Below are 72,089 nucleotides of genomic sequence, written 5' to 3'. Positions count from 1 at the left end.
ACAGTAAGCATTATTAAGTTATAAATATTTTAATTTTTAATAGAGTTAAATTCGTCCGACACTTTTTCAGATACTATATTTTTGTATATATGTTGTATATATATGTTTGTATATATATAATTAAATCAATTATATTTTTGTGTTTTCTTATGAGTAATTAAGTCTTATTTGATCATTATTTCGAAAATTATATTTTATAAATTTAATAAAAAGCTCATATTTTGAAAATTTGTTTAAATACTTTTTGTTGTTTATAATTTTCTTCGTTTATACTTACACATTATTTAAAAATTTTCATAATTGTCAAACAAAGTCAGAGGGAAGGCAATAAATTTATTACGTATCAACAGATACAATACGCAGATTGTTTCCTTATTTATGTCGGCAGATTTTCGCCCAAGTACGAAAATTCGACAGAAAGTACATTGACTTCACCTATTTTATTTATCCATTGTCCATTTGTCAAGTTAAGACCCACAAATGAATGAATCAAGTAAATGCGTGAATTTGACTGCTATTGCGTTATTAACATTTTAATTAATTAAAAAATATTTTAATAAATTCCTCGACACAAATCCCATTGAATAAAAGAATTTTTAGAGTCTAAGGCATTGGTGTGGTGATTGTTATGTGATGGGCACATCTGCTCTACAATAAGCATACAGGAGCACAATACGTAATACGTAATACGTATATCATTCGTCATGCAGAGGGCAATAACAGCAAAGCAACTACTTGGTATTGTGAACTTTCGAGACATCAAGAACCATGGACACGTGAACAATGGAAATATTTTAAATATTGAGTATTTGTTCATTAATTCTTCTTCAGAAAAACGTACAACACTGTTTTTTATGACAACTTTAAGAATATTTTCAATATTAAATTTAAATTAGAGTATTAATGTAATAATTTTAATGACAGCGGCAGTTTGGTCCATGGAGTGAAATGTCGAGATTCGACATAAAACTTTTGACAGAATTACAACATAATAACCAATGAAATTGAAAATATTAATTTGGAGGATATATATTGCAATAACCCGGTGCCAAGATATATCCTATACATTAGCCTCCTGTATCTTTAGATTCATTGACATTAAACAAATTTTTGGTGAGACTAATCAATGTTTAAACAATATATTAAAATAAAAATCTGTTCAAAATTTTAGTGTGTTCACATCTATTTTAGAACTAAAATTTATAACTCTGCCTTTCTGTAGAAATGATTTTCAAAAAGAGATTATAAAAAAAATATTCAAGTATTCATATGCAAGGACTTAAAATTACTATATCTCGGGATCGATATCGGTTTGACAGTTGAGAATACCAAACTGTGTTCACAATTCAGTTCAGTAAGGTTTGACAATTCATGATGAATCGTTTAACGCTAGAACAACGCTTTTAAATTTTGAAAATTTACTTTGAAAAAAACAAAAAAAAAATAATAAATCTGTTCGCGAAGCCTATAACGAAGTATTGTGTTTAGTGATAAAATTTATTTCTGATTATATGACTACGTCAATAAGTAAAATTACCGTATATGGAGCGAAGATAATCCTCAAGCCATTAACGAATCACGATCTATTGAAAATGACTGTTTGATGCGGTTTACACGTTGACGTCATCATCGGTCCTTATTTCTTTCGAAAATAGGAAAGAGCTGCTGTAACGTTGAATGACGAGCGCTATAGAGCGATATGAACTGAATTTTTGTTTTCTAAAACTAGTCACTTAAACATCGGCATCAAACGCCATTTGGTTTCAACAAGACATAAGATGGCGCAAATTGCCATACAACGCACTTAACAATCGAATTATTTCAAAGAGCGTCCAGAACGTCTTAACAAGTCCTGTTAACTGGGCTGTTAACCCTCGTGCGGGCCATTTAATACCTTTCGATTACTTTTTATGTTAAGTGAATATGTTGTCATTGGTTTATGCCGACAACCGACAAACCAACAATTCTTGAACCTCTTGAAGCAGACTTCTAATATTCATGCTAATATTGACGTCATATGGCTGATAAGGGATAACTCCAAAGCAAAGTAAATAATAAAAGCACTACCTACAGCGGTGTTACCCAAACGTTGGTATAAATTAAGTAACTTATAACGTGATCTCAAAAAATATTATTTTATAATTTTATTATATTATAAGATAATAAGATCCGGCAATTACCAGTATGAAGAAGAACACAATAAAATAATATAATCTGATATTATTATTAGAGAGTTAATCTATGTATACAGTAATAGCTAATAACTTTAATAAAGACTTCAACTTTTCAAAAATAAGGAACTTACGTAGTTGAATGTTTTTTTGTAATCCATTAAATTGCTGTACATTAGTGATAAAGACAAAGAAATGCTGAATGACGCGATTTCCTAAATATGTCAAAGAAAATAAAAATAGAAACACTGTATTGATGTAATATGAGCGCATATATGGGCTTAGAAGGGCATATAATCGCTTATAAAGGCACATAATGATTCACAAAGACATATTTCTCACAACTTTATGAGAAATAACTATTTATAAAAATCTGAATGGTTTTCCAACTGAGATGAATCTTCAGAATGTGTCAGTATCTGAGATGGATCCTCAGATTTCTATTAAATTATTTCACGTATCTTAATGATATTTAAATTACGAATTTTGTAGTCTTGTTTCGATATTTCAAGTATTTTAAGTATAAGGAAATTTCTTCCTTTAAATGTTTCACTAAATATTAGTGTAAATAATGCTTTCAAATACATTTATAATTCCTGAAAATTGTAGAATGGTCATTAAATTAATGTATAAAATCACGCGGATTAATAATGTAATTATGATATTTATAATCAATCATTGATAGCTTTATAATAAACAAAGTTCATTTATGGTCCCCCATAAAAATCTTACAAATTTATCTCTTCCATAAAATAATTACATTCACTTAATGTCTTTAATAGGAATATGATCGATTATGAGCTCATATTATTAGGGCTTTAAAAAATTCGTAACGATATTGGTTTCATAATTAATTTGGTTCCATAAATGTTAAGGTCAATTAAATCCAACAATTTCAAGTTGAATAATAATTGATAATCTATTTTCTGAAATCAGTCACATTAATTATTTTTAGCATATTTTTTTTTTTTTACTGGGGAATCATAAAAATATATTGATTTTTAGAAATTTTTGATATCAGCCGCTAGCTCGTGTTTCAATGTATTTATTGCACACGCTGGTACCCTATAGTCCGATAGAGTTTAATGTTGATACAGTCACTTGCTTATTACTCTTATATGTACGAGTATTGGGATAACTCAAAATAAGTATATACTTAGATCACTTCAGAGGGTTCGCGAAATAACTTCTGTGATGATGGAGTGAATGAATGAAGAATAATTGTCAAATTTATCTTAAAATTAATTCGTTATTTTGGTATTACAAAAATAAAGTTTTGAAATCAGTAAAGTAATAAGTTAAATTTGATTTTTGTAGTTAAAATTATATAAAGTGAATATATTTATTTAAAAAATCATTAGTATATAAAAAAATAATTACAGTTGTTTAAAATGGTTATTTTTTCGAGATCGCATCAATATGAAACTACGTTTCTGTAGTACTTATTCCTGATTTATATATGGTAAATTGGAATTATGTAATTCCTGGTCTTAAACCAAAAGTGATACTATCAGTGTATGGCCAAAACAAGAGCTGGTACAGAATTCTTTAACCCTGCATCCGACAGTTTTAGTATGCCAGTCTCTGGTATTCGGCTATATTCTAAATAAATCCTATTTAGATATGCGCTCAAGTTAATTTTATTAAAATATCAAAAGACTCCCATATACATATCCATACACATAGTCAAGCAGCAAACAAAAGAATGTCTTCTTGACAATTCTCTACTCTTATGACCTACTGCTACGACCTATTGTCACAAATAATAAGCACAAACAGGGTATTTTTCTATTGGATTTCTGATCATTTATATGAAATGAATTAGTGGACAATCTCGCAATGACCGAATGAACCATTTAATTTTGTGCTTTATTTTGAAACAAATTCATCTATAAAAAAAACTGTGATGGAAGAGTAGATTTTACTTCCATCTTATATAAGAAAATTCTTAACAGGTTATATTCTGACCCTTATTCGAAGGGTTGATTGTCTTTTCCTCAGAAACGCCCGGTTTCGAGCACAAACCAATTGCTATGATCACAACGAGCAGGGGTAAATAAATAAATTTGTTATATTCCCGATTCTCATAGATGTGTGTGTCCTAATCTGATACTATAAGATTATTATAAATCCTATGTTATCATTATATATTATGTTAAATTAAGTGAGATGTTTGTAACGTAGTGAATGTGATATCGGAACCCTTTCAAAACACATATATTTTTCATCAACTCAACAAGACTTATCCATTCAACGATACCCATTTATATCTATATATCCCCTATGTTTCAACGCAAGATAAGTTCAATTCAGTTTTTAATAAAAATTTAACATACATTTTCGGATCAGTTAACAAACAATATTACAGACATTTGCACCATGTTGAAATATGGGTTTTTTTATATAAAGCCTTAATATTTATTGTATAATTTTTGCTAGTGTTGCTTATAGTATACCTTCTGATCAAAAAAGAACGAGAGGCCTATTTTTGAATTCCCGCGCTTATCCAATCGGTAAATTAAAATTAAAGTTCTTTTTTGATCACAAGGTATATTGTTAGTAAAAATGGACTCAATAGATATAGGTGCTACACAGGATAAAGATTCATTTAAACAGCATAATGAAATTAAAAGATTTAAAATATTTTGACTATGATTTCTAAAGGAAAAATAATTTTATAATTTCGATATTTAATGCTAAATATTTTGTTGGCACTTAGGTTTTTCAATGTCAGAAGCAAACATGATTTGAATAACTAATAATGTAACCTCAGCATAAATTATGAATGCATTAGTAATTATGTCAGATATTGATTATGGCTTCAAGTTCTAATAATATAAATCAAATGTATCAAAAATTGAATTTAAATATAAATAATTAATTTCAAATTTTGAATCAAACTTACACTATGAAGTGTGCTACTCTGCTCATATTTTTTTTAATTCTTAATAGATAAAATAAAATAATAAATAATTAATATACTTGACAGAGAATTTGATATTTACTTACATTCATAATCTCGCATAGATCGCATAATCTCATACCTTGATTACTGGGATGGGGTTGCATCCGATAAACTCGGCTGCAATCTTCCACAATCATTCCTAAGAGGTGGTTTTGGCATGTTTTAGTCTCATACGGTGGTTTCCGATGGCTTTCACCTATTGCAAAAAACAAAAGCAAATGCAGTATGTGTTATATATCTAAATCGAATTCAAAAAAGTTTCAATTCTTGAAAAATATTATTGATAAATGGGTTAGTAATGGTGAGGATTTATTAAAAATTTAAGTTTAAAGGAAGTTGTTAAATTCAAATTGACCGAGTATAAAGTTTAATTAAAGCACATAATAAAAACAATATATAGCAATTTATTTACTTAGTTTAAAAAATATTTTACATAATTTTGTCGGCAAATTTTTCTAAAAGTTAAGATAACTAAAAATTAAATTTTTTCTTTCTAGCCAAAATATTTAATCAGTAAAATTTGTTAGGTGCGCTCTGAAGGAAAAACAGTCATACAATTTTATTAATTTTTATGAACGTTTAAGCAGCAAACGTGATATTAAATTATTGTTGTAAATTATTTTAAGAAATTAACAAATTTTTGCAATTTTAAGTATCTCACCGACTTTATGATTATGGTTTTTCGATAGAACTTTAATTATTGCGTAACTCTTATAACCATTAATGGCATTTCTTCTGAGGGAATTTCCAATTCTTAGAACTTTAGAACTTTTTGTTTAAAAAAAATGTATGTAAAAATGAATGAAATTCCTTAATTTTATCAATTTTAAATAATATCTTTACTGTATATCAAAATAATGAGTCATTGTTTATATTTATTTTATTTGAATTTATATTACGATAAATAATTGGAATATGTTTTCATTGAAATAAATTTTTAAGAATTTTCAACTAATTTTTCATTTGATTACTTCCCATACAGTCTAGTATAATGTATGGTATATAGTAAATGTATATTTATAAAAAAACTTACTATTTACTATTATTATTATTATTAAAGACCAGGAAGTATGGTGACTTGAATAGATTAATGGTTCACTATCTTGATCCTTAATCCTGCATATTTAGGGTTTTAACACAGTTCGGGGCTTATGGTCATATAATTCTTATAAAGACATAACTATTACATCCAAGAGGTGAATTCTTTCCTGCCAGGAATTGGGAGCTTGTGACTTTCCACATCACAAAAATGACGGACTTCAGCGTCGCAAAATACCAAGTTATTAAAGTTATAGCACAGGGTTCAGTAACATGTAAAGTAACTAGAAAGAGCTCTCAGGTGTACCCAGCTTAGTGAATATATTTTACTTAATATTTGCTTCGCTGGCATAAGAAATTGTTTTGCTTGACGTTGGCCTACACGATTAAACCAATGATTTACAAATATTTTTTCTCTCCTATATCCTGTTAATCCTACTTAAATAGATTTTTGTGAGTGCACAGAAACGCCGAGTACCAATTATGGGCGTATTTGTCCCTCTCTTGGCTAGATGATAAGCGATTTTATTGCCTTTGTACCTTTGTCACACATTTCATATAACAAACAGCTAATAATTTATTAAGTAATTCAACAAGTGATTTTCAAAAACTTTTTTTATATTATATACTAGAGACTCATAGATGCAGGTTTGTAAAGGTTTATGAAGGTATATTTTGTGATCCTGATTTAGCAGCAATCAAAATTTTAATACTTAACATATCAAATATTCAAGAGTTGTCACTTTGTAATATAGATCGTTGAAATTGTGGACACTAATTACAAAAAAAATGATTATGTACTCGTAATAGATAGATTTTGCATCACAATTACTTCAGTGATGAGTCTCTTTATTTACTTGGTTTATAGGTATGCCAATAAAAAAAATTGTCGAAAGATAATGGTTTAGTGAAAGATAGTAGTTATAAGGTGTCGCTTTTGATGTACACATGTAGTTTGCCGGTACTTTTTCAAAACCACTGAAGACAAGATATAAACGCGGAATTTCAACAAATTCCGTCGATGCTAATTGAATCTATACGTTTTGATATAGTTTCCTTCTTGGCTGAGATCGTGGGCTATCTATTTACCAGGCTGATAAATCCAACTCCACATCAAATGAAAGTAAATAAATACAGTCAAATTACACTCGTAAATTTAGGTTTTTTAACGTTCACTACAATACTCCCACGAAAAGGAGGATAGCCGAAGCTGTGGGCTTTGATGCTCGTGGTATCAGATTTACACCCCCGATTGGGTGCCGCAAGTGAAACTCACTACCATTTGTACACCAAATAGTGTTAGTTGATGCTTTTCAGATTTTAGTCGATCCTTAAGATTTTTACATCTTTTCCCAAGGAGGTTGTGGTTGCTACAGTCAGGTGATTACAAAACTTGTTTTGCTTTAAATTGAAGTTATGGGAGATATATGTTCTCAATAAGATGGTGTCAGAAGCCACCAGACACACAATACTTGTTATTTTGGCTCTGTTGTATAAAAACATGTAACATGGACTTGTAATTTCATGTTTTGGTAATGTGAAGGGGCTAGCAAATCGTTATCACTGAATTCTCTTGCAGGATTATGCAAAGTTGACGTTTTGAAAATAAATAAAAAAAATATCTTGAAGATCAATTTTTAAGAATGTTGTTTTTTTACATATAACGGCAAGATTTCAACAATAACCGCAATTTTTTCTTTCAGAGTTGTAAAAAAACAATATTAAATCTGGTTGAAACAAATTGGCATCACTTTTGAAATATGTTAAATGCTTTTTTTGACATATGTATGTTTTTTATTTTGTTGTGTACAATATAAAATATTAAAAATGTAAAAAGAAAAATAAATTATTTTAAATAAAAGAAAACGAAACGAATATTAGAAGGGCAATGGTAAGCATTTTTATCTTATACCTATATCTTATATATATGTATTTACCTATATCTTATATATGAGTAAATGAAATGCTCATATGATTTTAACGGTTGCCTGGAATTTTGCAACATTTTTCCAGTGAACATTCACAAAAGACTGATCTTTCAATTTGGCCGCATTGAAACTTAAGACTTTAATTTTTTGCGAGTAAAGCCTAACTCTGAAGATTTTAAGGGCATTGTTGTTGCTTCATTCGTTTTCTTTCGTTACGAGTATTTTTATGCTGCTCTGGAAGAAAAAATGAGGGATAATATATGAAAATAAAAATCTGATCGACGTTTTAATCATATCTGCTGTATCATCCACTAATTGCATTAAGGTATTTACTATTAGTAGTTGTATTATATGGAATGATTTTTGTTAAACCAAATTAAACAATAAAATACTACAACACAGTGTAATATTTACACAATATTTACACAATTTTTACTTAGTGTATATATTGAGTTATTTATTGTCAAATCACACACAACATTACTCTTTTCGTAGCTTGACAAAATTTGATTTGTTGCCGGAAGGTGTCATTTATAAATTGAGTGGTTGTCATATCACTATTATAAGCAGTACATAAGTATATATGGCCTAAATGTATATACATAATACAATATTTCTGATTACGTATTTATTGATTTGAGCCAGACGTTAATGACTTCGGTTAAAACAAACACGCGCCAAATGCCAATAAAATTCATTCAAAAATGCTGAACTCCAAATTTTGTGCTCAGGCAGGCAAAGCTCTTTTATGATCGGCAGCGGTACTTCAAAATCGATTAAAACTTAATAATATCTGAATAAAAATAACAGCAAAAAACATGTTAGAACAAAATTGAATATATTGAAATTATCTAAAGTCAATAGTAATGAAGCGATAAAATTGCAATAAAATTCTGTTTGTATTTATAGAATTTCCCGCCAAACCAAAAAGTACGCTCGCACGTCTCCATGTGTTATCATTTTGACTATAAACGCATTAAGATAATAACAAAAACAAAAACAAAATATTACTAACAAATTTTTATAATAACATTAACATAAAATAAAATTTTAAATAAAAGAAAGAACTTAATCAAATTAATAAAAATGAGGAGAAAAAACATTCAAATGGCATATAACAAGTTCCCAGTGTTCACTCGGTGAAGGCGTGAACAAGTCAAAGTTTTCTAGAAATACAAAGAACGGACTCAATAAAAAAAAAATAATCAAATTTGCAACTCATACCGGCGCAAGATTGATGAGAGTTGGTGGCAGAACTTTGTACGCGTTAACACATGCCGCGGTTACCGCAGTTACCGCAGTCGTTGCAAAAAATTTATTGGTCAAAATTTTGTTAATAGGCCAATAAAATTTAGAACGATCTATTAAAGTGTGAACCGCTACTGACTGTTTGAAATCAAAATAAGTATGGTGGTGCATAATCCACTGTGTCTATCTATGGATTTTCATATAATGGATTTTGGTTTGTACTGTAGTGTTATGTACATTTCTTCCTACCATACATGAAAGATGTTCATAAATTAGCCTATAGCCTATTTTAAGAGAAACGGGATTCATTTAGGATTTAAGTGGTATATTAAGAGGTATGATACAATAATTTTGGAGCAAACTATTTGTTTTAAGAAAATTTAAAGAGAGTTACATTTATGAGTCATGAAACCGCATTGTATATTTAATATTCTTGATATCTATTCATGTTAACATAAACTATAATCAGGATAGTCGACAATCAGGATAGCTTATAATCAGCATAGCCTATAATCAGGATATCCTTGTCTTCTAACAAGTCTTTGAAAGTGGTTCAGTAAACGAGTGATATTGAGTAGACATTGCTATGACAGTAGACTATAGAAGGTTTTTCCACTAGGCATGCCTGGCTATTATCTCTCTGTTTAGTTGTCCTACATACGGTAATTATAATTAATAGTTATTGAGTGGTTGCGTGGACATATCCTACTTGTTGTTTTGTATGTTGGGTATTCTTAATATATAGCCAGTTTAACAGAATTTAAAGGTATAGCCAAATCTTTTGAATTAAATGGTTCTATAGCCTGGTTTTTAGTAGATCGCCATAGAGAGTAAAACAATTTTAAAACTATTTGTAATTTGAATTTCCTTTAACTGTAATGATTTTAATGCGAGTGTATTAGAAGTAAGTAGATTGAATAAGAGTAGATGAAAATGGAGTACTGGCGGATCATTAAAACCATGGCACACTACAAACCGGCATTAACTGAATTTAAGACACCCAGAGATTGCAATGAATAATCTAATGTCATCGGTTGAGGATTTTTCAATGCTGAACGGGGATTGTAGTATCCGATCTCTTTTATTTTAGCAGAGACTTAGTTGTAGATTTGATTTGTTTTTTTATATTAAAGATCGATTATTTGAATTAACAGCAACATTTTAGTAAACTGAAATTATAACAAGCACAGATAGTCCATTATGACTTATTGCTTGTTGTATAACATATTTAATTAGTTTCGTGGCAGAAAACGAACTGTTAAAATGGGTTGTGTGAACTGATAGAGTATCTGCTAAAAAGTTTCATCATAGAACTCTATAAATTTTAAATTATAGTCTAAGCATCAATTGTTTATTTGAGACCACTATAATAGTTAATATATTATAATCAAAAAATTTTAAAATATTTATATGATTTTTTTTTGCAATGATATAAAAAAAGCAGATAGTTTTAGGAATGATTTTTTATTGTCATTATCCAGTTTCTTTCATAGTTTAAATCACAAATAAAAAAAAATGATGCAATCAATTAGAAAATAATATCAATTGATTAAGAAAAATGTTGAGGCCCTATGCACCGCAAGGAGATCAAGAGAAAGAATTAAGAAGAGAAAGAAGAAAAAATATTTATTGGACCTGAATATGTACTCAGCACATAATCCTTCAATTTATTTACATATCATTTAATTTTTGAAAGTGCCTTGCCTATTGGTGGATAATTGGAGAGGAAAATTTTATGGAAAAATTATGTAAAGTTTAATGAAGGGCTCATTTTAAATTTTATATTATAAAGTGTAATATAGTAAAACCCACGGTTCAAGCATTCTTCTATAAACACAAATCTAACGGAAGTCTCCATGTTTTGGTAATAATTAGTAATTAAATTCATATTTTTATCTTAATCTAAAATAACTAAATTTTAGTGGTTTATTAATCTAAATTAACCACCAAGAGGCAATTCATTGTTCCAAAATTTTACGATCAAATTAAATATTTTATTAAAATGTTGAATTATTTGCATTCATGTCACACATGGGATTTAATCACAAATCACGTCACTGCTGTGAATATTGAAGAGGTAAAATATGAATATTTAAAAATAAATTGCTTGAAAAGTTTATAAAATTAGAAAATAAATATTTTCCACTAAAATGATTTTATTTGCATTGATGTTCAGTATATATAAAAGTATCTTAATTGTATAAAAGTGAAACAGACATTAGATCCATTGCAACTCGGCTTCTTTCATGTGGAAGTTTTGTCATTTGTTTGCAAAAATGTTGACTAAATCAAATGAGCTGACAACAATTGTAATATTACTCTATTATATCCATATCATATATTTTATTATATTGCGTTAAATTGTACTATTTTTATATGCATTGTCAAATTTATATACTCATAAAATACACAGCAAATAGAATTGTTTTTTTTTTTGCAGTAGTGGTGATTACGGCAATATTTTTTTCTCGGTTATAGATATAACCTTTTATGAGGATTGTTTACAAAAATTATTCAAAAAATACTTTTCACTAAGTTTTGGTTTATTATCGTAATTGTAAATAATATGCGATGTACCAATAAACTAAAAACTATTAAACATTATCAAAAACAAAAACATTTAGGTGATTTTTCACGCGGTTAGAAAAACATTCGGCACCTTCCAATTAGTAATTTTTTTATTTTTCGAAATAAGACTCGGGATGAAAAAAATAAATGTATTATGTCTACGTATATAATCAATAAAACTCATACACCTAAATGCTAATTCACAATTATATTCTAAAACTGTTTAGTTATCCTAAGAATCTATGACCCACTAAGTTACCGTATAAAAATCGAAGGGCTGATAACCATTTCGAAACTTTAAAAAAGCTGAATATGCTATTTTAGGACAGATTTTGCAGCTGACTAAGATATTCTAAATACTAAGTCACTAGTGTTTTTAGCCAACAGCCAACGTTGCTTTAAATAGTGTCAAAGCAGATGTTCGGCCTCTTCACAGCTACGCCAAAAATCATTGAAGAGTAGATTTAATCTATCGTCATGGTTTCCTAACTTACACTCGACTGTCAGCATGTCCTCTAAGGCTAGACACATTCTCTTTACAGGACATTTAATTTAAATAGATGTTTGTAGATGTTTTTGTTGAATATGTCCGTTTTGTCTTGAATTGCTCAATATAAAAAAAATTCAACAACTGTTTGCATGACACTAGTGGTATGCTTATCTCTTAGATCTAAATCTAGATATCTAGATCGTTCTCAATGAGAGCAACAGCCAGGCGCGTCTAGATCGAATACTAACAAAGAGTTTCTTGTTGAAATTAAGTGTAGGAAAGGTGTAGTTAATGTTTCCGGAAATGAAACTGATAAGATTAACAATGAAACTTTAGCTATAAGTTCTTTTTATGATATTAACCGTTATTAGGTGAAGTATTGCGTTTAATATAGTGATGTTGCGGTCAGGGTACAACTAATACAGAGTTCAGCTTGAAGCTGTACCCTGTTAAGTGCCATATTATTATCTAAATTCAATCGTAAACTGTAAAAGCATTAGTTCTAATCCTGAACCAATAAAATTTTTCTTAACAGGTATTTTCTTTCCCATTAAAACAATACTAAAAATTAATGTTAACACTTAAAAATTTTGCGTTCCAAGTAAATTGTGGCTCATCTTCTTATTATTTCGCACTACAATCCAGTATGAACCTTGGCCTCCCTCACGATCTGCCTCCATCTGTCCTTATCTTCTGCTACTCTCTTCCAGTTCAGAAGTTGTGGCTTATAGCTTCGTTAAATAAGAATGGAAAGATTGACATTCTACGTTTCCCAGTAATAAGTACAAGTTCAGTTTTATTAGGATTTATCTTAATTTCATATTTTGCTATCCACTGGTTTTAGAATGTTTAACCATTTTGTGAAATATCGTTTCAAAATATCCCACAGCAATAGGATATTTTCCGGTAGTCATGGAGACAATATCACTTGTGCTTGCAATAACTATGCAGCTCCCCTTTTCCAGTCTCGTTCACTATTACGTTCTAAAGGAGAGGGAGGAGTAATACACTTTGTTTTTTAGAACTTTTGATTTTTATACATATATTTGAGATGCAGATCATGTTTCAGCAGTATATCTAAGCAATTCGAGGTGTTTGAACTATTGATCTACTATATGTTCTATTTTATTTTAGGTTTCTTTTATATAATAATTTATGATAGCAAATGCTCGATGGTCAAGCATTTTCGGGTAACGCAAGCATACTTGAATATAAGAATGTGTGAACCTTCGAACTAATCGTATAAAATTTAAAGCTGTACTCTTCTTAACACTTAGTTTATATTTAATGTTACTTTTAATATATGTTACAGAATTGTAAAATTTTGACCCTATGAAGTAATAGAATTTTTTTTTATATTTTTTTCAATTATATAAACATGAAAATGTGTTTCATTTAACTTGTAGTTCACATTATTCGTTCTGCTGTTATATAGCATTTCACCAATTATAAAATTATTCAGTCATATATCTAAGGCTGTAAAACGATATTGCTCTTTTGACCCTGTGGAATATAACTGGCACATAATCACATATCAGCCTTCATGAACATCAGAATGCTCTCTTCATGATAAATGATGCGTATGCTTTTTGGCTGTATCATTTCGTCTAAAATTACATTGACTGCATTTATTCATACGGGTATCTTTTTAATGTGAGCTACATTGCCTATTCAACTTACTTAACACATAAGTACAAATGTATCTATTAAACGCATGAAAGCAATCGATATTTCGTTACAGTTTTTTAGTTGTTTTAGTTGTTTCAGGTTATACTTTTTTATAAAAATTGTTTATGTGATATATACCATATATATACGGGCTACTATAAATACTTATAACGTGTGTATGCTGTTTATTAATGCAGAATGCATTCCATGAATAATCTTTGTGTCAATAACCAAAGGTGTTTGTTTATACGTATTTATAATTAGAGATATGAATACTTAAATAGGTAAACACATATGAGGAAAATCGTTTGAAGGTCGTTTCAAGCGAATCGATATGAATATTATAATGCATATGTTACTAATTTTGATCGGATTTCACTCTGTTTGAATAAAAAATATATATTCTTAAGCTCAGATAAACGTCATCACGTTATAGAAAATGTTTGTATACATAAGTAATTTTAAGAAATACTTAATAGGTAAAATAAAATCAAATTAGCTAACATGTATTTATATGTATATAAACCTATAAATTAAAGACTACCTTCTGCTTAAAAAGTACTCGGATTTTGTAAATAAAACACACAAATTTAAATTTTATTCCAAATTTATTTTATCTCCTTCAAAATATGCTCCTTCTGAAGCGATACACATATGCCAACGCTTAACCCAATCTTCCATACACTTTTCGTAGGCCCGTGAAGGTATGGCTTTTAGTTCCTCCGGCGAATTCTCTTTTACTGATACAATCGACTCAAAACGCCTACCACGAAGGGGCAGTTTGAGTTTCAGGAACAGGAAAAAGTCTCACGGATCCAGATCTGGGGAATATGTTGCCTGAGCGATGACAGTGGAATCGCGTACAACAAGAATTTTACATAGCAAAAATCGGTAAATGCACATGAGGTAGTCTCACATTAACAGCTGTTGTAAACAAACTAATTGACAGGTGGTGCTCAAATTTGTACCAAGAAAGAGTATAACAACATAACAAAAAATTTTTGAAAATGGTCTATTACTTAAGGAGGAGTTAAGACACAACAAAATCCGGATACTTTTTGAGCAGAAGGTATAAATTAAAAATAATTTGATCTGATACTTACAAAGCAGCAAGTTTTAAAATAATAAATATAATTATAGTAAAATGGCCTAGTACAGTATACTAGGTCTAGGCCACACATTCCGGGAAGATGTCAGATGAGCATTGAACCCAAATGTGATCTAAGCAGCTTCTGGAATGCATCATCGAGCATGCAGACCATAGAACACATGCCAGAGTAAATTGTAAATCACCCTAATCCGGGATAATACGTGTCCATCGGATAGTTGTTTGCAGTCGGGGTTAACATACTGTCTTCTAGTGTGTGTCTAACTGGTACTTGCCCGCATCATTGAGTAAATATGGGCTTACCGTGTTCGAGAGGGATTATTAATGGATCTTATAAAACACATAAGTAAACAAGCAGGTTTTCAAACTGCAACTCAATTGGTGACTGAGATGGCTTCCTATATCCGAAATATTGAACGGCAATCTTTAACTTCTACACAGAGGACACAAGAATGGAAGAAAGGCAAAGGACCCAAGGAAATGAAATTTGGTTAGAAGGAAAGACATAAAGTTGTGGGCACCTAAGGAAGCCAACGCACAAACTTCGCCCAGTACTGAACGGACATTCAGGACATTCATTCGATGATGCTAGAAAAACAACAGGTCTGAGTGACGTTGGTACCAAATCGTACCTGCATTATCTCAAAGAGAGTTTAACGCCGAAAAAAACAAAAGCGAAGGCCTCAGGTCGACTACGTTGACTAACACAATCTAAATCAGTTATTGTTATCTATAACAATAGGAAATATCAGGATCGATCGAAAGATTTTGTATAATGATTTTTTAAGCATTACTTAATAAAAAAATCGTGCTAGTTGTCAGATTAATTATCAACTAACTATCAACTAATGACATGTTGGAGGAGATTCGGCTTTTTAGTTGATGGAAGCGACCACAGCTATCTAGCAGTCCTGTCAGATAATAGGACACATACCTGTGTCTCCTTATCCTTTATCTTCAAACATTATGGTAATAACTGAAACTTAAAAATTATAGTTTTTCTTACTAGAATAGTATATCTCTATTTAAAAAAAAATTCTTATATTTAAAATTCAACAATTTAAAAGTATCATAGTTGGCCATGACAATATTATTTGTTTATATCATAATAAAACTTTTAAAAATTTATTTTGTACGACAATCATTTCTATTTTTACTGTGCTGTTCAATTTTTGGTACTTATCGATATTTTGGGGAATATTGCTTTTACTAGTCACTTGTGGTCTCGTGCAAAATCTGGAACTTACTAATAATTATTGAGGTAATGTATGTAAATGTGTATTTAATTCACATATAAATAAAAAAATGTTTTCGTACAAATATATATATATAGTGAAGAATAGGAAAAGTTACTTAATTTGGGGTGTGAAATTTTTTTACTCATATCAGTATTAAACTTTTAAAAATACTAATTAAATCTATTTGGGTTAAGACATTTATTTAGTAGAACCAAGAATTAATAAAGTACCATTATGCGTCTATTTTTCAATAGACTATGTAATTTTGCAAATACCAATTATTGCAATAGAAACTTTCCGATCCATATTATATTCAATTTTATTTTTAAAATATAAAAAAAGACTTTTGTTTATATTAGAAAATTTAAAAAGTGATTTGATACTCACATTTTTCTTTTTATTGGAAAAATTTTAAAATAGTTTGATAGGAAAGTTTACAATATAGGTGAAAGATATTATAAAAAGCCACAACATCACCCCACTACTTTTCTATGCTTAACATCTTACCCAACCCAAAAAAATAACTGGTCTATTGTTAAAACAAGTCAATAATTTCCGTATTAAGCTCCTATATTTTAGGTGTTTGTTTACGTACGTACTTTTAGTATGTTATTTTCGGTTTTCTTGGGTTCTAGAGAATGGGTTTTTGTTGTTAAGCGACTTAAATACTACTTTAATATTACATAAATATTACTTTAATAAATATTTAACAATATATAATATGGAACGAATGAAATTATAAAGTTGTATATTGGTGTATATAGGGTCTTGACAAAAAAATGACAAAAATTTGACAGTTTTGAGAAATGACAAAACAAAAACAGTGGAAAATGGGGTTCATTTATAATATTAACCAATATACAGAGTATCAAAAATGTTTAGTAGAAAAGATTTCATCAATTTCTGAATATTTTTTAATTTAATACTTAACCACTCTTTGTACTTACATTTTTTTTGAAATTATTGTAATTTTGGTCAGATTTTCTAAGAATTTACTGCACATCAAAATTTTTTTATTTTTCGGAATTCATTCCAAATTAGGATCCATAAATTCCTTTAATTTTGTATACCAGCCTGTCAGAATAGCAGTCATAGTATTTAGTTTTATTGACTGAGGTTTGTATACCTTTATCGAAAAATATAGAAGCTAATTGGTGCATGATAAATCTCAAAAGTGATTTAATGACTTAAAGGTTATACGAAAATATTATATAAAATCGAAGTTACAACATTTACCAAAAATATTCAAAAGAATGTTATTTTCTGAAGAAATGAAGCAAATTTTCCTTTATTATAAGAACCGATTAAACAAAAATAGTGTTTAAATTATTTACTAATTAAGATACTTAATTAAGATGCTCTATACTCTCTTTCATTTAAGAAATCGGACTTGGAGAAACGCTCGATACCAGCTAAAGGGCACAATAGATCTTTTAGGTCGCTATGCACTATCCCGTATCCAAATAATAATAATAAGATACTTAAAATTTTCTGATATTGTTTAATATATTTTTGTGGACATTCTTTAACACCCTACATATCGGTTAATATTAAAAATGTTTCTCTCATACTCTTTACCCTTTATTATTTTGATATAGGATAGAATAGAATAAAAATAAACAAGGTACCGGCTCTTAACGGAGCGGAGCACTTCGACCATAGTTGATCTTTTGTGCTGTAAATGATATTGTATATTGATATAGGATACTCTGTATACAAACAACAAAAAAAAACTAAAACAAATTTTTAAAATGAAGTTAGCAATGAAAATCAAATTAAAATTTTGAAAATCAAAATCATTTCTTTAGACATTTTTTAGTTTTAAAAAATTAAGCTAAATAAGAATAATAAAAACGATTATTTTATTAGACTTCTTTTCACGTAAATTAACTGAAATAAATTTCACGGTCATAAAATGGGTTTGGATTGCGACCTCTTTCTTAAAACTGTGGATGAACATTTTATATGCTCCATGTGCCTGGACTGTATGGAGGATCCTGTGCGTATCAGTATGTGCGATCACATGTTTTGTTGTTTCTGTATCTGCCAGTGGATGGAGCGGCACAACCAGTGCCCATTGTGTAGAACATATTTCTATTTTCATCACTTGGTGCCATTGTCGAAAGACGAAATTAAAAAATATTCTCGGTTGGTTCTCAAATGCCCATTTTTTAACGATGGATGTAAGCAGGTTGTTGCAATTAAACATTTAAAGAACCATATGTTGCGTTGTGCTTATAATAAACAAGCTCCATCTGCATGTGCTTATTGTGGAAAATTCTTACATAGACGAAGCCATCGTTGTTGGCGACAGACAGTTTCGGAGCTAAGCAATAGTTTTGATGCTACACCTGCAGATCATATTTATGAAATACCTGAAAACCAAGACGTTAGTGTTGAAGCTATGGAGCAAATTGAACACCATTACCGCCTTGAGAATGATTTATCATCCCGTAATCTTTTTCAAAAAATGTTTATATACTCTGCTGCTTTTGCTAAATTTTGCTATAGGAGACTCTTGCAGTATCTTCATTTTTAGAGTCTGGTTACCAAATAAAACAAATCTCCTGCCTATAGATATTAAAGCATACCATACGTACATATATTTATGTATGTCTTTGGGCTTACATTCACTTTATTTATGCAGTACTCCAATAAACTAGAATTTAATAATGTTTATTGTTAAATTTTGACTTGCGAATAAAAATTTTTTTTTCATAAAAAATCATTTGTTTTGTTTCAATCCAATAAGAGTTTAAATATAATAAACATTTACAGGTCTTAAAGGGGTGTTCGAAAAGTAATAGATCAAATGCAGAAAATTTAAATACCATTTAAACACCGAAAACATCTTAAGACCCCCAAATCATGCTTTATCGTAGTGTGCAGTCAATGAATAAACTTTCTACGAATCTATACTTTTTCTGCGGATATTGCAGTGCATACATCTTCTGATCTTCAAACAGTATTCTTTATTCAACGTTTGTCACTCCAGAAAGAATTTGAAGTGCAATATACTAATATAATCGAAAGTAACCGTCAGCATCACCTTAGATTTCGAGCGAATCCTACATGGTTTTTGGGGTTCGTTTTATTTTTAAAGCATTGCGAAGTTTGTTGACTGATTTATATAATCCGATTGGAAACCAATGTCCCATTGTTAGTTATAATGCGTTTTATGAAAATGAGGTTCAAAAAGTTCGGAAAATCATGTTATTGGAAAATTGCTTTTTATGATCCTTTTAAACAAAATTTAGCTTTATCGGCACCAGTTAATCAATGATGAATATGATTAGTCATATTGCTAAAGAACGAACGAAAATGACATGTACACCTTTTCACCCAACATTTTAGACCCCTTGCGATAATTTGCATGGATCACTTTCTGAATTTCGCCAATATTTTAGTCGTGCTTAGCCATTGAAGATTGTCCACAATGAGACAAAGCAACTATAAAATCTCGGCCTTTTTAAAACGATTATTGAGTAACAGATTAGGTTCAAAATTCGTCTGGTACAGTATTAGCGACTAAGAGAGTAAAAATGGAGGCGTACCTTTTTCAAATTCCGAATATAGATTACACAGGCTATAGTCTCCGCCTTTAGCAATTATACTTCAACATATTTAAAGATTATAAATTATGCATTATGTCAAAGTCTTAAATTCGCAATATCTTTTTTTAAAGAATCAAATTTACAATTGAATTTTTTTTGTCTAAATCCTTGGGGTATAAAGAAGGTAATTTACCGTAAAATTTAGTTGAGTTTCTTATTCACTTGCCGTGAATAACAAAACAGAAAATCAAATTTTATAATATTATATTAAATATAGAATAAGCACATATCTCTTTTAAGTGCTAAAGAATCCAATTCAACAGTATGTTTTAGCTATATATGTTATATCTTCTGGCTGATAACGTAAGCAGGCAGCTTAAGAGGGCTTACTTTATACCTTTAATATTTCACAGTCGTAACTTAATTCTCAAGTCATTATTGAGACTTAAGTTAAAACTGGGAATTAGGTGGTGAATTTTATTGACCCATTTAAAAATATTGAGAATGTAGGAAGAGATGTGTTGAAAAAAGATCGATGGAGAGTATCGAGAGATGAAGTGTTGGGTCAATCCCCAAGCAATCATGCTATGCAAGAAAAAAACCCTTTCAATTATAATTTTTTTTAAAAAATTCTCTAAATATTTGAAAACAGAAATCTGCAAATCATGATGAAAACACGATAGTATATACACATGAGGTGTTAGATATTTTTACTTGATTGAAAAGGAAAACACAAACTGCTGTTTCACAGCATCCACCAAAAAACACGTATTAATGAAAAAATTATATTCCAAAGATAATAAACCTCCCACACCTCCGCCAGTTCATTATACAGTTATTTCTAACATTTGTGGAATGTCGTTTATATAGATATATATATATATATACATTATAACAAAAATGAAAACGCTATTTGCAGATAATCAGCACTCAAACATGTAAATAAAATTATTTAAGTAGAAATTTTTAACATATATACTCGTATAGTAAACATCACTGTGGACTTAGAACAGTTTTCTGATTATTTATTTAAAAGTTGTGAGATTTGAAATGCTATGTTTATACTACACTATGTAAGGGCTCGTTTGCATCTGAATTTATTTATATGCAATAGTTAAGCTATTTAAAAAGTGTTTTTTTTGTTGTAAATAATCAATTATATTAATTTTAAATGCATGAACTTTTTTGTTTGTAAAAAATTAATTTTAAATTCAAACGTTGCAATTTGTTTTATTCTACTTTTTATTATAATTCGATTATAAAATCAGTGTTTAAGGTGCGTAAAGGTTACATTGAACGTGTTAAAATTATTCATTTTTCAAGGTTGAAAATTATAAGTTTCAACAAAAACAAAAATATTACACATAGTGTCAATTGAAATTTTATAGAACATCAAGAATGAATATGAAATGCACTACATACGCGTTCTTAAAACCTTTAATATAGACTGCCTGAATGTATTGTCTTATTATTAAAGTTATGAATATGACCTATTCACATTATAAAACTTAATCTAGATCCGGAGATTGAGATTAAATGTTGAGACGATTACCAACTTGAGAATCATATCTAATTTAATAGGAACATACTGGTGTTGAAAATAAAAGCTGTCCAGAAACTTTTAAAGTGCTGTCTAATTGCTGAACAAGAAAAAGGGCTTTATTGTACCTTCTGTGACGAATTCTGAGTGAATAGTTTTCTTTCTGATCATTGTAAATCTGGACTCTGTCATCAATCGGAAACCTTCTACTCTGATTTGTTTATATTTTGTAAGAATTAAAGTGGTAATGTAAGAAAAAGATACAAAAATGCAATGTGTATATCAATGTAGGTATTCTTGATTTCGGGATATGGATTAATACTCTTCTGTTACCTATTACACAGATAATAGTGTGGGAATAGTAGTGAAAAAAGCGGGTAGGGTTACGTTGAACTCCAATAGAGAATACAAGCAACGACAAAAAATTAATACCGATATAAAACTTTTCAAACAACACCTCATATAACTAACTACTAGTTATAAGTATATATCAACTATAACTATTAGTTAATAGACCAAATTTTTCGCGTGTGATGCAATTGCATTGCATTCTCAAGTATTAGTCGTAGAAGGTTTTGTTTAATTAAAAAAAGAGAGAAAAATATATGTTTATATTCCAGTCTAATGCAAATTATCAGTGTTTTATTTACAATTGAAACTTAAATGTAAAACAACAACAACTGAGCAATTTGAAACGAGTGCTGTTATTACTGCGTGGCTGGTAAAATTAATCACTGTTAAGTCTTTATTTCTGAGATAACATTTGCCAAGCACAGATTATACAACTCTAAAGCCGCTGTACCCGCAGACTGCAAGCCTCTATGGGTGCGTATTATTGCTATATAAAATTGTGCCAGAAAACTGCAAAATACTACAGTGCCATTGATAGGCAAAAGTAGTTTAACGAATAAACTTATCTTCGTTTTTTTTTTTTTGTGACATCAAGACATTTTTTAATACTTAAAAGTATTATTTTCTTGGAACTGCATTTAAAGAATTATAGATAACAATAAAACTAAATGATAACATATATTCTGAACATGATTATGAATATGGAATGCACATGTGAAGAAACCTTTTCCTTTCTTTTATTTCTCTTCGGTCTCAGAGTGAATTCTTTTATCGAATTTTTTGGTTTTCTCTGCAATTTCCTTTTTAAATTTGTGGCATTTCCTGGTGTTTTTCCATTAGAAAATAATTTTTTCATAAACATTTTCCTATTAACAATGTTGTGATTGTAATTTTCTCATAATTATTGTTATTTAATTTTTTGTGATTTTTTTATTTTATTTATTTTTGTAACGCCTTGATTTGTTTTGTGTAATTGACATTTGCAGCTGTTATTATGCCGGTTTCAAACTCTCGACAATTGTTAGTCGTTTTCTTCCGGAAAAACAGGTACTCCCAACATAGTGCGACTGCGAGCAATTACCACACCAATGACGGTATGGCAATCACTCCTACACCTGAGCGTTTGCTTTGTAAGGCAAGCCATTTGTGCACGTAGTTCAGCGTAATATATCGGATTGTTTTGTTTGGCATCAGTTTTCCGCAGTTGTTGCTGTTCAGCCTGAAATAGACTGAGCAGGCGCACTTAACCATAACCTTGCAACATTGAAAACGAGATACGACAGGTCGAAAGAGCAGAGTGAAAGTTGACCTTGATGTACTTATATGTACACCTTCGTTATTAATAGTTCCACTGATTTTGTTTATTGCCTGAAAAAAACCGATTGAACTTGAATATAATGGCTCTTAGCATTTAAGCAGTCTCTTGTAATTAACTTTACGGTGGTCGTTAAGTAAGTGATTGTGTTTTTATTGCACCATTCTCATTGTACTAGCAGTTAGACCGTACCTCTTAAAGTAATTCAATTGCACTATGGCATTGTTTTAGAAATTTTTTCCCTTGATATATGTTTTAGCTTGGAAATAGGCCAAATTTATTTATTAGTTAAGATGAATTATTATATGTGTATATATTGGATTATAGATGTATTTTGATGTTCTTTATTACTAATGTAAAAATAAACGATGTAGGCGGAGCAGCATACAATGTGCTTAGTATTGATTATTTCACGAATTTTTGTATCATTATAAAATTATATATTATATCAAGTTAAAATATATTAAAATATACATATACAGTGATAGCTCGATAACAGAAAACTAGTTTGGTTAACGTGAATGCTGGTTTGCGTGAACGCTGGTTTACGCAACAGATGTTGCAGTACTTCTCGAATGCCGGCAAAAGTGCAGGTCATATTGTATTAAATACTATCGATTAACTTCTATGTAATAAGCCAGAGGTTTTACATTTGTATTATAAAGACCTATTCCCTATTTGCCTATCGTAAGAAATGGTCACATATCAACTTTTGTCTGTAACTGACAAGATCAGGAAATCAAACGAGAGGCTCCTTAAAAGAGGCACCAAGTCTTGCTTTTTCATTCAGTAGTAGTGGTGGTTGTGGTAGAGTTTACAAATCTCTCTGTCTGTGAAATAGTTTCCAGCAACTGTGCCTTTATTCACCTTTGAGCAGTCAGTGTATTTTAAGCTGCCTTTAATAATTCGAGGTAGTTTGCTTTTTATACTTTCTGTTCGTGTCTTCTGACATTTTTTTCCTATCTTTTGAAACATTAATTTGATCTTGAAAAAGGATAAATAATGTTATTTATTTAAGAATTCTTCTCTTTTTTTAAATATTTTACCTTAACTTCTGTTACTTTTCAGTGCTGTTGTCGCTATTTATATATATTTGAATATAAATCTGATATTTCAAAAACTTTACCCGAGTTGAGATTTAAGTCTAATGCTTTTTCGGGTAGTTGTGTCTATTGCTTAGCACTTAATCGATTTGGTCAAGATCAATAGCCATCCACTTGTTTGAATTTCGTTTTAAAATTATTTGAGTGAATATTGAATGTTTGCTATTTTTAGCATCAATCACATACTCGTATTTGGTATTACAAGAATTATATATGGTCAGATACTGTCTTCTGTGTTCTAACTTAATACTGCAAAGACGAAATAAATCACTTCGTCTATCTAATAAATAATATAGCAAAATCAGTAATAAGTGAAATTTACATAAAGATGTTATTGTTATTGTAAAGCATGAGTGTATTCAAGTAAATACAGAAGTTAACCCAGAGGTGAATTCAAGATATTTGTTATACGATGAAAAAAGATATTCAATTACCTTTGTTTATTAGGGCGCAAACCAGAAGAAATATATTTTTTCTTGTTTTTTTTTGGGATATAAGATACAAAAAGTATTCTATTATAAAAATATTTTTTTTATTATAAAATTATATTACTAATGAATTTTTTAGTTACGTTGCAGCAATAAAATTGGTAATATTAACCTTTACTACTCTCCACACCTATTTATTATACATACATATAGTACATATATAGTATATTAATCATCATTGATTCGTTACATTTGCAGACTCTATTTGTATTCGTATTCAAATATTAGCACAAATGGTATTGTTGACGATAATTACACTGAACAATACTAATGTATCTAACTGCAATAATCAGTAACGTAAACAATTTGTTTCGGAAGAAGAATTATAAATACAAAACATCTCTATCATTACTAAAAAAACTTAGATATATGGTACATATACTGCGAAGTGAATATTAAAATCCTAAGAAAAAGTTTGTTTATATTTTATTGATAAAAATAAAAACAAATGCGATAAAAATGTAACAGCAGAATTTCTAAAAATACTATACAGTTTTTTCTATAAATTAAAATAAAAATCTTCAAGTGCTGACGTTGTAAATTATTTTTAAATAATATAATACAAATTAAATAAATAAAATAAATACGGAAATGTTAAAGTAAGTAAAATTGTTGAATAATTAGGTATACTATAGATATAGCCATATCCACATATTCATATGCAAGATGCGACGTTATTAAATTACACTTATCAATACACTTTGGAAATGTATAATTTTGACAATATATTATCCTTCTATAATAAATAATAAATCTATCATTTTATTTATTAGTATATATTACATATATTACTATACATAGACATATATGATATATATATACATATATGATATATATACATATATGATATATATATTCATATATGATATATATATACATATATGATATATATGACATATATGTATATAGATATATGTACATACATATGTACATTACCTCAGTATATAAGGTACTTGCAATTCCATACTGATACTATGTAGAATTTTCACATGAAAAATTGTTATATTTGATATTAACTATTATAACTATGTAGATATATAGGTAAGATTGCACTATGCTGCATAAAAATGCCAGCGTAATGGAAAAAATCTATATAATATCTTTAATATACCAACAAGATAATAACTAAATACTACATATATTTACTGTCGCTTGCAAACTTTAAACCAGAAAGAATATAGGTGTACTATATACCATAATTGTAATTACTACTTTACAAAGTAATATAAAAAATAAGTAAGTAAGGGGGTAAGAAAAAAAGTAAAAGGTAAAGCTTTACGGATCAAATATTAGAAGAATATTAGCCTATAATAAAATATCGATTGCTGCAGATCAATAATTGGAAAGGCCCTAGCGAATCAGAGGTAACAAATAAAACTGACTTTGATAATAAGGATGATTATCATTGCTGAATTACTTGTCTTCCATCGAATGAATCCTCGGGAAATCGATTAGCATTTTGTAGGGTATGTGTGGAATAAAACAGTACTAACAAAACATAATAGAGATATGCCTGTTTGGAGGAGCATATCACGACATTATTAGCAAGACAAGATAGGATAGCAGTTGTTTTGTTAAATATAGTAGAAGTCAATAAAAAAGGGTATTATATTCTATTTAGTAGACCCATTCAGCTTTGCAAATATATAAACGATTTAGAACTATTGATTATTACTAATAAATAATGAATATATGTTTTACCAGATCGTCCTAAAACTGTATAAGTGAAAGAAACAATAAGGCTTGGTATAAAAAACTATGAATTAAATATATAATAGTGATTTATATTTATCAATACAAAGTCAAAAGTGTATTAGTGTTTAGATACAACTACAACTAAAATTATTAGGACTACAATTTCGAGAGCTGAACTACGTTTTCAAAATAGTCTTAGTTAGTTAAATAGTCTACTTAGTTCCACTAAACGAATCGACATATTTACGTAAAAATTTATGGAGATAATTATTATGTAAAACTGTGAAAAAACATATGAATATATAATAAATGTACAAAATAAAGGTTTTTATTTATAAGAGCATTAATATAAAAAAATTACAAAACAAGTTTAATTAAAATTTTTTTAAATTAATTTGTTTATGTTACGACAGTTACCAGTAGGGATTGTATTTGTTTTTATTCTTACATTATAATAATAAAAGTAGTTTAAATTATTATAAAAACAAAACAATATAAATCATAAATTATAAAGTAAATAATTATATATCGTTAAATATATAACAATGACATAGTAAAACTCCAACAAAAAAGTATGTACTTTTTAGTTATAGAGTGATTTCAACCTTTTTTAATTTTAATTATCAATTAATTTTCTTGATAAAACGCTACCATCATGAATCAATTATAATATAATGTATTTCATATATATATGTGTTGTTCAGATAACTGAAGAATCATAATTTTAATTCTAACAAGTATGTTTATAAGTACAAGTACATAGAGTACTTCTTTTTTCCATCTTACTACAGATACAAAATAGTTTCTTGGTAAATGAAATTAATTTAAAAGGGAAATCAAAAAACTTGTTCATTGTTTGGATGACGTGTAAAGAATATATTCTTATATTTAATCAAAATTTAATTTAATTAAATTATTTATACTAGTAATAAATTATTATTTCTCTTCTTAGAAGCACTTAAAGTCGGCCCAAGAAAAAAATTATTTGAAATATTTTTAACAGTAAAGTCATCGTAGAGTGCGGCCCAAATCGTAGAGTACCAGAGTACCAAATTGTTTGTGAAAGAAATATTAATATTATACATTATAGTTTTTTTTATAGAAGATGTGAAAGTAGTCATTATAAAAAATTAAAAAATTTAAAATACTTAGAAAAAGTTACGAGAATATAAATAACAATAAATCAGCGTGTAAAGCATCGATTATTCTTCATTTCATCATGATTTTTTTTATTGTCATACAATCGGTGATATTAGAAAAAAAGATGGAAGCAAATTATTAGTTTGCATTACAGTACACGTTCCAATAAACGTGTATGGTGGTTACCGAATACAATATGTTATGTGACTCCTTCAAAAAAAAAACTCAAACGTCAGAGTTCTAATAACGTTTCTTTTATTTTGTTTGCTCTCACAAACATTTAATTCAAAGTGCCAACGCATAATGCCAATAATAGGGTAATGTTCCAGTTCCAGTGCAGTTTCCATTTTGCCCTGAAAATATATCTCCCATGGTGACAACTGTGGATTTGTAAAATGTAAACTTAAGCACTGTAAAGAAATATATATAGTACATTTGTCTGATTTTAATTATACTTAAAGTGTTATAAAAACTGAAGCAAGAAGATATTATAAAAGTTGCATTTATTCTCTCTTAGAATATGACTGGGAGACTTTCTTTATAGACTATATAGCACAAGAAATTGTTTTAAAAGTGCTTTTTGCATTAAATTCATAATTTAAACAGCTGATCAATAATCTGTTGTTTGATTAAGTACTATTCGGTAAATTAAAAATTAATGGAACGTGAGTAACCACTTTTTATTTATGTATATATAAGCATAAGGCAATGGTCCTTACTTTTATTTAAGTTGTTTTGTTTGTCAAAATTAAAATTAAATTTAAAAAAAATTGTTAGAATAAAGAAAACGTTAAAGCAATTCTTCAGCCACCGACGCATCCTCGAAGATATTCCAATGCTGGATACTGTTTATAAACTATATTGGTTACAACTGGTCACTGTATTATGAACTGGTAATAAGATTGAGTCGTACTTGCTCAAAATTAAAAGATATTTATTGTCACTCTCCATGGTACTTGGAACAGAGCCTAAAACAAAGATATATTTTACCATCTCAGGTTACCACGCTTTAAGCCGTTTGCAATTTTTGGTTTTAATGATAATTTGCTACAATTTAACTAGTTGTTTAAGCAACTTGTTTCTAAACAATCCCCCGCCCTTTCACACTTCATTTACCCAACAATATCCTAACTCAAGTATTTGTATATGTAATTCCTATCATGTTATTTGCCATATAGAGCTACATGGACTATGAGTGTTACAACTACAGTTGTTGAAGTAAGTGTTCGGTAGCTATATTGACTATATTGTCGCTATACGAAAACTGTAGTGTGACATCTTAAATCATGTTGATTACCGTGTTTTGTTAAAATGGTTTAAGGAATTGATCTATGTAAAGAAGACAACTGCAATTCCAACATTAAGAGTTAATACAAATACTGAGAATATTACTAATGAGATAAGTAAATTGTATGCAGTTTTTGAGATATTTATGTAAAACCCAATATTAAGATTTTTATATTGAATAAAAATATAATTAACATATTTGCTGAAATAGTGTTCATTTTCTTTCAATCCTATACTTTTTAAATAGGATACACTTTAACCAATATCCTATAGATCTTATTAAGTGTATTATAATAATACAGTTAAGCTATCTATTATTTTTATTAGAGAATATAACTTTTTCTGAAATAAAAACTTTCAAATATAAAATGAGTTTTATCTAATTAATATCAATTATGAAATGCATTGAGTCGTAGTGGCAATCAATTTTGGAAATCTTAATTGTTTTCTTATAGGTGAGTATATTCTAGTTAAGAGATTTGATTTTTTTATTTTTGTCTTGCGTCACTGTACTTCGGACGATGACAATGACATTGAAATATTACTACTATAAACGTGCGACGATATTTTGTTTAAAATCAAAATCTGTGGGTGTGAATATTTTCCACATCATTTTAAACTAATTTTATTATTAAAAGTTTTTTTAAAAGTCCTTGACATTGTCAATATGAGTATAAACCTCATCAAAAAACACAACGTGTGGCATTGAACCGACTATACAATAGGCAAACACACGGAATAACTAATTTTACTGAGCTTTCACTGTACTCACTTAAGCGTCATTAGTATGCAATGTCATACAAAATATATTACAAATCCTTTTCAAAAGAATAAAAAGAAAACCTCGAGTGAATCGTAGAGAATAAGAATTTTCTTTTAAATTTACTTAAGCAAAAAACCGGAAAAAAAAATAATAATAATAAAAATATATGAAATAATAAGGCCGATTATTATATATTTAAATTTCTTTATATTTGTATTTTATTATTTATTATTTTTTATTACTTTTTGATGTTTCAATTTTTAGTTTTAACTTTTAATTTCATATTATATAATAATTTTGACTTAAATTTAATAATATTTTTGAATGACACAAACTTAACTATATAATTTTTTTTAATGTTTTTATTACTTATTATAAAAAATCTTGAATATAATTTGTTAAATAAATGTTTTCTGAATTAACTTGAATTCATCTCATTTTTGAATGTAATAACATATAAATTCCTTTATTATTATATTTTATTTATTTATATTTTCATATATTAATTGATATTTTTCAACATTTTGTAAAATATTTCTAAAATTTTTTGTATTTTGTTTTTTTTTTCTTTCAATTTTAATATAAATATTAATAATTTTTGCATAAAAATAATGCAAAATACTGTCAAAATATAAAGGAATACACTGTGAAAAGTGTATGGTTTTGTATTTTTGTCTCTTTTTAAAATTTTTGTAGTTTTTAAGTTTTAGTTTCAGTTTTTGTATATAAAAAGTGTGCTGATTTGTTACAATTACCAAAAATATATAAAAAAAACGTTTTTATATGTAAAAGAAATGATATATATATATTCATTTGATATTTAATTGTATACATGTTTGACTTTTATTTTTTGTATATGTCTATGCTTATATATTTTGCTATAAGATATTAATTATAATGATTATAAAATAAATTTTTAACAAAGTCTTTTGTTTTCATTAAAAAGAATTTAATTGTACATAATATAAAATTAATTGAATGAACAAAAAAAAAAAATATATATATATAAAAAATAATAATAACAATAATAAAATTATAATATTTTAAATTAAAATTTTTGTTATTAAAATAAAAAATTGTGCTTTACATTTCTTTTTTCTTTACTTTTAAACAAATAATTATATATAATATAATAAATTTTTTTATGGCAGATTTTTTAACTTAAATGCTATATAACAGTTAATAATATTTTTATTTAATTTTATTTAAATTAATTTTTTTATTAACAAAATTTTTTCGTTATTTGTAATTTGTATGTCTTCCCTCACTTAAGAATATATGTAAATTTGTCGTACGATTTTTGCTTCTTCATACTCTACTAATAACAATTTTTACCAATTTTCGATATTATTTACAATTTTTGTTAATTATAATATATATATATATATATATATATATATAAACATGTTATATATTGAATTTGTTCTTTTTCTTTGTTTGCTTATTAATTAATATTTTACTTGATTTAAAATAATATTTTTTTTTAAATTTTTTCATTAGTTTTGCACGTATTCTCTTAACACTTTCTCAAAATAAATTTTCAAATCGGTCAAATTCACCAAAAAATACTTTTCATGCAACATTCTTACACAATCGTCACAATCGCAACGGGAACGCTTACGCGCTTAGCAAAATTTAAGTAAGAATCTATTCATTTAGTAAGCAGGTTCTGATAAGTGCATCACACACTGCATATGGATCGCAGTTCGAACTTGGACGACGATCCTCAAAGTAACCTTTGCCAGCATCGGCAACACCACGTGGTATACGCACACTGACACCGCGATTAGCAACGCCCCAAGAAAATTTATCAATACTTGAGGTCTCTAAAGCGCCCAACAAACGACGTTGGTTGTCTTTACCCTCTTTGGGATCATATGCGCGTATATGTCTTTCTTGCTGTTTGCTAAGTTTTTCAATAGCAGCTTCAATAGCTTTCATACCACCATTGGCGCGCATAGCTTTTGTTGAGAAATTAGTATGTGCACCAGCTCCATTCCATTGACCTTTCATGGGTTTAGGATCCAATGTGACAACAACGCCATATTCTTCAGCAATGCGATGTAAAATGTAACGTGAAACCCATAAATCATCAGCGGCTTTCATACCTAGACTTGGTCCAACCTGATATTCCCATTGTGCAGGCATTACTTCAGCATTGGTACCAGCAAAATCAATGCCAGCATATAAGCAAGCAATGGCATGTGCTTCAACGAGATCACGTGCATAAACACGATCGGCACCTACACCACAATAATAAGGACCTTGTGGTGCAGGGTAGCCGTTAGCTGGCCAGCCAAATGGGCGACCATCAACATCGAGTAAAGTATATTCCTGTTCAATACCAAACCATGGTTCTTCAGCATCGGCTTTTTCAATAGCTGCCTGGCAAGCGGCACGTTTATTTGACTTTGTGGGCTTACCATCGGCATTGTAAGTATCACACATTACTATAATATCATTTTGGCCTGGCTTGAAGGGATCACGATAAATAGCACGTGGCGCGAGTATGGTATCAGAATTCTCGCCTGCAGCTTGATATGTGGAACTTCCATCGTACTGCCATTTAGGTAAGTCATTGACACTGGTGGGAATTTTGTCTAATACGCGATCCTTCAAACGTATATGTTCGCCTGTGCCATCAATCCAGAGATAGGTGGCTTGTACGCGATTGGCTGGAGTCTCCAATTTACGGTAACGTTCCAGTATGGATTTGTCCAATGCGGTATTTGGTGAGTCCTTCAAAAAATTTGAACCAGCACAAGCTGTACTTATGTGCAATTGACGGAATTGTTTGGCAATCTGTGAAGAAGCACTAAGTTCTTTGCTAAGAAATAGACCAGCACAACGTAAAGCCATTTTTATTTTATTTTATGGAACTTTTTTTTATAAAATTGTATTAACTGTATATTCTTTTATGTAAAATTTAAAATTCACTTATTTTCTGCCGTTGCAATTTTTTTTAAAATATTCAGTTATGTGTTTTGGCACTCAAAGGATGCAGGATGTCAAGGACATTTGAATACGTTAAGGTTAAATTTGCAAGTTGTATGCGTACGCGCTTAAAGATGTATCTTTTCTGATTCTTTGGTCTTAGTACATTTCACTTTTCTTTGATTTTCTCACAAACATCAAATTTCTGTTTGTTTAAATTCGTGGTGGGATTTTTGATAATTTTTTTTTTGGTTCAATCCAAAATGTGCAAAATTTCACTTTTAAAAAAATTTTTTTTTTCTTTAATAACTTTTAAAACAGCTTCTTTGCTTGCAGTAGCAATTAATTTTTTATTGAATATTTGAAATTTTATTTAATAATACGCGACGTATCACGAGAAATGGACGCCCATCCTCTACGAAGTTAGGACAGTTTATGAACGCAGTGCCCAAAAACATTCACTTTTCTTGTTTTATTTTTCAAAATGCCAGTCAGCCTCGATTTTCTTTATCGCATGCAAAACATTTCCACCCGACCGCCTGCATCAACAGCGCACACCATACACCATACACCACACAACACACAACACACAGCATAAGGCAAGAGCGCAAAGCCAAAACAGAAAGAGAGAGTCAAAGTCGAAACAGTCAGAGAGCAGAAGAGCACATATTACCAAATCAGTTAAATGCTTGGCAATAGCAGCAAGCTATTTGGATAAAATGTGTTGGGGAGGTGGTGAAGTGGGACGTGGTATATTGGTATGGAGCAAGTGCATTTACACTGACTTGTTGTGTTTGTGCATATAAAACACAATTTTTTAATTTCAATAAATTTAAATGCGGAAAGTAATGCCGAAAACAAAATAAATTGAAATTAAAAAACAGAAATGAAAAAAAAAAAAAAATCAATAACAAAATTGTACACATGTAAATAAAAAAACAATAACAAATACACAAATTCAAAACAACGCAAAGCAAAATCGAAAACAATACCCAAAACAATATCTTACCCACTTAAATATGATAAAGCTGAAGACCATAACAGAGTCAATAGCACAAGCTAAAGCAAAAATACAACCAAAATACAACAAAAAAATATCTGCAGTAACAGCAGAACAGCAACAGAACAACAACAACTTTAAAATAACAACAATAATAGAACACAACACTGATAAAGTGATAAACACGTTAATCAGGCCTGCCTGCCTGCTTGCCTGTCTTCATACGGTAAAAACGGTAGCATTAGAACCACTAGACAAATGCAAACAGCAACAACAAAATAATAATGCCAGCAAAAGCTACAGAGCGCGAAAGTGGAGAGCATTATTATGCCAAAAAAAATTCTCAAAAATAAAAACAATAAATAAAATAAATGTTTTGATTTTGTTTGTATGGTTTCTTCCCAAAAATTTTTTTTTGGCATATCTTATCAACAAAGTATGAGCTGTTTTTTCTCGTTGTTGTATTTTTCATAATCAAAACAAAAACAAAAGCTAAAAAAAAAACAAAAAAAAAAAAACAAATACTTTCATTAAAATAAAAAATGAATTAAAAAAGTAATTTTGTATACGTTTTTCTGCATTTGAGTCCAAAGTTCAATTAAATATTTTATGTGTTTTTGTGTGTTTTTTAAATTTACTTATATTTTATTTGAATAATACTTCAAAGGAAATATATAAAAGCACAACACACATGCACGTACATATTTCAGTCCACGTTTTCTGCTTTTTCTGAGCAGACTTAATCGTGGGTGGCGCTGTTAAGTTTTTGTAAAGCTATTGGGCACAGAACAAAAAAGTGCACGTAGCAGATAGAGCACGAATTTTCAAATGTTATGAACATTTTGTTAAGCTTCAATTTTAAGCTTTTGTGTTACGTACTTATGCACAAAGCCAAATTGCTATATAACAAATCTAAACAGAATTATTTTGTAATAATAGTTTTTTTTAAAATAATAAATATTATACCTGCATTTTATATTTTTTTTTTGCAATTATGGAATATGTTAATATTGAAATATAAGAGTCACGAGAAACATTAATTAATAAATAACAAAAATTATAAAATATATAATATTTTTATATTATTATAATAAAATAATATTATTTTTAATGCAATATATTGCAATTGAAATGAAGAGTCATGACAGATATAAGATAAGAAAAATCTATTTATGACTGTATTAACAGTTCTAAAAAAAGGTATGGAATATGTTGAATTTGAAATATAAGATATTATCCACGAAAAATATTAAATAATAAACTACAAATAAAAATATGTAATATTTTTATATTATTATAATAAAATAATATTAAATTTAATGCAATACATTGAAATTGGATTGAAGAGTCATGACAGATATTAGATAATAAAAATTTATGTTTAAGACTGTATTAACAGTTCTAAAAAAAATTTTATGATTACTTAAAATTGGTAAATAGTTAAAGCTTAATAGTAAAAGTACAGAAAAAAAAAAATTAAAAAATGTCTCAAAAAATTATGCATATGTAAACTGTGTTTAAATATTGAAAATAAAACAAATTTATTATTTTAATGATCAAATCTTTTTGAATAATAATTTTGTTTTTTAATGGACTAATTGGTCAATAATTAAATACATTTTTTTAAAAATTTTTCTGTTTTTTAAAAGATTTTATTTGAACTGTTATTTGGAGTACATTCTATAGTCATCATCAAGGTACTATATAATGTTTACATAATATAGCAATATTTTGATATTAATCACAATAGTTAATAGTTATACAATATATTAACATTAAAACATGAATTACACATATAGACAAAATAATTATATAATACTTTGACAATACATATATAGAGGAATGATATATGGTATTTATTCTCTTCTAGATTTGTTGAAGATGTTTTTATATACCTGAGCACAGTGTTGTATATCAGTTTTATAATTGAGCCTGGTGTCACTAAAAGTTTGTAGAATATATAACATTTTCAAGAAAAAGCGTTTTTGTTAGTTATATTCATAGTATAACACCTTTAAATTATCTAGGTCCGACTCCTGCTTTGATGTAATGCAATTTGAAACCAAAAAACAAAATTATTATTAGAAAGTAATAATATTATTTAAATATATTAATTAGCAATTTAAAAATGTCGAATGTACTTTTCGAAATCTTTCTAATGAAATACAATATTTTCTATTATGTAAAATAGTCATTACATTTATAATTGACGTTAAATCACAATTTATTAAATAAAAATGTCGACTGTAATTATAATTAATTTTTTGATATACATAAGTTTTAATAATTTTTGTAAAACATTATATTTCTTTATCAAATATTGAATTTATTTTCACCTATGATCCTATTCAATAAAAAAGTGAAAATTCTAAAAAATATGTATATTCTTTTTGCCTTAAGATTTTGCTAAAATATTTTGCTCCCAATACAGTTTATTAAAAACATCTGGTTAACATTTGTAACAACTCTGTTAACAACATTTCTTCACCGGAAAGCTTTCTTTATGCAGCATCAGTTTGCTATATTTTTAATAATAGCGTGTTGTTTGGTACAGTACATGAGAATATGCGTTTTAATTGAAGTATGTGTTAGTATAAATGTTTATTAATACGGTGATTGCTATAGCCAGCATTATAGAGTCCTTAGTAAACAATGCAATATATTATCTTATAATAACATTTTATATATATATTACATTTAAATTTATATAATAAATATAATAATATTTTGTTTAATATCACTATACTATTATTATAAAAAAATGTGTGTATAATATAAAATTAATTAATATTTATTTCGGTTGACCATAGAGCTGTTTTGAGTATTGTGAAATACTTATAATCAGTGTTCATTTTAGAAAGATTCGTAAGGAAATATATTGAGACTGCAAATACCAAGGGTTGAACTTGTACCCTGCAAAATTCAAAGTTCAGAGTCAGTATTACTTTACCGACTGACCAAAAATAAGGAAATAGTCTTTCTATCGTACTGCCAAATGCCCATTATTAGTGTTTTTTTTATATATAATTATATTTTGAAATGCTAGAAAAATTAATGGAAATATTTCTAATATTTAATTAATAATTTTTTAAATTGCTGGTACCAATGGTTGATCATATATTATATTTTATGCAGTACTGTCGACTTTTACTTTGTTTTTTATTATATTTTTTAGTTTCGTCAATAATAATAAATTTGGGGTTTATAGGCTGTTGTGTATTTATGTTTATATATTTAATTAATATCAACAATGATCCAAGTTAATATGGTTTTTTTCTTTTTTAGAACGTTTTTTACAGTCTCTAAATTTGTCAAGTTAATTATCCAAGTTAACATGGCTTCTAACTTTTTTAGAATGTTTTTATGGGTAAATGTTTATGCAAAAAATCGCAGATTTTGTCAGCTATTTTCAGATACAAAAGGTACTAACACTTTTGTTTGCTGAACATTAAATACTACATTATGAACTTATTGAGCGATTTCTGATATTGCAGTAGTTTTCGAAAGATTTTATTTAGATAGTTTAATAAATAGTTTAATTACAGCTTGTAGGGTATTTCTACTGAAGCATTAACAGATAGCAGTTTTTTTGAATGTTAAAGCTTTTTTTTTAACAGACAATTTGTATTTCTGTCTGGAGTGCACAGAGCACAATTAATGTTAATTGCAGTTTGAATTTTTGTTTTTATTTGAGAGTTTGCTACAAAATTGAAGTACATTGGTCTTCGCCACTCTCTTACTTCTCCCTTGCCTTTAAAGCTTCATTAAATGTTAATCCATCAATATATGTGTATTCATAAAAGACATTTAAAAAACAATGTCATTAGCTTGCAGTCACTTTTTTGCTTATCATATTTTGCTGTACATACATACGTTTGTGTGTGTATACATTTATTTCTGTTTTCTATTTTGTTTGAGTTCATTTAGCCCTGCCCCAGTTTTGTGTACAGCTTTTGTGTGTGATTCAGTGTTGGTGCACAGCTGTTCATTGCATCTGGTTTTCGGATTAAAAATTAGAGTTTAATGAGCGTTTTGTGTGTACGGCACAAGAAGCACAGTTGTACCTCAGCGTCAAGCTGACTGACAACAAGTTTGCATAACCAGTTCTTGTTGGTGACGTTGCTTCGGTTCAAAAGGCACAAAATTACTTATGAAGAAAATAGTGATGATGATGAGGATATGATGCAACTTTCGCGATTGTTGCGATTGTTGCAAGGGTTCTCCAAGACAAGTGAAAGAAAATTATGGGAAAACCAAAAGAACGTAGAGAGTAATTTTGGAAAGTTATTGCAGCGATTTTTTTATGACAATTTTTTTATGACAATTGAAATACAAGCATTTTAATAAATAAAATAAGAAATTAAAAAAAAGAAAAAGCTTTGCATAGAACATACATGCGCATGTAAAATTAAAATTAAAATTGAGTATTAATACTCAATTTTATTTTCATTTTTGTTGATATCCAGACCACCAATCGCCTATTTCATAGATAGGAGTGCAGTCACCCACATGGGCCCATACCTTCAGTGCATCACCAATGCCTGGTCACAGTGATAGCAATTGTCAAAAATATCGAACTCTCTAAAATATATAAATAAATAAGCAAATAAATAAATAAATTAATTAATAAATATATAAATAAATATATATATATACATATATAAATAAATAAATAAATAAATAAATAAATAAGTAAATGACTGACCGTTTAAATAATGATGGATCTCTGTTCCTCATTTCCGTTTTTTGTCAGGGGAATCTTACAAATCAGTAACTAAAAGAAATATCAATAGATATTTGAAAACGGTACATTGTATTTCGTTCTCTAGCAGTTTTCACTGATGCGTTTTGTCTGGGAACTACCCAGGCTCTTCAGAATGGATCACAAATATTATTACCATTATTCATGAAAAGAAACCCCAGAGTTCATCTATGTCTTGTATTTTAAAAAAGTCTTACGTTTTCTGTGATTATGACAAGCTATTATAAACTATTTTAATATATTAAATAAACTAAAAAATTTATATATATATAAAATAAATTAAAACAAATTATGTTAAATAAAATCAAATATATTAAAAATTTTTAAAATATTAAATAAAAATCACTAAAAATATTATAGATATATTATGAATATGTTAAAAATACTTGGTTAGTATTTTATAAATTAAAAATAAATTTTAAAAATTAAATAATATAAATATTAAATAATATACTACGAATAAATTACAAGTATATTTGTGTAGGCTCTTACTTCCATTTAATAAAATATAGTGCCTGTGCCTGCCCGGGATGCCGTCTCAAATGCATTGGCGGAAATGGATGACGACCCCATCAATGTTGAATTGAATAAATGGAATTATGAAGCTACTCGAAAAAAAGACAAGAGGTCTTTAATAGAATAAGAATTGCTAGTATATACTTGATTAAATTTTAAATTTTCAATACTTTCAAAACTTTTTTGTTAAGAAATATATTCAATGTTTATACACATATATCATTGTTTGGCTGATCACTATAAAAAGACTTACACCTGAATCATTTTTGTGATTTGTGAGGATTTATACGAAATATTCACAATATTCACGGATTTCATCAATTTTTCCGTCAAAGTATTTTAAAGTCTGAGTCTGATAATCAGTCTTAGTCTTTTGAACTCTAAGCCAGAAAAAAAATAGTCTGCCTTTACGGACAGAACCGAGGAAGACTTATATTCATCACTCACAATCATTTATATTTAAATATTTTCGATGATTTGCATAAAATGTTAAAAGTAATTTTGTGAAAATAAATATAACAAATGTACAATGTGCACACATTATCATTTTCAAACATGGACATAGACTAGTAATAAAATGAAAAAACAAAAAAAAAATAATTACTACTTGACAAAATTTTATTTTTAAACCGAAAAGACTATAAAAACTAAATTTTAAGTTGAACTTTGTACAGAGATGTTTCAAACAACTCTATAAAACCTATAAAAATAGTCTCGGTAGGCCTATAAAGCAATTCTGGCATCATCCAAAATAAAGCAAAAGTATCATGAATTGAACTGATGCTTATTATGACGCAGATGAGACTTTGTTTCTAATAAAATAAAAATAAAATTTTTGGATTTTAATTGCCAGAAATTATTCATATATTGTATTCTCAATATTGATTTTTTTGTAAATAAAAATTACGTCATAATATTAAATAGATATTAACAGATTCTTGTATATTATCTGAAAGAGTAATTATTTTCAATATAAAGTTTAAACTCAAAGAAACATAATTTTTTGCATTGAGGGGAAAATTTTTTTTAAATAAAAACAAAAACAAATTTATTGTTTATACGAAACTTATAAACTTATTGTTTATAATTTTGTGGTCTCCCAGATAACTTATTCTTCTAGTCAAGTTTTTTTGTATATTGGTAACACTGCCATTAAAATATAGGTTAGGCAGGTGCGTTACTTAGTTTGAGCTGATTGAATGAATGAGCAAAATATTTTGAGTTGAAAATAGATTTAAACAAAACGCAGAATCCAAAAGAAACATTTAATAACGATACTAACTTATAATCATGGTACAATGAATGGTACAAACACTTTTAGGAAACTCTAGAATATATTTACATCCCAACGTATCCATCAACGATGATACCGTAAAAGGAAGTAAAACCATTTTTTACGCTAGAAAAAAACATTTCTATTACTATAGGATATAGGCATACCTCATGATTCATGTAAACCAATTTTTACAACTGATTTAAATATGAATAATGAAAATAATGGAAACTAATTTCGTTCTGAAACAGTTCGTGGTGAACTTGATATCAGTGTAATACGGTGTAAACTTGTCATTCTTCAGACAATACTTTGCAATTTTTTTTATTTGACGAATTCGAAATATAATATATATAATATATAATATATTTTAAGAATAACACTAAGATAAAGACGAAATATCAGGCTGTCTTCAAACCATACAGGAAATTGTAGTGGCATAAGTGCATAATATAAAAATGGGACTACTTTGATTAAAATGGCATAAGTATTAAAGATTAAAAGAATATAACTAAGGACTAAGCAGTCCTTTTTTTTAAGTAACTTTAAAATTAATTTTAATGTTAGGTATAGGTATAGGTTGGAGTGGCGGCCTTGTATCCCAAAAAGCCCACTTAAGCACAAATAAAGGCCCATTGTGATACCACAGGAGTTACGTTATTTGTATATAGATTTTAATCAGTATACATTTAACGCCGAAGAAAGGTAACGACTCCCCTATTAGGTAAAGGAAAACCAACCTGACAGTTCTATTAACTTGGCTAGGTCCCTAACATTACAGGATAACAACTCAGTCAGGTCAATTAGAAAAGGAGATCCAAGGATTTTTAATCTTCTTCTGGCTAGGGAAGGGCACTGACACATGAGATGGAGTACAGTCTCCTCCTCATCCTCAGAGCCACAATCTCGACAAAAGTCGTTAAAGGGGAGACCCAGTCTCATAGCGTGCCTTCCTATTACGCAGTGTCCCGTCAGCACAGATACCGTAGTGCTGAGTAGGTTCCGTCTTAGTTGAAGTAGCTGACTGGTTCTTTTCTTGTCAAAGTTCGGCCAAGTCAACCTAGAAATCTGACATTGAATTTTTTTAATGTTAACTCACAAATAAAATAATAAAAATTATAATTATAATATTAAATTATAATATTTTTATTATAATAAAAATTATTTAAAAAACTAAAATAAAGCAGCAAAAATGAAGCAGTATCAATAAGAAAAAATCATATACAAATGTATAAAGAAATGTTTATATTGAGAACCCTAAAACTTTTAGTAGTGGAATCTGGATAATAATTTCAAAAATTAATGATCAAAATGTGATCACTTATAGAAAAAGTGAGATAATACTCACCACAATATTAATATTATGAAACTCAACATAACATTCCAAGAAGACATTATTTCAACATTTTTGTTATAATATATAAATTAAATATGTTGTACTTTATATATATATAAAAGTTACTTTTAAATATACATGAATACATATTCTTAAAGAGTTTTAACTTCTTTTACATATCCATCATTACCCATAATTGATGTAAATTACGTACACACGCTTAGCTTAGATAAATTTGGAAATTCAAATGCTAAGTTTACTATCTTTCACCCCTTGATTACTAGAATGTGGTTTTAACCGGAAGGCTTTTACGGCTCTTCTCAACTACTTTCTAAGTGGCTCAAGTTTCACAATGTAGCTTTCGATGCTTCCATCTACCATCTACCAAAGGTAAATATATATAAATATATTCAGTACAGTTAGGCCCGTGACCACAGAGGGAGGCGCTTGAGAGACTGAACTATATAAGAACTATATTAATACATATTATATCCTTAATATTTCTAAATAATGACTGGTAAATAAGATTATATTTGTTTTTAAAATACAAACGATCTAATATAAGTGATAAAATGATCTGAAATCTCCCTGGAGTACATTTTTGTATTCTATTTGTGAAAAGAAATTAGAGGAAGTTTTGTGTAATGTGTATTGAGCATAGAAATTGCTGTTTATTTATGTATATATTAGAAAAAGTATTCCATACCGACTTGAATGTACATTTTTGTGATATACAATTTAATGGTGTGATAAGCGAAATGATAAAAATGCTTTGAATCATTTTTGTTATTATACATGTTTAGCAATAATAACGACAAAATACAAAAACAATACAAAATAATATTAATCATAATAAATGTTTGCGAAATTTTCTTCATAAAATCGATTATTACATTCAATAAATGAGCACAGAAATTTTATACTCCAATTACTTTATATGCAACATATGAGTAGTTGTAGTACATTAAGACTGAAAAGTTTTCGGAAATTCTCATTTAAAATTCGCGCGCTGTATATTTTTCGATATTTTAAGTTTATGTAGTTTGGCAGCACTGTCCTTAATTACTATGCCAAAAATGAGCGCGATCTGTCAGACAGTTCGTTTACGGCAGCTGTTGAAACCAGTTCACCTCAGTAGTGCGTTGCGAAATGTCTTCGACGGTCGTACGACCGTCCTGGAAGGCTTTGTACCACTCATAAACTTGAGTTTTCGATAAAACTGATTCCCCATAAGCCTTTTGTAGCATTCGCAACGATTCTGCACACGAAATTTCGTTCGAAACACAAAATTTGATGCAAACTCTTTGTTCAATATTTTTTTCCATTGTTTTTTTCGCAACGCCCTACTGAGGTGAACTGGTTTCAACAGCTGCCGTAAACGAACTGTCTGACAGATCGCGCTCATTTTTGGCATAGTAATTAAGGACAGTGCTGCCAAACTACATAAACTTAAAATATCGAAAAATATACAGCGCGCGAATTTTAAATGAGAATTTCCGAAAACTTTTCGGTCTTAATGTATTGTGATCATATGATCGTACAATAAATAAAAACATCATAAATGATAACTGTGCCAGTCACAAGTTGACTTGGAGGAACACGACCATATCGAGTGATAACTAAAGTGAATAAATAAAATGAATCCATTTGCACACATTTATTCCACAAAATATAATATAAATGAAAAACAATCACAAAATAATTATTACAAATAAAACATCAATGAGAATATGGTATGTGGAACAATTAAAACAGATACGTACTCGGTATCTCATGTTTATGTGTTCTTATTTATTATCATCACACAAAGTTCAGTTACATTGCAGAACTACAGCTGAGATTAATAATAAAACAAAGGGAATATGTTTTATTTTCTATAAAAATCATAGAGGAATTCGCAACAGCTAAAAAAATTACAGTTTCTTGCCATAATAAAACCATTTAGGAAAGGTTCTCTGACATAACTGGGGGAAGAAAAAAAAATGAATCAACAGAATCAACATACTTACTATTAAAAACTTTCCAGATTTATAGAAGTGTTATCATTCATTCTTCGTGTATTGTTGATATAAGGTTAATTATTAAAACAAAAAATGAATAGTAACGCTTCTATATGAAGGTCATTATATATATATTTAAAGCTTAATAATGAAAAAATACTAACTTGTCGTTGAAAATGGTTTTATTGTTTCTTGAAGTATTCTCCTTTATGATTAATATACTTTTGCATGCGTTCGAACCATTTGTCAAAGCATTTTTTCAAATCTTCTTCAGATACCTCCAAAACATGGTCTTTAAATGCAACAATGTCTTTTTCCGCCGGCAATAATCTTTGTCCATGCAATTTATGAGTATTCTTAACGTTCGGGAACCAGAAGAAGTCATTGGGTGCCAAACGACAAATGAAGGACTGTATGACGGATGAACCATCAATTCGATTTTATAAATGTTCAAACACTAGTAGTCGGTTGTTAGACCAGATGTGTAAGCATTCACATTATATTAATGGAGATGGAGAATGATCCGACGGTGCTTGTTTGTTTTTCGTATTTCACTGAAGACTTCCGGCAAAGAAATGGTTGTATACCATTCGGAATTAACCGTTTTATGTTCCTGCAATAGTATACTTGTGGTTGCCACATGACCAGTTTTCTTAAAAGTACAAGCGACCATTTGTTTCAAAGTGGCTCAAACCATTTTTGTTGGATATGGTTCAACCATATGGTTCATCATGGTTGTTTATGTTTTGGCTCAAATGCATATATGCATAATCCGTCTCCTGTTACAATCTTATACTCGAATGCGTCTTTTAAAGCATCGCCATTGTACTTTGTGTGCACCAATGGACCCGAGCCTCTTTTTGAGGTTTTACCAAATGCTGTGGTACCCGACGAGAACAAATCTCTCTCACAGCTAAATGATCGTGCAACATTTTATATATGATGATGGAACTAATATGTAAAAAGTAAGTTATATTTAATAATGTCAAATTTTCGTATGAAAACATTAGATGACACCTGACAACAATCAGCGTTGCCAAGACTGAAAATATAAATAGTGATCCTCGTAAGAGAGAGAAGCATATATTAATAATTATGATTCAGCTGAATTATTTGTTTTGTCTCCTGTGTTAGACCAGAGAGCCAGTATTTATTATACATTTCATATACAGCACTTCCTACCAATATATTTCATTACCATACAATTTACTACAATATAAAGTACCATATTTCACTTTTAAAAACAATTTTAAATACACGGGGTATTTCAGAAACTTTTTGCCTTTTCATTATTTAAAATTAATGTTTTTAAATTTTTGGTATATTTTTGAACATAGTTCCAACTCAACTGAATACACTTTTTCCAACGATATTCATTTCTACTGCACCTAAATAGTGATTATCTTCTTCTTCATTCCATTGCGTTCCCAGGGAAACATTGGGTCATAAGTGATTGTCTTAGGGTTTTCAAAATCTCTATTTATAGCGAATAACATTTTATTACCTTTTGAGAGCATTTGGACTCTGTGTTTCAATTTTTACAATGGAGTTTGCATCAGACAATCAAGATAGATACATTTAGTTTTTTAAGAAATTTGTAGCGTATTGAAAGTCATATTAAACGTGCTGAAAACTACACAAATTTATGTTCACCTCAACGAATCAAATTGTAGTCGAGTAAAACTATATTTTTGATATAGGGATTCTACCGGATGACTTAATCACGTCAAATTTCTTTGTCAAGTAAATTTTTTGCCTGACCAAATATCTATTTCAGAAATCGCCAAATATCTTTCATCAGTAGTCAATGCAAAACATCTGTTGGTTTATCTATCAAATTTGAACCGTGGACCTGGGTGTTGACACACCAATTCAAATTTATAGTTTAATACATAAATCACAGTTATATAAATCAACTTAATAATTGTAAAATACTGCTTTTTCAAAGTTCAGTACAATTATTTGTAGAAAATATTTGCACACTTACTTTAGATCGCTTGTATTCTGCAAATAGGTTTTAAGAGCTTTATGGAAATATTATTAGTTAAATCTCATAGTTCAATTATTAATTGAGTAATACTGAATATAATGATTAAAGCTGAGGTGGGTCTTTACTATTATATAAAATATCAAAAGTGTGACTTTAACTGTGACCTCACCAAAACTGTTACCTCTGACGACAAATCGCAAAAGTACATACAATGATATAAAAAGGTAGTTAATTTATTAATACAAATCACAGATAATGCTATGGCTGCTAATAGTTTATTTATCCATATAGAAAATATTACATTATCGTTATTATTATTATTAAAATAAGGCTGATATTTTACTCAGATTTATAGCCATGGTTGGAACATTAATCTACTACTTGACTATTATTATTTATAGTGTTACGATTTTAATAGAACTCATTTAAAATTTTGTAAGATGACAAAGTAATATCTACTCTTAATTTATATTTTGTGAAACCCTTGGTACAATATATTTTTTAAAAGAGTTAAAGAAATAGAATATTATTGAAACAAATGTATTGAGTTAGGAGAAAATTATGCCGAAAAAATAAACAAGAACATTGTACAATTGGCTGTTGAATAATCTGTACGAAGACATGAAAAAAATAGTTAATTAACAATAACATAAGAACTGACTATAAATTTAATTATACTAGAAATGTATAATTTCAAAAAAATCGACTAATTTTTATAAAGAAACCCGCTGTGGTCTTAACCCATTTAGTGGTCCTCCTTTGGCAACTGTTTTATTTATCAAAATATCACAAAGATCACAACATCTTAATGATTATTAGTTAATTTGTGACAAAATTTGAACAAACTGGACTTATAGCAGACGTGCTAAATCTGATAAAGATTTTTCGCATCGAAGATAATGCAGCTTTTTTCTCTATTGTGTTGGATATGTCAACAAACAAAGTTTTCGTATCTGTGATAATAAAAATCCACAAATAAGAGTGGAAAAACTTTTTCATCTAGAAAAGAACTCTGTATAAAGTGACATTTAATCTGGAGGTGTAAGAGGGTCGTAATTTTTGGAAAATAGGGGTGTAACAGGGTCGTAATTTTTTGAAAATAGGGGATATTTAATTGATGTTATATTTTACATTAAATGGTTAAACCAAAAGTCTAAATAATGAGGAAATGAGCAGGAGGAAATGAACAGTCTTCTATATTGAAGTACTTCTAATGTTGTCATTGAATAATCTTCAATATTTTATGTACAATATTGTAAAATTCCAGCAACATTCCAGACAGACGGACAATATTGAAACATTGAAATCATTTTTCATATACCTATGTAAGTGCAGGAGCATTATTTTGCTCATAATTCCCGGATTTAATATTTACGTCGGAAGCGTTCTTCAAAAGCATTTCTTCGTTAATCGGATTAATTTATATCAATATTTATATATTGATTATTAAACTGACTTTTTAGTATTTACATACACCAACAAAATAAAGTAGAATAAAATTATTAATATTTTTAATAATTTAGCATTGCTTTGCTAATTTAGCACTGTTCAGATTTATTCAGGATTAATTTCTTCATTTAACCATAATATCTTACTTTGGGTCATTTTGCATAAGTTCCTATTCCTATATTAAGAAAAGTTGTCTTTTCTTGTCATATTAGAGCTTGATTATTGTACTGAAACGAATGAGGTGAATATAAAAATTCACTTTTATACTTTAAGAACGTATCTTGTATATATTACTATGAAGTCGAGGAGATTAATATAACTATTGGCAAAGCGTCATTACTACCGTTTTCTGATAAGGAAAGCTGATATAATTACTGTCAAGTTTTTAACTAAATGTAATAAGTATTTATCAACACCGATTTTTTGGTTTTCTGCTGTCCCACATTTTGATAAGATCGCTTTGTACTGTTGGCCAACAAAAATAAAAATTTCTTTATTCACTTTAACCTTATAAGACCAGAATTACACTGTTACACACCTACACTTTCCCAAAAATGCAAATATTTTGGAGTTGATTGGTATGTCAAATCTAAGTAAAAGCTATAAAGTGTTATTTAATACTTACTAATCTATCTATTAAGTAAATTCTTACCATCGGAACACATAGGTCAAGAGCGTAAATATCGACCACTGAACAAGGCATGGATATATTTAATTAAATAAATCATTTCTAGTATTAGTTTTATCAAAATATAGTACATGACTTTGTAAAAATTTCTATACTTACTTTGTTATTTACACTCTTATTAGCAAGGATGGGGATGTAGAATATATAACAACGCTAGAAAAGATAGGGACATAGGAGCCACAGACTTCCGTACAGCTAAAGACAAACATGTTTTTTAATCTTTGCAGATTTACCTAAATGTTTTAAGTGAATACATTATTTTAGAAAATTAATTTCTTACTAAGGACCTTCAAGTGTTCATTTTCACAAAGTTGAGTTCAAAAAGCTATTTCAGTGGTCTGCATTTTCTTCCAACATTTCCACATCATCTATTAAGTTCTTGAACAGCAATTTGATAGTATCTTCAGATAGGATTTGAATATAGCAACGAACTAACACCCTCACGAACTAAAGAACCTTATTTCAGCAGAAAATTCACAGTTTATTAGCAAAATATAATAATTAATAATCGCAAAAAAAAAAAAAATTTTTTACCTTTCTCTACAAATAATATAACTCAATAAAATTTTAACATTTCAACAAGTAAAGAACTTAAGGATTGAATTTATATCACGTATATCACTAGTAATATTTATCAGTCAATAGAGAAATGGATTATATTTTTATATTTTATAATAACTTTATATAAAACAAGACTAAATGTGTTCGTTTCAAGAATAGATTCAATTTAGTTTTTAATAATAATAAAAAAAATTTTAATATGCTGCATTACAGCACTTTTAAAGATTTCAAAGATTTCAAATACTAATAATGAGGAATGTAAATTTCTTGTTCAAACGTACGGAAAATTTAATAAATTTTATTTTATTAATATATATATTTATTTTATTTTATGCTTAGGTAGTACACTATATATAGTACTATATGAAAGGTAACATTTTTAAAGGTTTGTATATACGTAGATCTTCCGTACAATAATTAGTTAAAAGCGAAAAATAAAGTTTCGATAATTTAAGATTTTTTAGTTATCCCTGGTATTGATTTTATTTTAAGAAAAGTCCATATATCAAATTGAATTTAGTACTTTATGTAGTTCATTGTCCATTAAAGTCTCATAACAATTATCCATCTTCACATAAACTGTTAGAAATATTGGAACTTGAACAAATTTCCTTTTGGAACTTAATTCTAGGCGAAGGCTGTTTTGGTTTTTTGAATGAAATTTGTTGCTACTGCGCACTGAAAAGCCGGTAGTAAACAAATATTCAAAATAAGAATATACGAACTAAGTTGGATTAGGCATTATCGAATCCTAAATGCTCTTCGCCAAATTTTACCCTTTTTATTTCGAAGTTATATAATTTTTTAGTATTTAGATACTCGGAATACATTAGTCTATTATTATCCTTAAGATACATGGCATGTACGTCATTAAAGTTGTAACTTACAGCAAACAATGATATATATTTAAGTGATTATCCAATGTTATTGACACATGATTTTGTAAAATTATTGTACGAAAAACAAACTAAATTCAGATAAATCAAACAAAGTTTATACCAACCAAATGTATCAGTTCCATGGGCGTGCCCAGAGCCGAAAATAGGGGGAGCCGATAGTATGTTGATATGACCTCACTCACATATTTAGTTGAAAAGATTTTTTTCCAAAAAACAAAATCACTTATAATTAAGTGAAGTATAGATGAAGTGTTATTAATAGTTTAAAGTTTGTTACAGATCGATAGGACCACCATCTGAAATTTCATTTATATCAGTTAAATATCTATGCGTAAAGTGCATTACTTTGTATTTTGACTGACATAATCCACTATATCATGTCTCGCAATTTAATTTTGAGTTCTGTGTTAGGCAAATATAAATACAGAAGCAAACAATCCTATATCGTTTATTATGGATTACATATTATAGGGCAATTTCTTCGATTTAGTTTCTACTCTCAATATTTCAATTAATTAGTGCTAAATAAGTACAATCTTTACCACTATCCATCTGAATCATTAGAGAGGCTTCAAATAGTACTGAATTGCAACAACAAAAATTTTTATTTATTTTTAATTAATCGCGTTTTTAACTGACATCAGATTTATTGTTTATAATTATTTTTTCCTATTTTTTTTCTTGAAAAGGCAAACATACTGGCTGAATATCTAAGTAACACCTTCAGTCAAGAAAAGACCCAGCGCATAGAGCCAAATAACAACTTAGATGACAGAGCTATTTCGTTGTTGAAAAACAAAGAAGTTATTACAGAAATCTTAAGTTGAAAAAATTAAAGGGATAAGACCTCGTAACTAGTAAAGTGCTGTAAAAACTACTTCAAAAAGGAGTGGCTAAGCTTTCACAATTATTTAATGCGGGAATAAAATTATAACAGGTCCCAAACTACTGGAAACTTACTGAAGTGGTCATGATTTTAAAAGCAGATAAGGATCAACATTTTCCAGCCTCGTTTAGACCAATATAGGATGTTTTGAAGTTTACAAATATCGTCGAAAAAATGAATCTTTATTATAATATATAATTTACATTGAGTTCGCGCTAGACAATGGCGAAGTTAATGTGAATCATTTCCTATTCTTAATCTTCCTTGGAGCTGCAGTAACAACCATTGAATGCAATATAAAATCTTCTGGCATTTTATAAAACTATATATTTTTATTTCTTTATTTTTATGTATCTTTGCGGATCATATCAATCAGATCGTCAGATAATTTATATTCAAAAAGTGTTTATTTGCCTACAGATGTTTTTTATATAAAAATATTCAAACGATTTATTCTTATCTTATTTATTCAATGAGTATAATTTCTACCAACTCAATATATTATCGGTTTGAACGATTTTTCTATATAATTTTTTTTTTTTTAAATTATTGTTGGATGCATCAGAACACTAATTTACTTAAATAATCATATGAACACAGTTTTGCAAGCAGTTTTCGATCATTATGTTCTTTCAAAAACAATTGCATTTAAAATTAAGTGATATTTCTATTTGTAACTTCATTTCTGCCTTTTTATTATTTTATAATTTAGTTGTAAAAATTATCTATAAATATTTTGTTGTTAAGTTCGATTATAGATTGCAGTGAGTAGAATAAGGGCTTCTAGAACAAATCGTAAAACTGCCTGTAACAATAAAGCGAAAACCACAAAATTGTTTGTAAAAACAAGCTCAACAAATTTCAATTAATACCTCATTGATAGTAAATTCAATTTACCACACCTCGTTATCGACGGTTGATATCATAAATTTTCTATATAAACGTGTAATAGTAATAAACGTTTTTGAAGTGTACCATATTTGGGTCAAAGACTTGCTGTCAAGGCAAAATTGTGTTGGAGGTCTTGAAGTGGCCCTTATCACAGTAACATTGTTGCTCATTTGAGTATTTGTCATTTGTTTGCCCTTTAATGATAAGAAAGATTTGTCGCAAAATCAAATGACACTGCAGAGCTTATAATTTAAAGCTATAAATATCTTTCAGATACAAAATTATTATTAACAGATTTTATTATGTAAATTTTTCGCAATATATTTAATTATAAAAATTTGTGTATTTTATTTAAAATAGTTAGCATTTAAGTAGTTATTTAAAGTTTCGATTGTCAATTAAAACAGATAATAACAAATGCCACGGACGGCCTTACAGATAATACCCTTATTATCAGTATGGGGAACCCTTATTTGTGTAAAAGGATAAACTTATATTACCACGGAAGAGTCTTTATTTGATAAAGTTCATGATAAAATGATAAATGTACAAATGAAAGCCCCTACAAATATTCACGACTTTAAAATGGAATCCAAATATAATTGTTGATTGGAGATAACATCAAAGAGAAGTAGATCCGAAATGATAGTTTTGAAGTGCACCTACGTTTATATTCTGCCCGTTGTAAATATAGCTGACTACTTTATAAAAAAAAAACAGTAGTAAAATTTCAACAAAATTTTTTTCTATTATTTTTGAATATTTGAATATTGTTTTGAATATTGCCAAATAACTATCATCTTGGAATTATTTCTTATATCTATTATTCGTAAATAATATTTTGAGACTGCAAGTACCAAAGATTGAACTCGTACCCTGTCAAATTTGAAGTGCAGAGCCAGTGTTCATTAGACAACTGTCACAAAGTCCTATTTGATTTGTAGGTTCAAACTTGGAGTTTTGTTTATTTGTAGTGAAAGTTTTTTAATAAATTAACTTGATATGTTATATTAAAACGAAACCATAAACCAGCTGTAAAATAATAAAGTTTTTGAATTATAGTTAATTTTTAATTGTTATATTTTATTACTACTCTTTTGGTACAAGCAATATTTGTTGCATGATTTTATTAACGTTCTTGAGTATAGAACATAATCTATGAACTTAATCTAGAAACTGAGAAAGTCATGCTAATGTTACTCCACGACTCACTCAGGGAAAATTGAAAAATTAAATAAATAATTCTATTTATATTTACAAAAATACAAAAATTCAATTAATAAAAAATAATAGGAACAATTTTTATTGTTGCAATTTCACTACTGTTCGATATATTAAAAATTTAGTTTCTGTCATCAAAACGGACGTTAAAAATCAATTTAATAAAAAAAGGACGAAATAGATACCGAAGTAAAAGTACTTTGTACTAGTGACCATTAGATAAGGATTTGAACGAATAAAAGAGCTAAACTTTGGACGATTAAGTGCTGCATTGTTTCTTCAACCTCATTGTGTAGATGATATTAGCATCTATACTATCCTATGGTATCTAAACAAAGGATTTTTACATCAGTTTTGTTGTAAGCAATGTAATGCAGTCTCATTTCTTTCATCTATGTGCTTTTAAGATATAGTTTATGATAGTCTGAGCATATAATGTATGTATGATCTGCATATTATGAAGGAATTGTCAGTTCCAGTTTTTGTATATCAATTATAAATAAATTGTTCAGAATAAAGAATTGATCGGAGAGCCTTCAAGAGCTCCTGCTTCCATTTCTCTGGTTGTTAATAAATGCTTTTCGCTGCCAATTCCTATCTATAATAGATGTGTTGTCTAAAGGCATCTATAATAGATGCCTTTATACTTTATATTTATAATCACTCCAGCATGCCAGACTTTATCAAAAACTTTAACGATGACGAAAGTTGCCATGCAATTGCTTATATTTATACAAAGGTAGATAAAAATTATATGATTTATGTGTCAAAAAATTCAAATATTTTTTATAGCTGCTCAATTTCAAAAGAAAGGTCGTTCTGTATGTAGTTAGCGGCCTTGCAATTAACACTCTTGAACTAATTTTAATATCAAATTTTCATTGATAACTAACGAAGTCATTGAACTACATATAAAATAGTAAAACTGAATGAAAGCAGTTAGGTTAGATTAGTTTAGGTTATGTCGGTGATTCAAAGGCACCCACTGAATGATATGAACTTAAATGAATTAAAGCAATTAGATGAAAATAAAATTTTATAATACCTTAAATACCATAAAAATTCTATATAAAATAGAAAAATGAATTTTGTCACATTTTTAAAATAAGTTAATAATTTAAGGTTTGAACATGTTGAATTAAGTATTATTAACTTTATTGCATTTTAAAAAAATTTATAGGAAACTACTATAATTATTATTACTCTTGAAAGTAAGAATTCGGTCAGACCCGAATCCGTTAATGGAGGGATCGGTATGAATTCTACTACCCAGTATGAATTCGGTAATTATTTTTATTAAGTTGAAAGTGATGGTTATAAATAATAATAATAATAATGTTATTATTAACCCTTCATCTCACACCCTATTCCTGCTAGATATTTACCGTATGCAATCATCAAATAAATATATTTAATATATATACTTAATAATATAATTAAATGTATATAATTAATGAATAATTTTATATATTTATAAAACATTTAAATCAATTTTATATTCAATTAATCTAATTTACCAGGTGAATTGTGTTTATTGATAGATTTCCAAAGTCTATTGACCTTTAAGAAAATTATTACCGAAATGACCGACCAATTTGAAAAGATTCCATATAGACATACCAAAATTACACTGTCGATAGTTGGTATCTGACTAGATTCTTAATCATTTTGTATGGATATATATAGGATATTTTTTTACTTTTTCATATTAATTATCTTTTCTATTTATTTAGTAAACGTAAACATTTAATCACAAAAAATACGTTTTAATGATATCTTAAATACGAATTCTATCAAAGATCCAAATTTTGATTCATAAGAAAACATAACTCTTATTAGTTACTATTTTTATATAGTGGCAAATATAAAATTATATAGTGGTGAACATCTGATGTAAAGATAAAATACTTATTACAATATAAATAGCTTACCGGAAAATATGAGACTAATGAGGTAAGTCATATACCAGAGAAGATAAATACAAGCGCAAAGTGGATCAAAGTGAAAATCGACTACTAAATCCAAAATTGTAAACTGATACCTTGAGAAAGGCTGAACTGACAATTTCTTTATAATATAGGAAATTACTAAATTTTAGTCTCGCATTTGTGAACCCCATTTAATCAAAGAAAAGATTTCTCTTCAAGGAATAAAATAGCGAGTTCTCAATGTGCTTTTAATTTTTTGCTTTGAATGAAAGCCAAGTTATGAAAATCTGTGAGTTTAGTTTGAATCTTATACTGTTCAAAACGTTTAAAGGGATATAATCTGATATCGACCAAATATTTACCAATTCACCAAATAAACTATAAACCACATGATAGACATATACTTAATTTTGTTATTTATTAGATGTTAGCATTAGCATTAGCATTAGTAGCATTAGCGATGTGTCATATACTACGCCTATCGATATACTTCATAAAAATTAAATCGTATTTACTATTTTGTATTTTTTAAATTCAAGCAAAATAGTTCGTATCCACATTTGATTACAAATTTCTTTATGATCACTTCTATTTTTTTAAATAATAATGTGTTTTAAAATAACTTACAAAAATAAACAAAAATACCAATACTTTCCTCATAATCCATAAATATTGATAGTAAAACACATATATGATTGTACCAACTTCATTGAGAAAGATAGAAGATTGAACATATTTACCTGATTGAAATCAAAACTCGTATTAACATAAAAATACGTGCAAATAGAGAGAGATCCAATCTGTTAGATCAAGAAGATACAGGGTCCTAAGTTCTATAACAATATGTATCGGATGAATATGGATAATTTAAAATGAAAAATATTCAAAAAATAGATCTCCTAATAAAATATTTTTAGGCTTTGAATTGTTCCTTAGAACTTTACTTTAAACATTGTATAGTATATGAAGTATAATTTTATGCTGAAGAGAAAATGCTTCACCTTTGCTGAATGTATTGTATGGACGTAGAGATCATACACATCATATGCAGAGATCTTGCGTTTATAATTAGGTTGTGATCGTATAACTAAAAAGATTTTACACTTTCAGGGATATTTTGATTTTTTATGGATTACATTTGTATTTCGTTTGAGCATCGTTCACATTGAAAATGTGGGTTCCAATTTTGAAAATTTTGATTGGTAATGTCTTAAAATTATAAATATATATTTAAAAATGCAGCGTCATTTAATTACCATTTTCCAATATTTCAGAAAATACCAATTAATTACAGTTTATTTACCGTAAATGTTAAATTGATATGTATATTTGTGTTGACTATTTTAACTATAAAAATCAATAGTTTATTTATAAACTAACTGAGATACATACACATATATGTATTATGTAAATTATAAATTAAAATTTTTCAAAAAAACATTAAATCTCTTCAACATCAAATTTGAAAGAAAATTTTGTTTTTATATAAAGCACATCATTTTTAAATAATTGCATTAAAATAAATTATGAAATTTTATAAAGTTTCCTTTTTTTTTGATTTTCTGATTAAGTATTTATATTAAGCAAAATCATAAAAAAAGACATATTATTTTTAAACAATTCCTTTACATACACATAGTGTGTAAATATAAACAGTACTCCCCTAATAGACACTTGTCTTGGGCGGATAACTTCTTAACCCAAATTTTTCTATCATTCATTGGAACAGTATGATCTCTTTTGATAGAACAGCTGACTGACCGTGAATATGCGTTCGAAGGAGTTTTTACTGTACTATATGTACTTAGATTTTTTATATATATTTAGATAGTATCTTAGAAGTAATCAATGTAATATGATAATTTTACCACGAAATTTTGTCAACAATGACAATAGCTAAGTTCAGCAAAAGTTAAGCGCTAAAGTTTGAAGTCAAATTCAAAGTTTTAAAGTAAGTAAGGTTTTGTTATTTTCAAATTTAAATTAAAAACTTTTAATTATTTTGTTGTTAATTGTAGTTGAATCAGTCGCAACCGTACGAAGAAACAGAAACTCGAAGATAATTTAAATGAGAAGAAATTCAATATGCACAAAAACATATATATTATAAAATAATAAAATTATAAATATATATTTCTTGTAAAATAATAAATATACATTTATTATAAGATAATAAATATATATTTATTATAAAATAAAAATATACATTTAATATAAAATAATAAATATATATTTATTATAAAATAATAAATACACATTTATTATAAAATAATAAATATATATTTATTATAAAATAATAAATACACATTTATTATAAAATAATAAATACACATTTATTATAAAATAATAAATATACATTTATTATAAAATAATAAATATGTATTTATTATAAAATAGTAAAACAATTAAGTTTTTGTTATATTATATTATATTATATTATATTATATTATATTATATTATATTATATTATATTATATTATATTATATTATTTTATAATAATATATATATATATTTATATTATTATATGAAAAAAATGATTTGTTATAAATTGTGAAAATATATATTCACATTATATGAATACGATTATGATTTTATTATATTAAAAAAAATTTTCTATGAAATATAAGCGATGTTGTACAAATATAATATAGTTTTCCTTATTTATTAAGTAGACAGTTTTATATATTTTCAGATAGAATAATATTATTATTATTGTTACAATAATAATATTATTATAGATCTAATAAACTCAAATCATTACAAAAACTCAATTAGAATTGGAATGTCACTCTATTTCTACCATAAATAATATTAAGTACGTATATTTCAATATTTTTGGTTTCGCAGTATACAACATCTTCTCCGTTGTACTACTTCTGGCAAATGTTCTTTAACTTAGAATAATTTAGGTTATATTAAACATATTAACTTCTTACATCTTCACATTTAATTCCTTAGAGAGTCTTTTAATGGTGTGAAGTTTCGCATGGAGGCTTAAGATGCAGTCCACTTTTAAAAAAAAATCCTATCGTGGGTGAAGACCGTAATTTAATATTTGATTTTTTGGCGGCTTTTCACAGAGAACGTATAATATTACGGTCTTTGGTGCATTTTTCAAATATCGTAGTACGGTCTTTACATATTTGAAATACATTCCACTCGTTGAAAATAATTTTCTTTGTGGGAAATTCTGTGTGTTGTGCTTTTTGAACATCCACTCACAGCATTGTGCATTCGCCGTATATTAGGCTTATCAGGTGCCAGATGCTATTCAGTTTTATATGAGATATCGTCGGAATAAGATTTGTATAACGGAAAAACACGCAAAAAGTTACAAAACTACAACACCAAAACAATTATAAATTTTAACAATAAATTATTTAAAAATAATATATAAAAAAATTGTATAAGAATTCAAAATAAAATTTCTATTTATTGTGCTAAATACGAATTTTAGAAAAATTTATTTTTGTGCGGAGTAAAGTGACAATATTGTACGTTTCTCGTTTGCAATATAAGCTTATTCAGATTTCTTTCAGTTATAGCTGAAAGGAATCGAACGTTTGATATATGTAATATAAAGATACAGTATATAAAAAATAAGAATTTTGCATATGTGTTGAATACTTTTTCGATTTTCATATTGGAAGTGAAAATTGTCGGAAGAAGAATAAATATCAACAAACGTCAAACTTATTTAAATAATTACTTAAGTTAAATTCATTATATTAACTACAAAAACAAAAAAAAAGAGTAAAAGAAATTTAATTATAAAAATAATAAAAATTAACATATAAACTTATTTGATGTAAATTTTTAAAGTCTGTGAGAAAAAACAACTACGATTTTTGTGTGCTTAAAATTTGAGATAAGCAATTTCAAAACAAACACTTGTTGAATTCAAAAAGAAAAAGAATTTCAAGAAAATTTTGGTCAAATTTCTTTCAAATTGGCTTTAATCAACGATTTAAAGTTTGTCAAGGCTCTTAATTGGTATATTTCAAATTTGGAATATAAATTAAGAGGTAAGTTGATATAAAAATTTAAGTATTTTATTTATTTAACATATATATACATTTTAAATTAAATTGACTTTAGAGATGTTGAATTTTAAAATTTGCAAGATGTCTGTTCATAAATAATAAATAGCAAATTAATTTTTTTTTACATTTAATTGAAATTCAATTCATTAACATAATTTAATTTATTAATTTTTGTAGCATGAGTATCTTCCTTTTAAAGTTTGATTTATAAGAAACCGAACTTATTAAAGCATTTCTTTGTCATATTTTCATAATAAATTAATTTAAATAATTAAATTATTCAACTAAGTGTTTCAAATACAGTCACATTCAGATTCACAAATATTTTTTAATTTAAAACAATTTAAGTTTATTAAACATTATTTACATTTTATTTTATTTTTAAAATTTCATGTTTATACGAATTCATCTATATTAGTTTAATTATATTTTATTAATTAAAAAAAAAGGATAGTAGCTCTTCAAAGAGAGAACTATTTAAATTATAAATTATCAGGTCTGAAATCTTATTTATCAAAAAATTGTAAAATGTCATAAATTTGACATAATACATATTAAATTTAAATTAAATAAAAAAAGAAATTGTACTTCTCAATCTTTTTAAGCAAGGTATTGATAGACCAATCTTTTATATTTTTTATAAATAATATTTTTTAAAATTAATAAAGGGATTTTTTAAAATTTTGTATATGGATAACATATATTAAAATTTTTCAATATTACTTTCATGATTGTACCGCGAACTGAAATTAGGGGAAATACCTTTTTCTAATGAATGATACAACGTTCATAACATTTTATGTTTTTTCAAAAGTGGTTTAATAAAGCATATATGATTACGTTAATAATAAATATAATTTTTTCTAATTAATAATAGAACATTCATAATATTTTTGTTTTTTCAAAAGTGGTTTAATGAAACACAATAAAAATATATGATTGCATTAATAATAAATATAATACCAAAATCATATATAATTATAAACACATGTTATACAATTCAACTGAAATTAAATATCAAATTAATATGGAATATTAGCAAATATAAGAATTAAATATATAAATATATTTGATCCGAAAAAATTTGATCATTAATACAATAAATTAAATTATGTAAATTTAAAATAAATAAATTATGTATTAATATTCAAGTAAAAAATTAAATTTACTAAAATAGAAATTTTATAATTCCATTTATTACTGGTATAACTTGTGCTCTGAAAGTAGACTCAGTAGATTGCAACACTAGTATTATATTTAAATTTAAATTGAATTTAAAAAGCAAAAAAAAAATAATTGTTTGGATTATAAATCTAAAATAATTTTTTTTTTGTTTTAATAATTAAATATATGTTGTCAAAAATAATATCAAAAAAAATTGGATATTGGAATTACATAAAATATGAATTGTTGTTAAAAAAAATATACAGGTTAGGTTAAATTATACCGATCCATTTAGGCCTGTAGGCTTATTGTGCTACCATAGACTTCTTAAAGAAATAATTATAAAACTTATTAAAAAACGATTTTATTAAGTATTAATAAATTAATAAATGAATAATAAATAAAAAAAACTTAATTGAAAAAATAAATTAATTAAATTAGTGTATACATAATTGCAAAAAAATTTACAGACATATTTTTTAATAAAGATAAATTTTATTTAAAAATATATTGAATGGTAAAAAGAAATAATAAATATTAAAGAAATAGTAATAAATAGTAATTAAATTAAAATAAAAATGGTAAAAATTAAAAAATAAATATAAAACAATAAAAAATTTAATAAATAATAGTAAAAGCAAACAATATAACGTATAGAGAAGAAAAATGTTATAATATTTTACATGGATATGAAAGTATATTAATATTTTTAATAAATAACTAAGATGATAATGATAAAATTAAAGGGATTTAAAATTAATAATAAATTAAAACATATAGATTTTTGATTATATTAAACTAAGATAAAAAAATATGTATCATATAATAAATATTATAAATTTTATTTTAACTAAACTAAACTATTTTAAACAAAATAAAGAAATTTCGTTTCAAAATTGGATCACTTGCATAAACATTAAACAAATTTGGCCAGTAGATGGCCTGTCTAAAATTAATGTATTTAGTAATTTGAAAAGAATTGAAATTGTTTCTAATAACTTTCTTGTAATCGGATGTAGACATACCCAAAAACTGGAAATATTAACCTACATTTAGTTATTATGCAGATGCTAACCCTTAGGTAGAAGGGAAGCTACAAGTCGTTTTTCGAAGACCCTTAAGAATTTTTAATAACTAAACTTTAGACCATATAGAATTCTCAAAGGTAATAAATTTATTAATATTATACGTTAATTATATTATTAGTTAATTTATTCGTTATTCGTTAGTCATAAGTTACTAGTTAAAAATAAGGTTGTATTAATTTTTTTTGGAACTCTCACCTATTTGTGTTTTATGTTTATAGGGGTGGTGTTTGTAACCTTTGTCTAAAAACATTACTCATACGCCATGTTCTCAATTCCAATAAAAAATTCTGCTACTTGAAAATTTAATGCTTTTCTTAGTGTTCAGGCGTAATTATGTGAGAAAATACTATTTAGTTTATTTACTTAAATGAAGTGACTAAATAAATTACCATTTATTTAAAGCGGAAAACTTAAAGAAGGTCGTCACAGACTTGAGCAGATATAAAAGGCTTGATCAAAAGTCTCAATATTTTTTACCCTATAATTTTCAGTTGATAATGGAACTAAAATCACAAAAAATGATAAAGCCACATTGCGAACTGAAAAAAGTTTTTTATAAGTTTTAGTCTTAAAAAGTTTTAGTCATATGAAGTCACAAATGCACACAGCACAGGAAATGAGTGATAGCTTAGTATTAGTAAGTATTATTATTATATTGGAAGAATTTGCATTTTGACTTAAATATTTGTTGACTAAGAGCATTTCTCTTAGCCCAAGTTTCTTTATAAACTGCAGTATTAAACCAACATAGCCAATCAAAATTTTATTTCTTCAGTCGTTCCTGTGTTTTTAGACATTAGTGTAAACGACTAAAACATATTTTCAGGACTCATTCTCTTTCTTACAAAACCTAAAAGTTTCATTGGAGTAAGTTACCATTTTAGTAAGGTAATAGGTCAATTTACCTATGCTCCTTTAAAATTCTTGTAAAAATTCTTAAGTGATTTTTAAGCAGATAAAAAGGGCTTAGTAAAGGAAAGAATATAGAAAGTTCTATTAAGCTATGTATTTTACAGCATTAAAAAATGACTAAGCCATAGTAATATGTTACTTAACATTAACCTTTTGGTACTGTTAAAATTTTTTTTTAAATCTCATCTTTATATAAACCATCAGTAGTATGGTTCATACTACTGAATCATAACAGATTCTTGGGTCTCAAATAGTTCTGCTATTTTCTTCATCACTTTTGATTTCATCTGAATTTTACAATGAAAATAACTAACACATTTTAGTATCTTCTACTGATAGATGTAACTGATAGATAGAAAAAAATTTTGGGATTATTCTTTAAGTGCTTTTTAATTTGAATGCTTGAAATTAATTAATATATTAATACATCTGAGCTTCAAATTTGGCAGGGTACGAGTTCGATTCCTGGTACTTGTAGTCTCAAAAAATTATTTTCGAATAATTAAATACAAGAATTATTTCTAAGACGATACTCGAAAAAATTTAAATAATTTAAAATAATATAAAAAAGAATTTTTGTTGTTGTAGTTCACTTCTTTTCGAAAAACGTTTATATTAATTTTATTTAAAGTATATTCTTTTCAAATAATTTTGTTTCAATTTTTTTTAGTACTAAATTACTATTTAGTTTATTAAAATACTATTTCTACATATCTATATCAAATTAATTATAAAATTTTTTCCTTATTTATACAAAGCTACTATGATTATCTATGGTAAGACTGTCAACACCAATAATTTAATCAGAATCAATATTCTTAATCGTATCACTTTGAGTTAATAGTAAAACTCAATCAGAAAATCAAATCTAAGCCTTCTCGGGATGCTAATTTCACTTTCACATCAATTAGAGAAACATCAAATATGAAAGCAAAATGAAATCATTCTAGAACTAATTGCCTATTATTTATTTTTAGCTTTGAAAAGATAAAATTTGTATATAAAAAAGTATCTGATAACTCTTTTTCCTTTTCAATATCCTGAGTATTGAAGGAAATTATTTAAATGAAACTGAGCATCGTTGGTAGTTTAATAAGCCGCGAATATTACAGCAAACAAGCCTTGAAAAACAAATAAGCCAATGAACAAAATGGAAGAAAAATCGCATTAAAATTGAAAACAAAAGTTGATTTCGAATGAAAAACAGGCAACGGAATAAAAAGGAGCAGATGAAATTGCGTTCGTTAGTAGTGGCGCGTGCTGTATCAGCGACGACAATTGATACCCGTACAGCATGTGGCCAGGCAACATGCTATGCCACTATCTCAACATAATCTGTGCAAGGATACACGTGCACCAAAACGGCGGTCATCATCGCCGTTGTCAGTGTAATCGCTGCTATTTTTTCATATCTGCTCTTCGTCTTATTATCATTGTTGGGGCTGTTCTCGTTATCATCGTGGCCGCTTTTCTCATGCACTCCACAGTGGAAAAGTGGCAGTGGAAAAGTGGAAAAAGTGACAGTGTGTCGTAGTCCTGAAATAATTGGCAGCTGATTCAAATTTTTGTGGAAAATTTTAAATGAATTATATAAGGAAGTTAGTTCACTTGTTGTGAATAGTGAAAAAGATTTGAATTTATGCCCAAAACTTAAAATAAATATTGTTAACTTGTTAATTTGTTGAAATTTTATAAGAATGATACCTGTTGATATTATATATTAGCTTTATTTAAACAACCTCTATGATAGTTCTATATATATCTTTTATTAGCTTTATTGTTTCTTTTGGCTGGCAAAAAGACTATAAATAAATTAGTCAAATATGATCATTCTAATGGTTAGAGCAGGAGCGCAGTGTTTGCAGCAGCTGGCTGGTTGGTTGATTGATTGCAGTGACAGGCCTTCATATAGCGTACATGTAACTCAATTAGCGATTTTTCGCCGTTTTTCTACCACATTCCTCGGAAGAATCCCAAATAAAGAAAAGAGTGATATTAGAGTAGAAACAATTCCAATCCGTCGAATTTAGATAATCTAATAGGTCCCTCGTCTTCACCTATGAACAGTCTGATAAAGTGTCAAAGAAATATATTCCTAAAAACATATTTCATCTGGACGCCAAAACCGGGCCTTCACAGAGAAAATGTATCATGGTTTCTAAACAAATAATTGTACATGACTTTCCATCTGTGGAAGTGTTGGCAGCCAACCGATTTAGATCGTCGATTGAATTTCTACACATTCTTGCACTATCTTGGATTTTATTGTGAAAGATTCAAGGGCTTTGATTGAAAATGAAAATGGCACAACCACATCTGTCCTTCATGTAACTTATAATTTGCCGACAAGCTTCTCTAATTACTAAAATTTCAGCCTGAAAAGCCGTAGCCTCATAAGATAGCCTAAAATAATTATTTATGCTTTCAGATGGCGCTGAGATCCCTGCTCATATACCGCGTTTTATTTTCGAACCATCCGTATAGATTGAGATATCATAATTTGTTTCAAAGTTTTTTCTTTCCCATTAATTTCTTGAAGAGAATATTGTCTAAAAACTTCTTTCAAAGACTAGGGGCATGGCTTCAGATAATACGATGTTATCCTATACAGAAAGTTTGGAACTGTTCCATAGTCGGAATGTCCATATGTTCGATTCGACTAGACGGTCTATATCAATTCCAAACCGGCTAAAAATTGAGTCTAGTTGATACTAATTTAGCATGTCAAGAAGACATCCAATGTAGCAAAGCGAAGAAAGCTTTCGTGGGCCTAAAACGTATAGCTTCAGTAATTTGTAAGGCAGCAGTCATCCTTCATAATTTATCGAACAGTTTTATATAGCTTACTTTTTCAGTTGTTCTCTATCTAAAGACAGTGTGGTGAAGAAGGATTGACTTGAAAATTTCCCTACTTCCAATGAGCCAATTGTTTTATACACAAAGTTACTGAACAATATAGTATAGTCTAGTGTAGCACTTTGTAAACATTTTTTACTTAACACTAATTAACAAATTAACAAATTAAATTAATTAACAATCATATATTTGAATACCGCCATTTTAAAAAAGTATCTAGTGAAAAAATATTTTGTTCAGTAAATTGTTTGTTTATAATTTAAGTAGCTTTAAGTTTATAAGCAACTTTAATGTCTAGTCAACCGTATAACATAACATAGTCATGTTGGTTTTATGGAAATATTTCCTACGCAATTTTTTAACTTTCAACTAATTTTTATAATTTATTTATTTTATTGCCTTGAAGTTATTAGCTTCCATTCTTTTCAAACTTATTTTTTATTGTATTAACAAACTTCAGAATTTAAATTCCTTCATGTGTAGGCAGTAAATATTTTTTTATCATTTCACGTTCTGAAAGTTTGTTATTTTCAATAAATTCTTTATTTATTCATTTTTTATCCTTACTATTTGTGTTTTCAAAAGGATTCGATGAGAGCGGAAAAGTTTGGAAAATATTTAAATGTACGAGTTCGAGTGTTTCCCACAGATTTTCATCTGCAATGCTTTTGAGCGCAGCACAAACAAACACAAATAAATTCCGTTCCGTCACTATTAGTTACAAAGGATAATTGACAGTAAAGTATGAGTATGAGTACATATGAAAAAAGGATTTACTGTAGGTGTGCAATTCTACGTTAATAAGTGCGTACAACTCACTTATTCAGTTACATGTTCACACAACGACAAAGAGAAAAAAGTATTTTTAACTTAAAATAAATTTTGAAAAATTGTTTTCAACAATTTTGACATTTAAAAGTGCAAGGGAACAATTTTAAGCACCTCGAAAGCCTCTTCACATTAACACTTCGACCTTTGACGTAAAAGGGAGTTAATATATACAAGTTAATGAATTTATAAATGAAATTGGAATTTAAAATCATATTAGGAAATTTTTTTCTAAATGTAAAACTAATAGACGCAAGATTTAAATATACAAACTATATGAGTAAAAGAAACACTTACATCAATTATGGATTCATCGTTTTATCTTTTGTAGTGGATTTTTCTCCCTTTTCCTTTTATTGAATACCATTTCTTAATGTTGTTAAATCTTATTAGCTTATACATTGGAGTTTGAACAAACATTGGCGTTCAAATGTTTTCTGTCTATAATATAAATACAATACATTGAACTTTACAATACAATACATTGGCACTTGACCATTGAAAATTTGTGCAGCCTTGGGTACTTGTGGAAAAATACGATTGGTCATCAATTTCCAATTTGAAAGGCACAAGTTCTAAGCCTGGTACTTGCAGTCCGAACAAATTATATATGAACTATAAACTAATTAAAAAATAATTCGAATATTTTCTAAGACCAGTGATGAAAAGTACTTTGCAATGCTCGAAACAGCGAAATTTTTGTTGTTGTCTTTTCATTTCTATTTGAACTCTTCTAACTTTAAAATAGTTTTTTTTGGTCATAATACACGTCATTCTCGGCAAGAAAAAAATAATATTAATAACTACATTAAATTTAATGGTTGCTAGAACAGGACAATGATTCTACTTTTTCCTTTCATCTTCACAACTTTGACAAAATTGGAGCTATTAAATTTAGCCTTCTGGCATATGTCTGTATAGATAGTAACTCGTAATTACTCTTACTAATATAGATATTGAGGTGCTTGTTTTTCTGTGTAGTGTTTTTTCAACATCTCTTATTAATGATCCCTATCTTATCCTCCAGTTTTTCTAAAGTTAACTTTTTACTTTTATTATTTTTATAACTTTTATTTATGTTTTGTAAATAATACTTTAAAACAACTTTATCTAAACGATAGAAATTGTATTCATAAATGTATTTTGGAGTGTACATCTATTTGATTTATTTGCATCTTCCAAAACTATTTCTAGTAAGTATATTTATAGTAAGTATATCTAGTAAGTATATTTTTTATCATTTTTAAATACTTTTTCTAATACATATAATTTTATTAAATATTTCTTCAAATGATATTTCTTCAACTTTCTAAATTATATCTCGTAGAATAACTTGTATCAATATTTCTAAAGCTAATGCACTCGAGTCCTTTTTATTTATATTCCAAAATTATATTTCTTACTATTTGTACTACGCTATTATCTATCTATTAATACTATGCGACCAATCAATGGAATACCACAGCACATCGTATTTAAATTTTTGTGGATTATGAAAAGGCTTTTGAGTCTATCAAGACGAAACGCACCGGGCTTGCTCTACAAAGAATTGGCGTTTCGCAAAAAATTGACTTTTCTCTTGACTCTTTATGAGCTTTGTTACCGCTATATGTTCATACCAATTGATGTGTTATTAGTTAAAACTACCACATAAATATCATACACTGTTCTATCCATCAAAATCTTACCATATCTTTTGTAAAAAAGAAAATTCGTGAACCCAAGAAATAAGAATATATATTCGTGAGCCCAAGAAATACATATAGAGTAGAAATAGCCGGTTTGCAAGGAAGTTACCAATTAAGCAGAAGTACCATATTATAAATAATTGTAATCATCTTTATGGAGCTATAAAAAATAGTGTTAATTTTTTATCAAAAAATATTAAAAATAATTAAAAAAATGAAATTGAAAAAAGTGATTGAAATTACAAACCGACGCTTAATACCTAAAAGTTTACGTGTTAAAGATTAGAGGTATATGAGGTATAGTTTACAAAAACCGTGATTATTTTTTTTTTTGAGAAAGATATGTAAAGAAATGTGTTGTTCTATAGCTGATATTAAATATTTTCAAAGTCAAATATAATCACTCCATGAGCATAAAACGCATTGAGTATGAGGCGTCAATAGTCACAGGCTTGTGCAAATAAACATACACGCGTTCTTGATGGAAATATTGTACAATTCGCAATTTTAGACACTTTTATTGAAACATAATTTTTAAATTTATCTATTTAATGTTTTTAAAAATGTAAATATAACAAAATTTAGAATAAAATTCAAATTATGAATGAAACAAGAAATATTAAAAAATTGTGAATTACGATTTGTTTACGTTTGAAAGACATTTTTTGTCATTGAATTGCCAAAAATATTTCTTTTATTATTTATATATAATATGTTTATAAATGTATAACAATATATACATATATATTATGTATATGAATTTAAGTATAATTAACATATATACAAATAAAATCTCATTTAATTTATCAGCAGATGTAGTATTAAACGATATGTGTTAGACAAAATGCAACATCGCAAATATACTTAATTTAATTAAAATTAATTTAATTAAAATTTTGTTTTTGTTGCTGCTTAAATTTTTCAAAAATACATATATTATTTTTAACTACTTATTTATCTTTATAATTGGTTGTTAATTTAGTTTATATATTCGCACACAATCATCGATATCTAAATATTTCATAGCAATTGTCATTTTGAAGTGATTGAAGTTATAGACGTGTCAAGGATCGCCTTGACTTCCTTAAATTGTAAATTTAAATTTCACAAAATAGTTACGAAAAATTGAATATTTGTATTTGTAAATTTCATACTTTGGCAATTATTGAAGAAGCTTATTCAATGTTTGACTTAGTTAATTTAATAAAAGATGTATTTTTTTTTATTGTTGATGTTTAATTAATTTTAAATTAGTTTTATATAATGCAAATACAATGGGTCAATAAGCCTCAGTGGATTCCCTAGGGTTCGTCGGTATAATCTAAATAATGCAAAATTCACTAATATAAGTGAAGATCAACTCTGTAGTTCAAGCTTTGGCGCTTATTATTTTGCGCACTTAGCTGTTGTCATCATTTGAAGTTTATGGTAAAACTTTTCTAATATAATAAGCATTATATAATTTATAGAATACACAAGTTTCTATTAAATATGATAGTCATATAATCACACAGAATATAATGAATTTGTTGTTAATAAAAAGAAAAATGTGCGCACATATAAGTCAAGCACAGTTTTGGTCAATTGGTTAAGGAGCGCTGACTCTGAGCTTCAAATTTGGCAGGGCACGAGTTCGATTGCTGGTACTTGCAGTCTCAAAAAATTGTTTATGAATAATTAAATACAAGAGTTATTTTCAAGACCACTGATGATGGATATTTGGTAATACTTAAAACAGCTGTATGGTCAGCCAAAAATTCAATAATTTAAAATTATATAAAAAAGAACTTTTGTTGTTGTAGTTCACTACAACATTTCGAAAACCTCTTTATAAATTATTTATTAACATTAAATAAATCAAAATAAAAAAAAATAAATAAATTATAATTTATTAATATGAAATATTAATAAATATTGAAATAAATATAAACATATATTTATAAAAATTTATTTTTAAAAATTAAAATAGAAGTACTGGGGACATATTCTTAGACGTCTTCATATAAATAAATATTAATAAATGCTATTAACTGAATTAATTTAAAAATTTAAAAATTTATTTAAGTGTATAGCTTCAGTATTCCTTTTTTAAATTTAAATTATTTAATTTTTAATATCTTATGAATAATACTAACTTAAAGTTTATATCTTTTAAAGTCAATTATAATGAAAGAACACTATTTAACTAAAGGAAGAATTTTGAGTTAGTGAATAAATAGTAATAGCAAATTTAATAATAGTATAAGTAATTAGTAGTGAATTACAGCATCAAAAATTTACTACTATATATAATTTGATGTTTAGTATGCCGTAAAATAGTTTTAATATTTAATATAATATAATATAATATAATATAAGTTCAAAATTTTAATACAAAAAGATATCTCTGTTGTGGTCATGATTTATTAATAATGAGTATGAACAAGAATATTTTAATCGGATTGATTAATCACTTTAAATACTAACAAAGATATTTTTCTCATACTAATTCAAAATTAAATTAGGGTCATATATATATATATATTATATTAACATAACTTATTCGAGCAGTAGAAGGGGTAAAATACTAACAATTTTAATGTCTACATCTAACACTCTCATAGTATCTCGGTTGAAGTGAAACCGAGCAAACTTCAGTGAATGGCGAGAAATTATGAGGTTATGTGTTTCAAAATTTGAAGCATATCCAATCTAAGGTGACGATCTGTATGACCATTTAAGCCATTTTGTATTTGGAAGCGAACAGATGTCAGTGAATATGTATGGTGTCGTACTATATGACGTCTTAAACCAGAGTATGGTTTGGTTTATAAAGTATTTCAGTTAAGAAAATATTAGGTAATAGTTATTCTAAATAATTTTCGAAGTGTTAAAGTGATACTTAGCACCAAGTCTATGCTTCTACTTAATAGAATTTTAAAGAACTTTTTTTCAAAGGTCAAAAATTTTTCTACCTGGTACAAGCTGTTTACCAACCGATTTTGAACGATATTAACAGAGAAGGGGAGGTAGATAAGTTGCTTATATCATGATAAAGTATTTTACTAATGTGTAATTAATTAAATAGATGGTTAAATGTCATAATGTATTCATCAATTAAAGATTTCTTTACTTTCTATTACAACTTAAGTTATGTAAATAACTCTCTTTTATTCATTTTCTTACTTTTTCCATTAATGTTACTTTATAACACTTTTAGCCTTTAGGCCTATTTATTATCATTTATTATCTTTCTAAGTAAAATGTAAAGTCAAGAAATATTTTCTTCATATCTAATATTTGTCTGAAAAGCTTTTTTTATATTTCAAAATATTGATCAAGTTTTCATTCTTTTTTTTAACATTAACGACAAGATTTTATGTATCAAATTAATTTTTGTTCTAATTTGTTTCAAAATTTTTGGAGTGCATTAAAAATTGATTAAATTGGAAGAGTCTTTTGAGAACTCATTAGAGATTTCGATTTACAAAACGTAGTCAAAATTTTTTTACCTAAAATAGCTTTGTAACATCGCAAGTTACATCAGTGGTAATTCTGGACTTGGCGGTGTTTGAGATCCTCAGCTGTTTGATTTATGGGTCACTCAAAATTAAAGTACCTGTTAGTTATATAAATACATGGTAACCTACATACAAAACATATTCGGCAAGAAAGGTAATTATTAAAGAATAGTTAAATAAATTGAATTATTGGTGACTAATTAATTATTAATGACTGCAATGAGACTCAAAAAACGTTGGTTAAATAAATTTTATTATTTTTTATAGATTTTCCCATTACTAACTCTAGAAATATTTTTTTAGCATATAATTTTTTTTGCGTTTAACACTTCAGCCTTAAACTACAAAAATTTATAGAAACCTTTAAACTAAAATGCATATATAATACAAATCTTAGCGTGTAGATATAAATAAATATATATGGATTCCTATGTGTGTAAAATTAATTTTTTATGTTGACAAATTAAATAAAAGTGTCGCTTATCGACGTCAGCGCCGATCTATCTGACATGAACACACTGCATGAGTTTGTCTTACCGATGCGGCGCCGAGCCGATCATTCAGGTAACTAAAAATAGATCAAGAATTTTAGAATTTCGTATTGCGAGTGAGTGCATACATACATATTTCATCCATATCTATTTATCTTAAACATACTTTAAGATTTATAAAAGTACAACAAATTAGCAAGAAGATTTTTCTTGAAAAGAAATTAGTACAGAAATTTGTACACATTTTTTAATTTTTTAGAATCCGAAGAATTGGCGCTATTTATTCGATTATTACAAATTTGTGAAATGACGTTTATTACCCAATATAGATTTTTTTTTATAAGAATAGTGAATTTAGAACAATACTACATAAGCTTAATTCTAATAGAAATCAATAATAGTTATATTAAGTTCAATGTAATGATTAATACGATATCTATATATATATATATATATACATATATATATATATATATAAAGCCACTTTTTTCTTCTCTTTCTATTGGTAGCACAGGAATTCCTATTTTTAAAAGTAATGACATAATATGATATATATATATATTTGAAGGGGATCCGGCAAGCTGATTACTTTTGACCCTAGTACATTTAAAACAATATATTTCAAGAACTATATTTAAGGAATATTTCATTTTAATACTATTACTGATTTTGAAATTAGTAGAGCTATTTTGTTCGTCTATTTGTATTTTTTGACAGATAGCTTAATCCAACATATTTTATAATATGTTCTAAAGCTCTAAAGAGGTTTTTTATGTTGAACTATTATGTATAAATTTATAAAAATTTCACAAACGAGTGCATTATGAATTAGTGAATGCTCTCGCTTGACAAGCACTCATTTAACAAGACTGAAGTGAATACAATAAGAACCAAGTTCGTGTTGGTAGTTTTTTCAATAAAAATAATTTATTCAACATATACCAAATAGTAATATAGGAGAAGCTCACAAATTAGAATCATTTGGTTTTTGGGATAGTTCGAATTTGCATATTAAAACTCTACATAAAAACTTCATGGTACAGTTGAAATCAATTCTTATTAAGCATTATTGTATAAAATACTCAATAATGTTTGTTTATTCTTTTGGTTTATTCAAATTTTTTACAATGTTATCAATACGGAGAGTTAAAAGATTGGTCATCCAAAGGTTAATCCAAATGCGTTGAGGATTTAATTTATGTTAAACCTATTACAACACCTTTAATTTGGTGTATTTATTGTTTTTCTATCTGCAATAGTTCAAAAGTCATTATTAGTCCAATTTTTGTTGTTTGTAAAATTTATGGTCTTAGCTCTAAATATCCGATTTTTCTAGAAATTTTAGCACTTACCTGTTTTGATCTCAAATTGTATTTTAGTAGCTCAATATCTTGCGCACATTTTTTGCCTTGGAAGTTAGCTTCTACAGTATACCGTTTAGCGTGTAGCGTAGGAAACGAATCATTCTTTTTACACCAATTTATTAAGATATTGACGCTTTCAATCACTTCAGAATAAGACACATT

At 27.5% G+C, this 72,089-nt stretch overlaps 3 protein-coding genes across 3 annotated transcripts in view; 2 read left to right on the top strand and 1 right to left on the bottom strand.

The window, feature by feature from the left end:
- Nucleotides 1-16,330: 16,330 nt before the first annotated feature.
- LOC119661862 (E3 ubiquitin-protein ligase NRDP1-like) lies at nucleotides 16,331-19,115 on the top strand. The gene is made up of 2 exons (XM_038071367.1): nucleotides 16,331-16,445; nucleotides 18,292-19,115. The coding sequence occupies exon 2, from the start codon at nucleotides 18,338-18,340 to the stop codon at nucleotides 18,959-18,961; it is 624 nt and encodes a 207-aa protein (XP_037927295.1). The 5' UTR covers nucleotides 16,331-16,445; nucleotides 18,292-18,337; the 3' UTR covers nucleotides 18,962-19,115.
- Nucleotides 19,116-31,086: 11,971 nt separating this feature from the next.
- Nucleotides 31,087-32,866, bottom strand: LOC119688102 (glutamine synthetase 1, mitochondrial). The gene has a single exon (XM_038102750.1). It carries the CDS (start codon nucleotides 32,515-32,517, stop codon nucleotides 31,306-31,308), a length of 1,212 nt encoding a protein of 403 aa, XP_037958678.1. The 5' UTR covers nucleotides 32,518-32,866; the 3' UTR covers nucleotides 31,087-31,305.
- A 24,948-nt stretch (nucleotides 32,867-57,814) lies between these two features.
- LOC119687600 (ras-related and estrogen-regulated growth inhibitor-like protein) overlaps nucleotides 57,815-72,089 on the top strand; it is a 71,564-nt gene continuing 57,289 nt past the window's right edge. The window contains exon 1 of the mRNA XM_038101969.1: nucleotides 57,815-58,018. The gene's annotated coding sequence lies outside the window, so the exon portion shown is untranslated. The remainder of the gene's footprint in view (nucleotides 58,019-72,089) is intronic.

This window comes from Teleopsis dalmanni, chromosome X (genome assembly GCF_002237135.1).
Source record: "Teleopsis dalmanni isolate 2A chromosome X, ASM223713v2, whole genome shotgun sequence".
NCBI lineage: Eukaryota > Metazoa > Arthropoda > Insecta > Diptera > Diopsidae > Teleopsis > Teleopsis dalmanni.
The sequence above is the reverse complement of the archived record's forward strand: the minus strand, read 5'-3'. Positions and strand labels throughout refer to the sequence as shown.

What these genes read in the sequence shown, in the direction of transcription:
- LOC119661862 (XM_038071367.1), top strand. Translation starts at nt 18,338, where the DNA reads ATGGGTTTGGATTGCGACCTCTTTCTTAAAACTGTGGATGAACATTTT.
- LOC119688102 (XM_038102750.1), bottom strand. Translation starts at nt 32,517, where the DNA reads ATGGCTTTACGTTGTGCTGGTCTATTTCTTAGCAAAGAACTTAGTGCT.